At 36.2% G+C, this 72089-nt stretch overlaps 4 protein-coding genes and 1 long non-coding RNA gene across 5 annotated transcripts; 2 read left to right on the top strand and 3 right to left on the bottom strand.

The window, feature by feature from the left end:
• The first annotated feature begins 16135 nt into the window (after positions 1 to 16135).
• On the top strand, positions 16136 to 28318 carry LOC110871676 (cysteine-rich receptor-like protein kinase 2). Its single transcript, XM_022120393.2, has 8 exons — positions 16136 to 16307; positions 18080 to 18894; positions 19023 to 19136; positions 25947 to 26086; positions 26218 to 26428; positions 26517 to 26751; positions 27043 to 27193; positions 27844 to 28318. The coding sequence occupies exons 2-8, from the start codon at positions 18120 to 18122 to the stop codon at positions 28183 to 28185; spliced, it is 1968 nt and encodes a 655-aa protein (XP_021976085.1). The 5' UTR covers positions 16136 to 16307; positions 18080 to 18119; the 3' UTR covers positions 28186 to 28318.
• A 3030-nt stretch (positions 28319 to 31348) lies between these two features.
• On the bottom strand, positions 31349 to 33952 carry LOC110873919 (zinc finger MYM-type protein 1-like). The gene is made up of 2 exons (XM_022122952.1): positions 33374 to 33952; positions 31349 to 33268 (listed from the first exon to the last, which is right to left on the bottom strand). Exons 1-2 carry the CDS (start codon positions 33950 to 33952, stop codon positions 31349 to 31351), a joined length of 2499 nt encoding a protein of 832 aa, XP_021978644.1.
• Positions 33953 to 43730: 9778 nt separating this feature from the next.
• Positions 43731 to 46272, bottom strand: LOC110871678. Its single transcript, XR_002553873.1, has 3 exons — positions 46151 to 46272; positions 44929 to 44996; positions 43731 to 43934 (listed from the first exon to the last, which is right to left on the bottom strand). It is a non-coding gene; the product is annotated as an uncharacterized LOC110871678 (long non-coding RNA).
• A 787-nt stretch (positions 46273 to 47059) lies between these two features.
• On the top strand, positions 47060 to 52897 carry LOC110871675 (cysteine-rich receptor-like protein kinase 2). Its single transcript, XM_022120392.2, has 8 exons — positions 47060 to 47148; positions 47479 to 48320; positions 48401 to 48514; positions 49293 to 49432; positions 49525 to 49735; positions 50961 to 51195; positions 51301 to 51451; positions 51969 to 52897. The coding sequence occupies exons 2-8, from the start codon at positions 47531 to 47533 to the stop codon at positions 52302 to 52304; spliced, it is 1977 nt and encodes a 658-aa protein (XP_021976084.1). The 5' UTR covers positions 47060 to 47148; positions 47479 to 47530; the 3' UTR covers positions 52305 to 52897.
• Positions 52898 to 53886: 989 nt separating this feature from the next.
• Positions 53887 to 68093, bottom strand: LOC110871677 (homeobox protein knotted-1-like 6). The gene is made up of 5 exons (XM_022120395.2): positions 67580 to 68093; positions 67176 to 67298; positions 66964 to 67075; positions 55314 to 55540; positions 53887 to 54151 (listed from the first exon to the last, which is right to left on the bottom strand). Exons 1-5 carry the CDS (start codon positions 67880 to 67882, stop codon positions 53987 to 53989), a joined length of 930 nt encoding a protein of 309 aa, XP_021976087.1. The 5' UTR covers positions 67883 to 68093; the 3' UTR covers positions 53887 to 53986.
• Between the last annotated feature and the right edge of the window lie 3996 nt (positions 68094 to 72089).

The following is a 72089-nucleotide window of genomic DNA, read 5'->3' as shown; positions in this document are numbered from 1 at the left end:
GGGATGTTTATGGACAAGATGAAGTTCTGCGATGATTTGATAACGAATGAAGAGCAAAAGGTCTATTACTACCATAACATGCTAAGCGCAGAGTACAGAGAGTTCATAACCCCTTCAAAGTACGAGACCCTTACCGAGATTGTCAATGCTGCTCGGGAAAGGGAGATCGAACTGAAAAAGAGTATAGAACGGGGTGAACGAAGGGCACAAGATGTAAATCCAAGCCCTACCAAGAAAGCAAGAACGAATGAAACAGCGAAGAAATCAGACGCAAAAGGTAGTACACCAAGTTGCAAAATTTGTGGCAAGAATCATAAGGGTGAATGTCGCTTCAAGGATAAGCCTTGTCCCATATGTCGAAAAACGGGACACATGGCTACATCATGCCCAGAGAAAGTGACTGTTTGTTACAACTGTTACCGAACGGGTCACAAAAGATCGGAATGCCCGGAACTGGTTGGAAAGAAAGAGAGGCAAGACTCGAAAGGTGAAGCCTCGAAAGCAAAAGCAAGATCTTTTCAATTGACCGCTGCTGAAGCAAAGGTCGAACCTGACGTGGTTTCAGGTATATTCACTGTAAACTCAATTCCCGCGCGTGTGTTATTTGATACGGGTGCGAATAAATCCTTCGTTTCGTATGGATTTATTCGGCATCCTTCATTTGTACTAACAAAATTACCTATGCCTTTAGAAGTAGAGATAGGTAATAACAAAAGCTTTATTGTTTGCGATGTATGCGAAAACTGTACAATGAACATTGATGACGAGGAATACGCAATAGACTTGATTCTGATGTCGATGGGAGAATTCCAAGTGATAGTGGGAATGGATTGGCTATCCCGTTACCACGCGAAAGTGGTTTGTTTCCGAAAGGAAATAAAACTAACGTCTCCTAGCGGAAAACAAGTTACGATATATGGTGAAAAAGGAGGTAACCCGGTGATATGCACAATGCTAGAAGCCCATAAACTCATGAAACATGGATGCAAGGCTTATATGGTATACGCAAGCGAAACGGAAAAGGAACCCCTCAAAATTGGGGATGTACCGGTGGTGCGGGATTATGAAGATGTGTTTCCGGAAGAATTACCGGGGATACCACCAGAACGGGAGGTAGAGTTCGGAATCGAGTTGATTCCGGGCGCGAAACCCGTGGCCAAGGCGCCATACCGACTTGCGCCGTCGGAGTTACAAGAATTGATGTCTCAAATTCAGGAATTTCTTGATAAGGGATTCATCCGACAGAGTGTGTCCCCATGGGGCGCACCAGTCTTATTCGTGAAAAAGAAGGATTGCAGTATGCGTATGTGTATCGATTACCGAGAGTTAAACAAACTCACGGTGAAGAATCGATACCCACTCCCAAGAATTGATGATTTGTTTGACCAACTACAAGGAGCAAGTTGGTTCTCCAAAATTGATCTTAGATCTGGTTATCACCAATTGAAAGTCAAGGAGGAAGACGTACCGAAGACGGCCTTTCGTACACGGTACGGGCATTATGAATTCCTTGTAATGCCCTTCGGACTGACAAATGCACCTGCGGCTTTCATGGACCTCATGAACCGGGTTTGCAAACCCATGCTAGATAAGTCGGTAATTGTATTTATCGATGACATTTTGGTATATTCGAAGAATGAAGCTGAGCACGTGTGTCATTTGCGAGAAGTATTAGACACACTCAAACGAGAAAAGTTATATGCAAAATTCTCTAAGTGCGCTTTCTGGCTAAGAGAGGTGCAATTTCTTGGACATATCATTAGTACCGATGGAGTACTAGTGGATCCGTCCAAGGTAGAAGCGGTGTCAAAATGGAACCCTCCAAGAAACCCCTTCGAAATCCGAAGCTTTTTAGGGCTTGCCGGATATTATCGGAAATTCATACAGGATTTCTCCAAAATTGCTTTGCCATTGACCAAATTGACTCGCAAGGAGGAAAAGTTTGTATGGGGCGTTAAGCAAGAGGAAGCCTTCCAAACGCTCAAAGAAAGGTTGACCCACGCTCCGGTGTTAACATTACCGGAAGGGAATGACGACATGGTGGTTTACTCGGATGCTTCCCATTTGGGGCTCGGGTGTGTTTTGATGCAACGAGGTAAGGTCATCGCCTATGCCTCGAGGCAATTGAAGATTCATGAAAAGAAATACCCGGTTCACGACTTGGAATTGGCGGCGGTAGTGTTTGCCTTAAAGATATGGAGGCATTACTTGTACGGGGTAAAATTTACAATCTTTACCGACCATAAAAGCTTGAAATATTTCTTCGATCAGAAGGAATTAAACATGAGACAAAGGCAGTGGTTGGAAACGGTCAAAGATTTCGATTGTGAAATACATTACCACCCTGGGAAGACCAATGTAGTGGCTGATGCGCTGAGTCGCAAAGCGGATTATACCCCGATACGGGTACGATCAATGCAGCTTGTTGTGACTTCAAGCTTACTAGAACGAATTCAAGAAGCACAGAATGAAGCTGTAAAGACGGAAAAAGGAAAGAATTATCGGCCAAGTTAAAGACCTTGAGATAGGCAGTCACGGCCTGAAGACTCGTTTCAATAGAATCTGGGTCCCAAACATATGTGGGGTTAAAAAGCTTCTACTTGATGAAGCACACAAATCCCGTTATTCCATTCATCCAGGAGCGACCAAGATGTATAATGACTTGAAACAAAACTATTGGTGGCCCGGAATGAAACGAGACACCGCAAGATACGTAGAAAAGTGTTTGACATGTCTACAGATCAAGGCGGAACATCAAAAGCCATACGGTAAACTCCAACCGTTGGAAATCCCCGTTTGGAAATGGGAACAAATCACCATGGATTTGTTGACCAAATTGCCCAAAACTAACCGCGGGTTTGATGCTATATGGGTAGTTGTAGATAGATTGATGAAAAGCGCTCACTTCTTACCAATTCGTGAGACCTATACGTCTGAGAAGATGTCAGAAGTGTACACCAATGAAATCATAGCACGGCATGGGGTACCGATATCCATTGTGTCAGACAGAGATACTCGGTTTACTTCGAAATTTTGGCGTGAATTCCAAGAACAAATGGGAACTAAATTGTTCCTTAGCATTGCTTACCATCCACAAACGGATGGGCAGAGTGAAAGAACAATACAAACGTTGGGAGATATGCTGCGGGCTTGCATTATTGACTTCGGTGGTAGTTGGGATGTCCATCTACCCTTGGTCGAGTTTGCATACAACAATAGCTATCACGCGAGTATTAAGATGGCCCCGTATGAACTGTTATATGGCAGAAAATGTCGAACTCCGGTATGTTGGGGAGAAGTGGGCCCACGAGGGTTAGCACCTACCGATATAATTCGAACTACGAATGAGAAAATCGACATAGTTCGGGCACATCTGAAAGCGGCTCAAGACCGGCAAAAAGCGTATGCTGATAAACGGAGAAGGCCTATTGAGTTTCAAGTCGGTGACAAGGTCATGCTTAAGGTGTCCCCATGGAAAGGAGTTATTCGATTTAGAAAGAAAGGGAAACTGAGTCCAAGATTTATTGGGCCATTTACGATTATCGAACGTGTAGGAAAGGTAGCTTATCGCCTTGAACTACCGGAGGAACTAAGCGGGATTCATAGCACATTTCACGTGTCACATCTTCGAAAATGTCTAGCAGATGAGACAACTTATATCCACTACGATGACATCGAGGTGGACGATAGATTAAACTACATAGTAAAGCCCATTGCGATTTTAGATCGTAAAGAGAAAAGTTTGAGGAACAAGGTGATAAATCAAGTCAAGGTCAAATGGGAGCACAGAAAAGGATCAGACACTACGTGGGAGTCTGAAGAGGAGATGCGACGTCTCCACCCTACATTATTTGGTACGTAATTCGGTTTCGGGGACGAAACCCCTTTTAAGGGGGTGGACTTGTAACACCCCGAAAAATATAAATCCTTATATTAGAAAATTCAAAGAGTTAATAAACAAGAATTTACAAACTAGGAACTTAACCTAGTTAAATTCAAGTCTTGAAATAATTCACAATAGGGTTAAAACACATAAACTTAAGAATAAAACAAAGTTGGGGGACTAAACTTGCCAAAGAATGAAAGTTAAATGCTGATTGTAACAAAACTCACCAAACACACCATTTTTGGTGTGTCTGGTCGATCAGGAGCAAGAAAGGGCGACCCCCATCCCCTAAACCCTAGAATCTTCACAAAATTCACAAATTGAAGCTGCAAATCTGCTCCAAATCAAGTTCTAAACACGAATTAACGATCACCTAGCCATAGTGATCAACAGGTATGTAGAAATTTGGAGTTTTTGCTACATCTTGAATTCTAGGTTAAGTGTAAAAAAAACAAGAAATTCAACTTGATTCTTGATGCATGGCTGAAATTAGAAGGGTTATGAGGTTTAGGAACAAACCCTAGATGATTTCTTGACATAACCTTGTATAATACTTGTAGGGTTTCATAATCACCATTGTAGGTGAGTAGTGAACTCCAAGAAACTTGATAAATGCAGAATTTAAAACTCTTGTTCTAGCACAATCCGAAATTAGGAAGTGATTTCTGAAATGTTAATGTTAGGATATGTGCAAGGTTGATTAATTAAAGTGAAATTCGATGATAATTACAAGATATGAACTTGGTTTAGTTTGTATAAAAATCTGACCTATTAGGTGTTTGTTGAAATGCCTAAGTGAGGAATTAAATGCTAAAATTTGGAAGAAAACGCAGATTTGATCATGGTTCATAATGATGTGATTATGGTCATGAAAAGAGTTCTAAACATGTTGTAAACTGAAATTTCTAGGCAAAGAGTCCGGATTGTCAGGCGGACAAGCCGGAGGGAATTCACGGGAAAAAGGCGTACTCTAAAGGTATGAAATTTATCGTTTCATTACATTATGTTTATGGCTAGTCTCATGTCGTTATTCATACATGAAAATCGAGAGTTAACTTTATGGCATGAATTTGATTTAAGTCTTAAACAAGTGATAAATATGGGAATCAAATGTCCGTAAGGTGCTTAATTAAGTACCAAACGGGTCAAACAAGTTTCGTAGTAAATATGAAGTTTAACAACATTACATAAGGCATGGTTATGATCGTTATGTAAGCCGTATGTTAGACACGCTAAATTTGGTTGCGAAGTCCAACTCCTAGTACAGGAGTTAGGGTCATGAAATGGTAAATATGTCAAGTAGTATAGTTGATGAACATGAAGTCTTGGATTCAAACATGTAGATGATTTCGTAAGCGATCCCTCATGGGAAAGCGAAACATGATAGCGAGTAACAATTCCGAACATGGGTAATTAACCTTGGGTAGGTGATAACATGTCCAAGGTTAATTCCCTGCAAAACGGGACTAGAATGTCGAAGATCACAAAGCAAGAAAACATGTGCAGGGTCTACCGTAAGTTACGGTGACACCGTAACTTACGGTAGCCAATAAAATGCTACGGTGGGATTTTTCTGCTTTACGGCAGAACAATAAGCTTCCAGGTGCCACCGTAACTTACGGTGGCTACCGTAAGTTACGGTAGCCCCCAGTTCCAAATGCTGAAATTCATATTTTTGACTTCTTTAATTGGTTTTAACACTCCGTTTCGTCTATATTATTGGTCAAGGACCATAATACTAACATTGGATTAAAATGCTCAGTTTTCAGGTTTTCTAGCAGAAGGGTGATGATCAAGCATAAGTATCCGAACCGAACACTCTAACAAACGCTTCCGCACATGATCTTTTGTTTTAAAAACTATGTAAACAACTGTAGTTATCGTCTTGATTATGGTTTCGTAAGAACAATACATGTATGTTGTGTCTAGTTATGGTTTAAAAAATAAAAGTTTTGTAAACTCTTTCATTTGGCAACAAGTGAAAGGTTCTATGTTACAAAATCTAGTACTATCAACTGGGTGTAACAAGTTGGTAATCAGAGCTCAAGGTTGTCAATAATTGTTCGGTTCAAGCTTGATCAAGTACCCGGTAAGAATTATTATGTAAGTAAATTTTGATAAAATAGAAATAAATGACGAACAAATATGCATGGAAAAGAGTGTGTAAACACACTCAAACACAAGAAAAGCATGAAACAAGAACGATAGAATCAAGAGTGTGTAAACACACTCAAACACAAGAAAGGCACGAAACAAGAATGACTGAGTCAAGTCACGAACTTGATTAAATCAAAACAAGTAAAACATGTGTTACAAATGGAATGTTTAACAATATATGTAAACATTTCAGTATTAAAGATGGCGGATGGAGGCGATGATGATGCGGTGCCAAGAGTCACCGAACAAATGAGGATAGTGATTGCCGAAGAGGTTGGAAAGGCGATCGAAAACAGTTTGTTAAACTTCATTGATAAAATTCAAAACACAGTTTTATCAGTAGTAGAAGAGAGAATCAAGAAGCTAGAGGATAATTCGAATCTAGCAAAAGAAAAATCTGGAGGACGAAAGCCTTGTTCATACAAGGAATTCATGGCTTGTAAACCACCCATATATAACGGGGAGGTTGATCCAATTGTGTGCCAACGATGGATAGGCGATATCGAAGGAGTATTCGAGAGAACTCATTGCGATGAAAATGACTACGTAGCTTATGGTACGGGTCAATTAAGAGGTCAAGCAAAAGACTGGTGGGATAACAAAAAGAAGGAGATGGGGAGTGAAGCGGCTAAGACCATGACATGGGAGGAATTTAAGACGCCGTTTCTTAAACACCATAGTCCCAAAGCGGTCATAAACAAGATCAAGGAGGAGTTCATGCAGCTCAGACACAAATGTGAATCCATAGACAAGATCACGGGGATGTTTATGGACAAGATGAAGTTCTGCGATGATTTGATAACGAATGAAGAGCAAAAGGTCTATTACTACCATAACATGCTAAGCGCAGAGTACAGAGAGTTCATAACCCCTTCAAAGTACGAGACCCTTACCGAGATTGTCAATGCTGCTCGGGAAAGGGAGATCGAACTGAAAAAGAGTATAGAACGGGGTGAACGAAGGGCACAAGATGTAAATCCAAGCCCTACCAAGAAAGCAAGAACGAATGAAACAGCGAAGAAATCAGACGCAAAAGGTAGTACACCAAGTTGCAAAATTTGTGGCAAGAATCATAAGGGTGAATGTCGCTTCAAGGATAAGCCTTGTCCCATATGTCGAAAAACGGGACACATGGCTACATCATGCCCAGAGAAAGTGACTGTTTGTTACAACTGTTACCGAACGGGTCACAAAAGATCGGAATGCCCGGAACTGGTTGGAAAGAAAGAGGGGCAAGACTCGAAAGGTGAAGCCTCGAAAGCAAAAGCAAGATCTTTTCAATTGACCGCTGCTGAAGCAAAGGTCGAACCTGACGTGGTCTCAGGTATATTCACTGTAAACTCAATTCCCGCGCGTGTGTTATTTGATACGGGTGCGAATAAATCCTTCGTTTCGTATGGATTTATTCGGCATCTGTCATTTGTACTAACAAAATTACCTATGCCTTTAGAAGTAGAGATAGGTAATAACAAAAGCTTTATTGTTTGCGATGTATGCGAAAACTGTACAATGAACATTGATGACGAGGAATACGCAATAGACTTGATTCCGATGTCGATGGGAGAATTCCAAGTGATAATGGGAAAGGATTGGCTATCCCGTTACCACGCGAAAGTGGTTTGTTTCCGAAAGGAAATAAAACTAACGTCTCCTAGCGGAAAACAAGTTACGATATATGGTGAAAAAGGAGGTAACCCGGTGATATGCACAATGCTAGAAGCCCATAAACTCATGAAACATGGATGCAAGGCTTATATGGTTCATAATGATGTGATTATGGTCATGAAAAGAGTTCTAAACATGTTGTAAACTTAAATTTCTAGGCAAAGAGTCCGGATCGTCAGGTGGACAAGCCGGAGGGAATTCACGGGAAAAAGGCGTACTCTAAAGGTATGAAATTTATCGTTTCATTACATTATGTTTATGGTTAGTCTCATGTCGTTATTCATACATGAAAATCGAGAGTTACCTTTATGGCATGAATTTGATTTAAGTCTTAAACAAGTGATAAATATGGGAATCAAATGTCCGTAAGGTGCTTAATTCAGTACCAAACGGGTCAAACAAGTTTCGTAGTAAATATAAAGTTTAACAACATTACATAAGGCATGGTTATGATCGTTGTGTAAGCCGTATGTTAGACACGCTAAATTTGGTTGCGAAGTCCAACTCCTAGTACAGGAGTTAGGGTCATGAAATGGTAAATATGTCAAGTAGTATAGTTGATGAACATGAAGTCTTGGATTCAAACATGTAGATGATTTCGTAAGCGATCCCTCATGGGAAAGCGAAACATGATAGCGAGTAACAATTCCGAACATGGGTAATTAACCTTGGGTAGGTGATAACATGTCCAAGGTTAATTCCCTGCAAAACGGGACTAGAATGTCGAAGATCACAAAGCAAGAAAACATGTGCAGGACACCGTAACTTACGGTAGCCAATAAAATGCTACGGTGGGATTCTTCTGCTTTACGGCAGAACAATAAGCTTCCAGGTGCCACCGTAACTTACGGTGGCTACCGTAAGTTACGGTAGCCCCCCGTTCCAAATGCTGAAATTCATATTTTTGACTTCTTTAATTGGTTTTAACACTCCGTTTCGTCTATATTATTGGTCAAGGACCATAATACTAACATTGGATTAAAATGCTCAGTTTTCAGGTTTTCTAGCAGAAGGGTGATGATCAAGCATAAGTATCCGAACCGAACACTCTAACAAACGCTTCCGCACATGATCTTTTGTTTTAAAAACTATGTAAACAACTGTAGTTATCGTCTTGATTATGGTTTCGTAAGAACAATACATGTATGTTGTGTCTAGTTATGGTTTAAAAATATAAAAGTTTTGTAAACTCTTTCATTTGGCAACAAGTGAAAGGTTCTATGTTATTAAATCTAGTACTATCAACTGGGTGTAACATGAATCCCATCCTTGTTTACCACATGGCCTAGAAAGTGGACTTCACGAAGCCAGAAGTCGCATTTTGAAAACTTGGCGTGCAGTTGTTCCTTTCGAAGAAGTTCCAAGATAAGTCGTAGATGCTGCTCGTGTTCCTCCTGACTCTTGGAGTAGATCAGGATGTCGTCGATAAAACAATTACAAACTTGTCTAAATAAGGTTTGCACACCCTGTTCATTAGATCCATGAAAACTGCAGGCGCGTTCGTTAGCCCGAATGGCATGACTAGAAACTTGTAGTGGCCGTAGCGTGTTCTGAAAGCCGTTTTGGAGACGTCCTCATCCCGGACTCTCAGCTGATGGTAACCTGACCTCAGGTCAATCTTGGAGTAGTAGCTCGACCCTTGCAACTGGTCGAATAAGTCGTCAATACGTGGAAGAGGATAGCGGTTCTTCACTGTCACCTTGTTGAGCTCGCGATAATCAATGCACATCCTGAAGGTACCGTCCTTATTTTTTCACAAATAATACTGGAGCTCCCCAAGGCAAAAAGCTAGGACGAATAAAGCCCTTATCCAAGAGCTCTTGTAGTTGCCTTGATAGTTCTTCCAGTTCAGTTGGAGCTAAACAAGACGGTGCGCGAGCTATTGGTGCTGCTCCAGGAGCTAGCTCGATTTGAAACTCGACCTGGCGGTGAGGCGGTAGACCAGGTAAATCTTTAGGAAACACTTGAGGAAATTCGCGTACAACTGGGATATCCCCTATTCTCTTCTCTTTCGTTGATGCATCAGTAACAAGTGCCAAAATGGCAGTGTGACCCTTTCGTAAACATTTCTGAGCCTTCAGGAAGGAGATGATGCCAACCACATCACCACTCTTGTCGCCTTGAACTTCGAGAGGTTCTTTACCGGAACGGGGAACCCGAACAATCTTCTCCTTGCATAAGATCTCTGCGCGATGTTTGGATAACCAATCCATACCAATAACGATGTCGAAACTACCCAGAACTATAGGGATAAGATCGATGGAGAAAGTCTGACCAGCGAGGATAAGATTACAACCCTGAACTATGTGTGTGGCTTCTAGACTTTTACCATTAGCTAACTCTATGACATAGTGTTTAAGGGAGTTGGTGCACGTTTTAACATCTGGCTAACTTTCAAAGACACAAAACTAGTATCCGCACCCGAATCAAACAATACAGTAACATAAAAGTCGTCAAGAAGAAACTTACCCATAACTACGTTGGGATCGTTCCTGGCATCACCCTGCCCCAGCACAAATGCACGTCCCCTAGCGCCGTTGTTCCCATCATTGTTGTTTCCCCCATTATTGTTCCCGTTGCCTTGGTTATTGTTGTTGTTGTTGTTCTGGTTTCGGTTTAACTGAGGGCAATGTCTTTTGAAGTGACCTTCAGCGCCACATTGAAAACATCCTTTGTTGCCCTGTTGCTGATTCTGTGGTGTTTGCTGCTGCTGCTGCTGATTCTGATTCGCAGGCCGCGGGCTCCTACAATCCTTGGCCTCATGACCCATCTTGAGGCACCTCTGACAGCGACCCTTGTTGCACTGGCCACTGTGGTGTCTGTTACAGTTGTTACACCTTGGGAGGTTCCCTCAATATCCACCCTGCCTGTGACTGCCCGAAGATTGCTGACTAGGGCTCTGATAGTTGTCAGTCTTTCCCTGTTGCACCTGAGACTGAACTGAAGCTGAACCTTTACTGGAATCCCCCTCCCATTTTCTCTTGTTGTCACTGGGGGTAGCAGAAGTAGCAGAAGTGGTAACGGTAGTAGTAGCGCTGATACGTTTAGGCAGCCTGTTCTGTTCCACTGCCTGATCCGTGAGGCGATGAGCAAGTCGCTGAACATCCTGGATGTTGTTAAGGTTAGCCGATGTCACATGGCTCTGAGTTTCAAGTGCTAACCCCTTGAGGTACAACTCAATGCGCTTGACTGGAGGGTCCACCATAGTTGGACACAAGATGGCCAGCTCGTTTGACCGTTTCGTATAAGCTTCGATTTCCGACCCTGTCATTTTCAGATGGTAAAGCTCCACTTCCAACTTGTGGATGTCATCACGCGTGCAGTATTCTCGTTTGATGAGCTCTTTGAAATCATTCCAAGGGGTGGCGTTAGCAGCTGCCAACCCTAAAAGCTGAACTTGCGCATTCCACCAGGTTAGCGCGATTCCTTCCAAAGTGCTAGTGGCGTACTTGACCCTGCGAGCCTCAGGGCATTCACACATTTCAAACACCGACTCGAGCTTTTCAAACCAATGGAGGAGTCCCACTGCTCCTTCTGTGCCACTGAACGTGCCTGGACGACAGTCCATGAAATTCTTGAAAGTGCAAACAGGTTGCTGAGCGTGTTGACCTAATGTGTAAGATTAGGACAAGGTTAAACACAAGAGTTGGTTTATGAATGTAGGATCTAAAGATCCTAGTATGAGTTACGACTGCAGGGTATACCTCCTGCGTGTGCAGCTGCAAGTGCCGCAGCAACTTGTTCGTTGATAAGAGCCGTCAACTGGGCTTGAGTCAAGTTAATACGTCCAACCATGATCTTCATAGCAAATGTAACATATGTGAGAGAGGTTCGCGATTAGTGCGATGACAGAAGAGAGTAAGCACACAAGTGTTCTCAAGCAATAACGAATAGTAGACAATGTAATCTAAGCATACCACAAGCAAAGTTCTATGTAATTCTAGCATGTAGGCAATAAACATAAACCTTATTACCTAAAATGTTGAGTCTTGCACGTGGAGCGAGGCGTCGTTGTGGATCGTTGAGCACTGTACTGGTTATAGTTTGGTTTTAATAAAAACGTTTTTCCCTTATTAAAACCGAGTTCTCTATAACCAATGGCTCTGATACCAATCTGTCACACCCCCAAAATCCACACGCAGAGTACTACCGCTTGGGAGCGTGACTGACCAGGATCAAGCCACCAATCATATAGAACAATGTAAATAGTAAAAGTAAATGTAATTTAACCAAACCAATCCATATGAAAGGTGTTCAAAACATAAGTATAAATTCAACGTTTAGCGGAAGCATATGAGTAAAAGCCCAACATAAATAAAGTATGTAGTGTCATAATGTTTAATCAAGCATTCACGATCCTTGTCCACAACGATCGCGCCTCCCAGTGCAAGCTCCGTGTATACCTAACGACCTGCAAGGCATGTAACAGAAAGTCAACAACTAGTTGAGCGAGTTCACAGTAAGTAAGTTCGTAATAGTAAGTTTGTTTCGTAACATGTGGCTTACTAGGCCGATAGTATGTTCTATTTGTGGGGGCTTCCCATGTTTGCATATACACTAAACTATTGGTAACCATAAGTGTTCTTCTTAACCCGAGAACAGTAGTACGTACAAGGTTTACGTAGGTTTTACGTAAGTGTCCTTCTTTACCCAAGGACAGTGGTACGCGTGGGGTTTACGTAGGTTTTACGTAAGTGTCCTTCCTGACTCCGGAAGACAGTAGCATGTGTGAGTTTACGTAGGTTTTACGTAAGTGTCCTTCCTGACTCCGGAAGACAGTAGCATGTACTTGTTTACGTAGGCTTTACGTAAGTGTCCTGCTTAACCCGAGGACCATGGTAGATAGTCTAGTAACCGTGTAAGTACGAGAAATTTTTCAATCCCATCATTCAACCCATTCCCAATCCCCGGGAATCCCATGCCTTGGTAAAGAGTGTGAACTCACCTTGGTTTGCTCGGTATGTTATTGCTTCTAGTGTTAATTAATGGTTAGGTCCGTTACACACGACCTAAGGTACATTGCACATAAGCTCAATGTAAGTGTTTACGTTCAATTAGGGTTTACAATTCCTCGATGCCAAACAACTGTGATCCGTGTGATAATTGTGTACAGAATGACATGAGATAGATTATTCACACATACAGTGTCATCCAGTTACATACAGTAGCATACAGTTATATACAGTAGCATACAGTAGCATGTTGTTCCTCATACAGGGTTTTAAACTTGGCAATATAGGTAAACTCAGATCATGTATTATTCATAAAACTCAGTTCATGCTTTCCTTTCACAAAGTTCGGACCAAGCACTTCAACATAAATTCGGACCATATAACAAGCATAAACTCGGACCCTATGTAACCCCTCATAAAATTCAGACCTAGTATACCCTTACAAAAATTTGGACTACACATAACATCACCCAAAAGTCGGACTACATATTATATAAAACTCGGATCCCATCCTTATTCACAAAAGTCGGACAACACACTACTTGAAGAACTCGGACCATGATCATCACATAAAATTCGGACCCTTTTATAAGCATACAAAAATTCGGACCATATGTGCTACATAAAAGTCGGACCTTTTAAGTTACATAAAAGTCGGACCTTTCATGTATATCATTCTCAAAACTCGGCCAAACCCCTTGTAACATTCGGACTATTCAAATAACATAAAGTTCGGACCTTGTGGTGTTTAATCAAAACTCGGATCAAACAAGTATAACAAAACTCAGACTATGTGCTTTCCATAAAACTCTGACACAATTCTCTGGACTAAAATCATGCGAATATTCAAGTTCAATGTAACAGTTACGTTCTTCGATCAAGAAACCCTAATTTCATACATTGGCCAGTGCTGTAATCCAATTAACAATCAACAGTTCTAACATATCATGCATCTTAACATCAGGCAAATGATTACACAACTAATCATAACCATTTCACAATAATCAGAATTGATCAATAAACACAGAACCATTACATGTAGAACTAGGGTTTTGCATGAATCACATAATCAAAGATTAACAACAAGAAATCATTGAACGTTTACCTTAGATTGATTCTAGATGAAGAGGGAGATCAAAAGTGATGAAGAGCTTGTGCCAAGAAGATGATTGTAGAGAGAATTGTAGAGGAATGTTGAAGGTACGTATGATGATTGTGAGGGAGGTTAGGGTTAAGGGTGATTAAGATTTCACTAACTACTCTACTCACCCCTAAGTATCATCTTTTACATAAAACACACCCATCACAATATAATTTACAGTTTCATCACTAAGTTCATGTATTTGTCAAATCATTCGAAAGATAACACATAACCATGCAATAATCACAATACACTTTATCAACTCACAACGTATACAATTACAAAGCAAACCAATTGTGTAAGTAAGCAACTAAACAGACAGTGAACGTGCAATAAATGCGAAAGTGGAATCTCGGAAACTCGAGTTGTCACAATAGATAACAAACCCACAAAATAGTACTTATATTAACCAACATATAATACAAATATATTTGTCCTAAGTCGGGAAATATACACGTTTACACTTAGGTGGTGTTTGTTTTTTCTGTAGGAAAAGGTCTTCAGTCTGCGAACCACATCTGCAAGCATCTACAGGAGAAGAGGTGGACCAAAGGTCTGCAGTCTGCAATGAGAAGAGGGTTTGTTTTTTTTTTCTTCTTCTTCTACAAAACCTCTTCTAAACACACAGACAACACACACACACACTCTTCTCTCTCTCTCTCTGCCTTCAACCATCCACTACCTACCACAACCATCCACCACCACCACCACCACCACCAGAATCATCATCATCGACATCAGCGACATAATCATCATCATCATCGACATCATCATCGACATCGTCATCACCGTCATACCCCACCACTGCCGCTGTTCCGCTGCCGTGAGGGCGTTTCTGGTCGTCGGAGACGGCGATTCAGCCGTCTCTCATTCTCCTTCGTCTCTCTCTCTCATCAATCAGTCTCTCTCTCATCGGGTTCTTTCTCTCTCTCTTCCGATCTCCCTGTCTCTCTCATCGGGTTCTTTCTCTCTCTCTTCCGATCTCCCTCTCTCTCGCTGTCTGTACCGTCGCCGCCGTACACCACTACCAACCGGTGGTGGCCGACCGTTCACTTAAGGGAGAACGGGGGCTGTGGGGTGGGTAGGTTTGGTAGGAGGTGATTGGGGGTGTCGGGTGGCGGAGACGTGGTGGCGGAGATGTGGTGGTAGATTTGGTGGCGGAGATGTGGTGGCGGAGATGTGGTGGTGGAGATGTGGTGCAGAGAAGAGGTCTCATGGGTGTGTTTTGAAATGGGAGAGAAGAGAAGAGATCTGCAGAGGTGTGCAGACATGAGTTCAAGTCTGCGTGGGGAAGAGGTGAGGCAGACGTTTTTGGTGAGACGCTCTTCCGGAAAACAAACGAGCTGCAGACCTCAAACGTTGCGCGCGTCTGCGCGACGCAGACATAAGTGGCCAGAAGTGCTTCTGGCCAAAAAACAAACACCAGCTTAGTGAAAATACACTCATCTTCACCTATTTTACCAACAGATTTCATATTGAGTTTTAACGAGTTTGTTCATAGATTTCATACTATGCTTTGAATTAGGATTGTCTTCTCTCGTGAGGTTTGAAAAACAAATCCCCAGCAATATTCAAGTGTAGGAATCTTGGTTAGCTTTGAATGATGGAATATTTTATGTATACCAAACACATTTCTTGACTAACATATTTTCATGTATTGTGTTGATATTTATATAATATAATATTATCTTATAGGAATATTCCTATAATACAATCTTATAAAAGATACCGGAATATTCAAGCTCAGCCAATCACATATTTAACGATATTCATATTTTCTTTAAGGATCTATAGTTATTTATCAAATTAGAAATACACACACAAAATAAGGGGGAGCGGGGCACAATCGGTAACCCCTTGCGGGGACCGTTGTTGCCGCTCGGTGGTGGTGCCGCCATCCAGGCGGTGACAGATTTCGGAGGGCCAAATCGGTGGGGAGTCACCGAAGAAAGGAAGGAGAGAGGGAAGAGAAAGGAAGGAGAGAGGGAATTGATGGACCAATGAAAATTTTTCTTTTCTTTTTTTTTTTTGAATAAAAAAAACAATTCCCCTAAGAGGGTGCACCCTGTACGTTTTTGGACAAGAGGGAAGCTATAGAGAGGAAATGACATGGCAACGTATGATTGGGTTAAAAAAAGTTTTCCCTCACTTAATTAGGGGGGTGCCCCCTTCACCCTAATAATAATAGTAATAGTAATAAAAAATAAAGGAAATACATAACTGGTTGTCCGACCGTTAAAATGTATATTGTTTGCAGTTTGTCAACAAAGCCAATTTTGCCACTACTATTTATTTAAAAAAAATTAACATGATTATCTTGACCGGAAAGTCTCCTGTGCCTTGATTGAGTCTATACATAATATGCATATACATTATTATACAACTTGTCACCTACTCTGCACCTGCTATATCAATCCAGGCGGTTACGGATTGAAGACGAAATGCCCATTCATTCAAATAGTCAATCAATCAATCTCTTTGACCTGGATTCATATGTGAGCAAACGGTATGAACTCTGATCTGAAGTTGTTAGCTTTCTCTTGTTGTTTGTTTACGAGCATTAAATTAAATCTACTACGATGTTGATTATTATCGATTTTTATTAGTTTTTTGATTGACGAACAATTAATTATCAACTGTGTGCTATGACAATGAATTTGATTACTTTGATAACTAGAGGATGGTTTCTATGTACATTGGATATGATTACTTTGATTAGAAGTTCTTTAGAGTTCCGAATCTTCAAATTATATAGCAATAGGATGTGTAGTTATAACTGACATAAGTTCAATTTCAATGCATGTAAGTTTGATACTTTATTTTCCAGCATTTCTGAATTTGTTCTGCATAAAGGTATGTTGTTGTAAAGGGGCAGTTTAATCTATATCTTTTGCCTTTTCATTTTATATGTTTGTTTTGTTACTTGATTTCGGTAGGACGGTTTAGTATTTAGGTATGTTGATTAGAGGTGACAAAAATCTATGGGCGGACATATTGAATAAACGTTTTCTTTTAGTTGTGATAAGGGAGTATGGTGTGTGGTAGTAAGGTGTCTCTCGTCTGTTCATGAGATATGGAGTTGTGAAGAGTTTAAATTTTGCAAGGGGTAGGTATAAGAATATTTAGAAGCATGTTAGTTTTCCGTTAAAAAAAAGTTGGAAAGTATAATTTTACTAAAAACAGGTGACAAAAGTTCATGATACCTCCTTGCTAGATTTCATTATAAGAATGTAGTCAAAAGGTATGAACTGTGGAATCTTTTACAAAACTTGATCCTCATCTTTTATTTTTATTTTTTTTTTTTGTTAAAAAAATCTTAATCATTTATGTGATAGATTGATGAGAAATATAGATTTTTGATGGTTATTGAAATAATGTAATCAAGCTCTTCATCTCCTTCGTGCATCTCCAAGAGGAAAGTTTTGAGAGTGTTTTTAAGAAGCGAAAGAATAGAATGTGATGTGAAGGAGAAAGACGTTTTTTTTGTAGGATGGGGTCTAACGCCGATATGAGTGAGAGGGAAAAATGAGAAATAAAACTATCTAGGTAGACTCGTTTTTAATGTTCAATATTATTTGTATACGATGTATAATATAAAAGAATTCGCTAAATTATCTCATCTCGAATTCAAAACAATGATACTTTTTAAAAGGCAAAGAGGTCCACACATCACTATATACTTTGAATTTCAAATAACGTTCAAAAGCAGCAAACCAATAAATCAAAGTTCAAGGTATTTCATGTCTTTTATATGTTTCTTTTTTAAAAAATATAAAGTCTGAAAATGACAAGAAGGCCATGTTTGACTCTTTATTCTCCTATGTCCACTAGATATATTAAATTGAACAACAAAGTTAACACCTTAGACCATGGGTATGGTGGGGCGGAGGTTTGGGGCATGGGTTGACACGTGTAATTTCAAAACTCAATTCTCAAACCCACTTTAGATGGGGTATGACGGGGCTTGGGTTGGGGCGTGGCTTGGCAGTTTATTAAAAAAATTTTTACAAAAACTTAAAAAAAGTACACATGGCCACCAAGCGAATAGGAGCCCGCCACATAGGACCACTAGTCCGCCCCACGCCCGGCTTAAAACTCCCACCCAAGGGGCCACGCCCAAACCCACGCCCCAACCCAAGCCCCCGGGGTGGTGGCTTGGGTGTTTTCAGCCAACCCACGCCCCAACCCAAGCCCCGTACCCAATAGTCTTAATCATATCTTGATATTTTTTTCATCATACTTCTATTCTCTCTCTCTTGATATTTTTGAGTATTGTAGGTACATTTACACAACATTTCCATCCCTGTAGACAAGTCTGATGTACCAGAAAATGAAGAAATTAACACATACATCTATAATCTTCATTACTGTGATCATAATTTCACTCCTGGTATCCAAAACATATGGGGATGCCAGAGCAGAAATCATTAACATGCATTGTGACGATGAGTTAGCAGCCGATCCATCCATAATCGCCCAAAACTTTATCCGTTTAATGGAGATAACTGGCACCGATATGCAAAGTTCTCATAACTCAACAACATCCGAGGGTATCGAACCAAATAAACTCAATGGACTTGCCCAATGCTATGGTGATCTCTCTACACAAGATTGCATCTTATGCTATGCTCAAATACGTACTGTGTTTCCCTCGTGTTTTCCCAGAAATGGGGGCCGTATATATCTTGACGGGTGCTTTATGCGAATCCAAAACTATAGCTTTTATGACCAGTATACCGGCCCAAATGACACTACTATTTGCGGGAATACAACAAGGAAGAGTAATTTGTTTCAACAGTTAACAAGGCAGGCGGTGGCCAATGCTGTAACGGGTGCATTAAGAAATAGTGACTATTTTGTTAGGGGACAAATGTTGGCTTCAGGTAGTAATCATTCGGTTTATGTGCTGGCGCAATGTTGGAAGACTTTGAGTCCTAGTTCGTGTAGGGCGTGTTTGGAGAATGCATCGTTATCGATATCAAAATGTTTACCGTGGTCTGAGGGTCGTGTGTTGAACACAGGTTGTTTCATGAGGTATTCGGATACCAATTTTCTGAATCCTCTACCGGTCTCAAGCAGCTCCAGCAATAAAGGTAACAACAATTGTTTGATATTGTTTATTAAAAGTGTTTATCTGTTTTTTTTTATATATTTTGGAAACAAAAATAAGTAGTTTTATTGGTGTATATGGGATTGCTTTTGTTTAATGGTTTCTTTGCAGGGAGGACAGTAGCTATTATATCTTCTGTTGTTATTTCTGTGGTGGTGTTAACAGTTGCTTTGATGATCATTATATATATCAAGAACCGCAGATATATAACACGAAAGAGAAGAGGTAATAACCATATGGGCCGTGTTTTGTATTTAGGGGGTGTTTGGGATTGCTTAAGAAAACTATTTATCGGCTTATTGTGTTCCGTTATCACAATCAGTTGTTTTGAAACTGTTTGAGATTGCTTATTTAAACTATTTATATGATTAACTAGGGAGAGGATCCTGTAAAAAGTGCTCAAAGTGTGAGAAGGGTATTATAACACTATATATAATACTATATAATACCATATAAACACCGTATAACAATATGTAACACCATATAATACCATATAACACTACGTAACACTATATATCATTATATAACAAATATAACACTATAGTTTGTCTGATAGCATGTCTATGATAGATGTATAGTGTTATATTTGTTATATAATGTTATATAGTGTTACGTAGTGTTATATGGTATTATATGGTGTTACATATTGTTATACGGTGTTTATATGGTGTTATATAGTATTTGTTAAAAACAATGGTATTGTGATGATTCAATAACAGAAACAACAAGAACAACACAAAATAGCGACAAAACAAAGTGACAAAATCTTATTTAACCCAAACCAAAAAAGTACCCCCCAAACCCTAGATCTTACAATCGTAAGATCAATACAAAGAGGAACGATACAACCAGACTTGATGATCATCCACTGATGATCATCTATACCAACAAGTACAGCAGATCTCTCCAACAGATGAGAGAAGACAAAGTACAACCGGAGATACAACCGGAGATAACAAACCCTAGATCTAAACAGAGAAACGTAACAATAATTGGGAGTGAATAATGATCAAATGAGAGAGAAAGTGACTTTTATACTCCTGCTGATCAACAGATTCACTTAGCACCATGAAGTATCAGATTGTCCAAAATACACCCCTGCAAGTTACAACGGACTACCTCCAAAATATCTGGCCCATGAATCTGTTATAACAACTTAAACAATAATAACGATCAGTAGACACAACCCACATATTAGGCCCAATAAATAAAACAGTATAACCCAAATTGAATGAACAGCCCAGTATCTTTTAACACTCCCCCTTCATTCAATTGGGTTTAAACAAATCCAATAATCCCAAACGATCACAAAAACCATTATGTTGAGTAATACTCAACCCTTTTGTAAAGATGTCTGCCAGTTGATCCTCGGATTCAACCTTTGTTGTAACAATGAAACCATTCGACACCTTCTCTCTTAAAAAATACAAATCAATCTCAAAATGTTTCGTACGCTCATGAAACACAGGATTTGCAGCTATTGACATAGCTGCACTACTATCACAAAATACTTGTATTGGAAGACTACATTTGACATTCAACTCATTTAAAACATTCACAATCCACACAAGTTCACAAGTAGCTGAGCACATGGCACGGTACTCAGCTTCACCAGTCGATCTTGAAACCGTGGATTGCTTTTTACTTTTCCACGAAACAAGATTTTGACCCAAAAATATACAGAAACCAGTGACAGACTTACGAGTATCCAAACATTTAGCCCAATCAGAATCTGCATAACAGGACAGATCAAAACTACCACTCTTTTTGAACATTAAACCTTTACCTGGACTAAGTTTTAGATACCGTAACAACCTTAAGGCAATTTTCAAATGAACAGTCAATGGCTTATGCATAAATTGGCTTAAGTACTGAACAGAATAACTAATATCAGGACGAGTTATAGACAAATAGATTAACTTACCAATCAATTTTTGATAATTGGTAATATCAATCAACTCAGTCCTATCACTTTCAGCCCTCTTATTCACAACATGACTCAACTCTATTGGAGTATTTACAGGTTTACACCCAAGATACCCAAATTCAGCTAACAACTCCAAACAATATTTACGCTGATTCAAACACAGCCCACTTTTATCATATACAACTTCCAAACCAAGAAAATACTTTAGTATTCCCAGGTCTTTAATTTGGAAATTATTACTAAGCAAAGTTTTCACTTTATTGATTTCCAAATCATTATTACCAGTTACAATTATGTCATCAACATACACAAGTAACACAACAAATACAGAGGGCTTGGATAAAACATACAACGAATGATCACAAGAACTTTGAACAAACCCTATACCAAGCAAAACATCAGTTAGCTTTTCATTCCACTTTCTAGGGGCCTGTTTCAGCCCATACAAAGACTTAACTAATTTACAAACCTTAGACTCATTTTTGCTATAATAACCTTCAGGAAGAGTCATATAAACATCTTCCGATATTGAGCCATATAAAAACGCATTATTTACATCTAATTGGTACAATGACCAATTATACTGAACAGCCAAGCTCAAGACACATCTTATAGTAACCATTTTGACTACCGGTGAAAAGGTTTCACCAAAGTCAATCCCTTCCCGTTGGTTATACCCTTTAGCAACTAACCTCGCTTTATAGCGCTCAATCTCACCATTAGACCGATACTTAATCTTGTAGACCCATTTACATCCAATGGGTTTCCTACCACTAGGTAAGTCAACAAGTTCCCAAGTGTTATTCCGCATTAAGGCTTCCATTTCAAGGTTCATTGCTTCGACCCACTTAGAATCCTTTGAAGCCTCATTATAACAACTGGGTTCAGTTGACTTACTTAGTTTACTAATAAAGCTCACATTTTCAGCAGATAAACATGCATAATTCACAACTTTATTAATATCATATTTCACATTACCACTTAACACAAAATCCTGGAATTTTTTAGGAAAAGATACATTTCTAGAAGACCGTCTAAGACCTTCTAAATTTCCCTCAGCTGGGCTGATCTCATCAGTCGACACAACAGTGTCCTCTGCCCTGCCAGACTCCCTACTACTACTACCTTCTACACTAGAACCTAAGTTATGACCTGAACTACTTAGACCAGGAGCGGCAGACGTAGAGGGACCTGGCTGCTGATCATCACTGACTGTGTCGTGAGAATCAGTAGTACCCTCTTCATCATTGGGAGTTAAAGAAAACTCAGGTGAATTTGTTTCATTTTTATCAAAAAAGTTTATCAAGTTTAAACTGTTATCAATATTAACTTCACCATTAATTTGTTTAGACTTAAAAGGATACACATGTTCATAAAACTTGACATCTCTAGAGAAAAAAACCTTTTTCTCATCTATACTCCAAAGTTTATAACCCTTTTTTACATTAGAGTACCCTATCAAAACACACTTATCAGCATGATAAGCAAATTTGTCAGGTTCATTCAAATTAGTACTGAAACAAAGACACCCAAAATTTCTAAAATAAGACAGAGAGGGTCTAAAACCAAACATTAGCTCATATGGACTCTTTCCACTTAACACAGAAGACGGCAGCCTGTTAATGATATACACAGCAGTTAGCACACAGTCACTCCAAAATCTTAAAGGAAGGCCACTCTGAAACATTAAAGTTCTGGCTGTATTTAAAAGATGTCTGTGCTTACGTTCAACTACCCCATTCTGTTGTGGGGTATATGAACATGAAGTCTGATGCACAATACCTTTCTGTTTACAAAATGTACTCATTTGATTATTTATAAATTCTGTACCATTATCACTTCTAAACATCTTTACCTTCTTTTTAAACTGTGTTAATACAAGTTCATAAAAGTATTTCAAATTTTCAAACACTTCAACTTTACTTTTAAGCATATAACACCAAACAGTTCTAGTAAAGTCATCAACAACAGTTAGAAAATATTTATAACCTTCATAGCTAGACACCTTGTAAGGTCCCCACAAATCCAAATGTATTAGATCCCCTAATTCCTTTGACTTATGATCACTCAAAGGAAAAGGAACCCTAACCTGTTTGGACCTGTGACAAACCTCACAAGGATTATGTTCAACAATTTTAACATCCAAACTATCTTTTAACACAGCCAAAACTTGATCAGACGGATGACCTAACCTACTATGCCAAAGATCAGATTTAACAGAACTATTAAAGCACAAATTAGCAAAATTACCATTTCTACCAACAAAATACAACCCATTCTCTTGCCTACCAATCACCAGAATTTTCTTTGACCTCAAATCCTGTAACATACAGTTGTTCTCATTAAACAAGACAGCTATTTTATTGTCTTTTGCTAACTTGTGAACAGACAATAAATTGACACTATACCCAGGAACATAAAAAACATCTTTTATAATAACATTGTTAATCAATTTAAGATCACCAATTTTTAACACACTAACACTTGTTCCATTTGGGTGACCAACTTTTAACCCACACTCAGACACATCTATGCAATTAAACATGTCCTTATCACTTTTAATCATGTGCTGATTAGCACCTGAATCAACAACCCAATTATATTCATGACTAAAACACACACTGCTAGAACAACTCAAAAAACCAGACATACAAGCAGACATACCTCCCATATTGGACTTCTCCTGATCCCCATCAGGTTTTTCACCAACTAAACTCATTAGCTTTGCAATCTGTTCTGGAGTAAAAGGCAAAGCAGACACAGCAGAACTAGAAGGACCAGAAGACATACCAGACCTACTAGTATTATTACCATTATTTTTACCAAAAGACATATTACCCCTTTTTTTCATACCAGGTGGATAACCAATTATTTCAAAACACCTATCAACAGTATGACCTATCATATTACAATGAGTACACTTTAGATTTGAATTAGGTCCTCTAAAATTTCTTTTTGATGTGTTTTGATTAGATTGATTAGACCTAGCCACATAAGAGACACTTTGACTCTTAGAACCACTACTTGAGAGTCTATGTGACTCCTCTCTAGAAACAATAGAGAAAGCAACTTTAACTGATGGAAATGTTTCTCTTGTTAAAATATTAGTTCTCACAGGTTGATAGATATCATCAAGCCCCATGAGAAACTGCATTAACTTTATAAGAGCAGAGAAGTCATTATAGTCCTTAGCAGCTTGACAAGAACATGAAGGCAGTTGAAGCATTGCATCAAACTGCTTCCACATTGTTGTCAACTTATTATAGTATTCAGCAACAGTACTACCATTTTGAGCAATACAGTTTATTTTCTTATACAGATCATAGACAACAGAACCATCAATCTTATCAAAAGACTCTTTTAAATCAGTCCAAACTTCAGAAGCTAGTTTAGAAAAAACTTGACCAAGAAACAACTCTTCTGAAACAGAATTCAATAACCAAGTAAGTACAACAGAATTGCATCTATCCCACTGAGCAGCTAATATCTCATCATCCTTAGACTTTTCCACCTTACCATCTATAAACCCATACTTGTTTTTAGCTTCTAAAGCCAACTTCATAGCACTAGACCACACAGCATAATTCTCAGTACCTTTGAGTTTAACACTAACAATGGTTAAACTACTGGAGTCACTAGGGTGTAAGTACAATGGATCTCCTATATCCAATTTACCAATCAAAGTCTGAGAAGTACTAGGAGCAGGTTCAGGAGGCATAATGACAAACAATAATAAGACACCAGATATACAAACAAACACCAGCAGGTAAACACCAAATATACAAACAAACACCAGCAGGTAAACAACAGCAAACACACAGAACAAAAGACAAAACAGCCAAAAAAAAAAAACACTATGGCGAAACTGAGTCAGGGACCAGATTCCAGGTTCATCACTCAATAGGTGCCTGGACAAGCCTTTACTCAGAAGCCAATCTACCCTAGACAATCAATAACAACCAATAACAAATATATGTGCCGGTCCTCACTACCCCGACTTCAACTACTCCAATCAACAGAAAAAAAAAAAGAGAGATAGAACCAGCTTACAGTGGGTGCAATAAAACCTTCAAAGATCACCAGATCTGTAGTTTTCAAGAACTACTGGATCTGATGCAAGAAACCACAAGTTTCCGAGCACAGAAACCCTAAACAACAATAAAGAAACTAATCAGAAAACACAAGACCAAATGCAGCGGATATACAAACAGATCATCAACAGGAGCTCAAGGCTCTGATACCATGTTAAAAACAATGGTATTGTGATGATTCAATAACAGAAACAACAAGAACAACACAAAATAGCGACAAAACAAAGTGACAAAATCTTATTTAACCCAAACCAAAAAAGTACCCCCCAAACCCTAGATCTTACAATCGTAAGATCAATACAAAGAGGAACGATACAACCAGACTTGATGATCATCCACTGATGATCATCTATACCAACAAGTACAGCAGATCTCTCCAACAGATGAGAGAAGACAAAGTACAACCGGAGATACAACCGGAGATAACAAACCCTAGATCTAAACAGAGAAACGTAACAATAATTGGGAGTGAATAATGATCAAATGAGAGAGAAAGTGACTTTTATACTCCTGCTGATCAACAGATTCACTTAGCACCATGAAGTATCAGATTGTCCAAAATACACCCCTGCAAGTTACAACGGACTACCTCCAAAATATCTGGCCCATGAATCTGTTATAACAACTTAAACAATAATAACGATCAGTAGACACAACCCACATATTAGGCCCAATAAATAAAACAGTATAACCCAAATTGAATGAACAGCCCAGTATCTTTTAACAGTATTATATATAGTGTTATAGTACACTTCTCACACTTTAGGCCCTTTTTACACTATCCTTACCCTGATTAACAATGGGCGAAATAAACTGTTTTAAACAAGTGTTTAAAACACTTATGAAAAAGAAAAAGAACCATAAGCAAAGGAGCAGTTTAAATAAGCAATTCCAAACGACCACATAGCATGTTAGTGAACTTATAGGAACTTCAATAACGTAAAAAAAAAAAAAAAAAAAAAAAAAACCATAATCTGTGGCATTCATTAAAGAAAATAATAACTGTTAAAAAATTAGGTTCTTATGATGCCGAGAAATTGGCAAAGATTCTTAATGACAGCAGCTTGAACTTCAAATACTCCACCGTTGAAAAAGCGACAGGATATTGGAATGAGTCCAATAAGCTAGGACAAGGAGGATTTGGGACTGTCTACAAGGTACTACCTTATATTTGATAACTAATTAGAGGGTTAAAGGTTTATATCATTTTACTAATAATCTATTTTTTAGTAAATTATTTAGGACGTCGTATGCATTGAAATAAATTTATATGGTGAAAATCTGTCAGGGTGTTCTTCCAGATGGAAGAGAGATTGCGGTAAAGAGACTTTATTTCAACAACAAATTCAGAGCAGCAGATTTTTATAACGAAGTTAACATGATTAGCAGTGTTGAACATAAAAACCTGGTTAGGTTGTTAGGATGCAGTTGTTCAGGACCTGAAAGCATTCTTGTATATGAATATCTACCCAACATGAGCCTCGATCGCTTCATTTTTAGTAAGTTAGCTTTCAACCCATCACTGTTTCTGTTAATCATAAAGCTGATTATTTGAGATGCATTTTCTGAATTTGTAAACTTCTGCAGATGAAATAAAAGGCAGGGAAATAGGCTGGGAGAAGAGGTTTCAGATTATAATTGGTATAGCAGAAGGCCTGGTTTACCTTCATGAAAATCCCAAAATCCGCATTATCCACAGGGATATTAAAGCTTCTAATATCTTATTAGACTTTCGGCTTCGTCCCAAAATAGCTGACTTTGGGTTGGCCAGATCCTTTCAAGATGATAAAAGCCACATCAGCACAGCCATTGCTGGAACACTGTAAGTACTCTCCTGATGATGGTATGAAAAATTTATAAACACTTGACGGATTAAATTTCATAAAAAAAATGTTCTAATTTTAACAGGGTTGGCAACGGGTTGATCTGGTCAAGCCAAACCCGGCCCGTTTAGCTCCAAAGCTAATCCATTTATTTTGTGTCGTGTCATGGATTACCGCCCCTACTAAAAACACTACTCAACCAGCCAATTTTGACACTGCTTTTACAAATCAATAGATGACCACTTAGTTGAGTTTTGTTATAGCCTACTAATTTTATTTTATTTCACTAGTGGGTATATGGCTCCGGAGTACATAGCCCATGGTCAGTTAACAGAAAAGGTGGATGTCTATAGCTTTGGTGTTCTAATTCTTGAGGTGGTCACTGGCATGGAAAACAGCAAAAGCAACATTACCGAATATACCGACAACTTACCGTCTACTGTAAGTTTTCAAGCCACAGTCACATAATTATTTACCAAATCACAGTTGATTTTTTTTTTGTTTTTTAAAAAAGTATTTTAAACATCATGCATCTGGCAAATAACCAAACTGGGCTGTTTCGGCCTACACGTATAAAGTACCTGTTTTGACATGTTACTCAACCCACCTAAGACCATCCGTAGTGGGGCGTGATTTTAAAAAAAAATTGAAAAAAAAACCGCCCCAAAACGCCCCTCCCCCCACTACACCCGGCGTTACCCGTCGTTTTTTTTTTTAAATTGTTGTTGGCGTTATAATGAAAACGCCGAATTGCTTCTGAACAAATGAGACCCACCAATCAATTATACCCACATGCTCTGACACAGCACATGCTAAATTGCTTTAGTGTGCTTTTTTTTTCATTAAAAATAATATGGGGGTTATTGGAATAATGCCCCACTACACCACTTTATGCTATAATGCCCCATGCTGACTGGGATGACACGTGTCGGATAATGCCCCATGGTGGGGGCATTTTATTTCTTCACCACTACACATGGTCTAACACAGAATGTTTTGCCATCTGTAATTACAACTCTTGTGGGACCAAGGTGATAATCAAACAAATGCAAGCTTCTTTCAAAACTTATGTGTTATTTGTGGATAAACAGGCATGGAAACATTTCAAGCAAGGTAGAGTGGAGGAAATATTTGACCCAAATCTAATGATGCATATTCATCCCAACATTAGTTTTCAAAGAGACGCCATAAAAGCGGTACATGTGGGACTTCTTTGCACCCAAGAAGCAGCATCCTTAAGACCATCTATGTCAGCGGCGCTAAAAATGCTAGCAAAAAATGATGAACCGTTGCCCGCCCCCTCGAAGCCCCCTTTCATAGACGAAAAAACCTTGGAACTTAACAGTATCACACAAAATTTACCAGATTATTACGACCGTGATGATTGTAGTTCGGTTGCTACACTTTCTCACAGCCATTTCTACCCAAGGTAACACTAGTTAGTTATTATAAGACCTCAAATTTTGAAAATATTTACATTTTTGTTCATATGAAATGTATGTGCGAGTTTCTAATTTGTAAAAAGGTACGTGTTATTTGTACATAATAAGATAAAATGTTTATTGATGTTCCTAATGCTTACATTGCATCCATAGTAGAGGTTTTGTAACCAGAAAATCGAGCTTATACAGGCACGTACATCAAAATATGCACGTGAAAAAAATCTGTTTTTCTTAAGTAAATGAGGTATAACGGTAAACTCGAAACAAATTATTAGTAAAAAAACTTGATAGGTTAAATACGTTAATAAAATTGTACCAAGTAGTACTAATGTCAAACCACTGCCAACGAACACCAACATCAGAAGAGCTTGTAAAATAAAATAAATAAAAAAGTAAAAAATAACACCGAAAAAAACATACGTAAAATCGTTGAACCACGTACGCCAGTCGCAACGTGTTAATGCGAAGAAATTATATAGAAACGTAAAAAAGAATAATTAAGTCGATCTAGGATCCGCATGTTTCTAAGAACTTTTGAAACGGAGAAAAATAGGCGCGCTGCGATGGGACTGTCAAATGGGAAAAACAGATGAAAAAACGATGAACCCTACACGCACGTTGCTGCGTGTTGATTCGCAAAATTTAGAACGAAACGTAAAACGAAAAACTTGCGGAAGATGAAAAGTATGTGGGACCAAAGTTGAACAATAAAAAGTGTTGGGGTTAAATTGAAAAGTTGAAAGTTTTGCGTTAAAACTAAAAAAGTCAAAGGGGTTAAAATGAGAAAGATAAAAACCTTTGGGTTAAAATTTAAAAATGCAAATTTTTTTTGAAAAAATCCGAATACATATGTTATAACTACTTAAAGCAACAAAAAATTGCTAATTTATAGTTTGAAAGTAAGACTGTCTCCAATGCAACGACCTGCATTTACTAAATGCATCATAGTCATTACTGTCATATCAGCTTTTTACCCATTTTTCTCATATGCCCTCTCTCTCTCCTCTTTTTAACTCCAACTCATCCTCTCTCACATGTATCCTTTCTCTTCCAAATCACCTCTCTCACATGGGCCCACCATTCTCTTGCATTTGGTTGCACTTCCCCACCTACAAGCCTTCCCCAATAAATACTATCTTATTATGTACAAATAAATGTGTATTATTTGTACATAATAAGATAGTATTTATTGTTGTTCCTAGATCGAGAGCGCCTACATCGCATCCATAGTAGAGGTTGGGTAACATGTGAAAACGGGTTGTAAATGTAGTTCCAGCTCTTATTATTATGCATTCCTGAGTAATTAAAGAGATCGAACTAAATAATTCAATTCTTTGCTTTTAAACAAGCAACCTTTGAGTTTTGGTTATAGATTAGTTGTTGAGACATTACATGTGCATACATGTTTGGTAAGTATGGGGTAGCACATTTTCAAAACACAACTGGCCATGGCCCATGTGGATCTCTCTTTCATCCATTATCATCATTCAGTCTCAACCATTCTTGATGATTTATAACTTTAAGTCATAAAAGCACTATGAACTTAAAATACAAAAGTAACCGAGATGGGAGTAAGATCGGATAATAACAAGTATTTGGTGTAATAACCGAGACAAGCTCAATAACGATGGTTCTTTTACTGTGGGGAAAAGAAACGTTTTGGGTTTCAAAGTTACACGGTTTTGTAAAGATCCTAAACCACCACACCTGCCACAGAAAATGAGAGCCAACACTTCCGTGTTGGTGTACGCAGCTTCTTGCGTTGAGATGAACACTACAAAAAAACAACTTTCGGGGAGTTGGGGTCATTTTATGCCACTCAAACCTCATCACATCCCATCGTCGGCCAGAATGTCAGTACTACACCATAATTCATTATTTCTCATGACCCCAACACCCTCGCGCGTCCATTTTAAACCGTACATGATAGTGACCGAATGATGGAGTGTCTTAGCCTTTGATTCCATGGAAACCTTGGCCAAATAAAGAAGGGGGGTAGGATCTTGGATAAAGATAATGTAGCAAAATCAATTTCGTTTGTGTTCATAAAACACATTGCGAAAATAATCCAGCTAAAGTGTGTAGACATTGACAATAGTATTTTCCCTGAAATTTACTAGCCCTGTAATTTACATTGAAAATCAGATTGTATATATGTTTTTTGCATTGAAAGTTTATTAAAGATGAAGTGGTTCAAGATGAAAAGGAGAAAGACAAACATAACAACCAAATCGGCTAGCACTAAGGCCGTCGTAATAGGCATTATAGGGGCGTGAAAGGATTTGATAACGCTGGGCATTATAGGGGCATGAAAATGGAGGGACATTTCTAGAATAATGTCTAATGAAGAGGAAAACCATGGAAAGCAATAAATGAAAGCGCATTAAGGGGTCTTAACCATTATATAAGGCATTATGATGTTGATGTGACGAAAAATGCCTCTTAAGGGGCATTAGACATTACGGATGGTCTAACATGTCAAATAAATGATGGTAGTTAAGTATTGGATGCAATCTCCATGTACATTGGGGACCAAATGCATAATCAAAACTCAAAAGTACATGTCGGGGACCAAATGCATAATCAAAACTCTATGTAGGGACTAACGTAATAACTAGTGAACATGCAACAATTTTATGTTTTTTTTCCTATAATAAATACTAGATGATTTCATTCTGTTACATTTAATATAAGCCAAATTTACCTCACGGTTGTTTTTACAAGCCAAAGGTAAATATGTATAATTCTCTTAATGATCACTTTCAAAATAATATAGAGATCCAACTAATTATCACTGAGCTTAGTTGAAACGGTTTTGAGAGAAACTAGTGTTAAAGGTAAGCCCGTGCTTCAAAGTGGGCTATGATTTTTTTCGCACGATGTGATAGTGATTCAAAGAGTGTCGTTTCGGTTCGTTACACGTAGAAAATTCAATCAGTATCAGTATCATTCTGGTTCCTTACAATATTCTCATAGCTTGAGCCAGGGCCGTCCCCGAGAATGATAAAAATCTTTTGGGCCCCGGCAAGATAAAAAAATTGGGCCTAAATTTATAATATAAACTCATCAATTATATATCAAGAAATCACTATACGACAATCATTGTTATAAAATAAACAAAACAAAAGCAACGTAACAAAATGATCGAATTTACTTAAGTGAATCGTGCGGCTCTCCTAGCGTTTTTGGAAGAAAAACTCTCGATCAAGTCTTTATATTCCATACCTTCTAATATTTCGTTTTCAATAGATATCATCGCCAATCCGTTAAGTCTTTCTTGCGACATCGTCGATCGTAAATAAGTCTTCAACAACTTCAATTTTGAAAAGCTTCTTTCCGCCGATGCCACCGTTATCGGAATTGTCAAAAGCACTTTATATGCATTTATAGCATTAGGGAAATGACCAAGCCGCTTGATATTGTTTAAAGCATCAAAAGGGCTAACAATGTAACTCGGTAAGAATGTCTCGATCAACTTCAACTCCAAATAAAGTTCATTAGCATCAATGTCCGATTCTTCTTTATATTTCAATGCATCTTGGAGACGATAACAACAAGACTTAAGAGTGGCTTCATCAAGTGTCTTCAACTTTTTAGGAAACAAAAAACCCCATAAATTTTCGAATTTTTTGTATTGATCGAATCTTGTTTCAAGAGAACTTATAGCTTGATCAACAATACATAAAAAGTAATTGACTTTAAAATCCTCATCGAGTGAAAATATAACTTCTTCTACATTTGAATTCTCATCAAATTGTTTTTTCCTACGTATCACACGTTTTTTAGGGAATCCCGCATCAACACCCAATTCATTGGCAATTTCTACAGCTTCATCAATCGCCTTGGAAAACCCCTCTTCTCTATATTTTTTAAAGTATTTAATCAATTTGTCCACTTCATCGATAGCAACATCAAGAACCACATCCTTTGATTGCAACTTTTTGCTCACCACATTTACATTTGATAATATTTCATACCAGATGACGATCTGTACCAAAAATTCATAGTCACCAACCTCATGCTTTTCAAGTGATTTAGCTTCGCTTTGAATTTTAGCATCTTTATCGGAGGCCCTAACTTCCTTCAAAGCTTTTCTTACATCTACAAGTTGAGTTCTAATAGGCTTAATACTATCTACACGACTTTCCCAACGAGTGGTAGACAATGACTTAAGAGTCAATCCTTTAACATTGTCTTTCAATATTTGCCACCTATTAATAGAATTGGCAAAGATAGTATAAATCCGTTGTATTGTTCCAAAAAATTCTCTAGACTTTGTAATAGTGTTAGCCATATCACACAAAACAAGATTAAGGCTATGACAACCACAAGCACTGTACAAAGCTCTAGGATTTTTTTCTAAGAATCTCCTTTGAACTCCACTATGTTTTCCCTTCATGTTTGCTCCATTATCATAGCCTTGACCACGCATATCATTAATATCAAGACCTAGAGACTCTAATTTCTTAGACGTAACTTCAAAAAGTCCTTTACCAGTAGTATCGTCAACAACCAAAAACCCTAAAAAAGATTCCTCAACGGTTACAGAATTAGAGCTAAAATTCACATACCTCACAATTATCGACATTTGTTCTTGGTGACTTGCATCGGGGGTGCAATCGAGTATTATGGAGTAATACTTTGCTTGCTTTATCTTCTTGATGATTTCTGTTTTAACTTGATGAGCTAGTAATTGTATTAACTCGTTTTGGATATTATGCCCAAGATAATGTACATGGAGTTCATCACTCATGATACGTCGCACATGCTCTTTCATAATTGGGTCAAACTCTTCCAACATCTCAATCAATCCTAAAAAGTTTCCATTGCCATGTTGATACAACTTCTCATTTGATCCGCGAAATGCTAAACCATGTTTAGCAAGAAATTTCACAAGTGCAATAATCCTAAAGATGACTTCTTTCCAATAATCTCTTTCTTTTTTAAATTGCTCATATGCTACTTTGTCAATTGTTTTATTGCATTCCAACCTTTGACGCATTTCAAACAATTGATTCATATTCTTGAGATGTTCAAAGCTAACTTCATGCTCTTTAAGACCTTGAGAAGCATGCTTCCAATCCGCATAACCTTCATTGTCCAACCCTCCTTTCGGATGCCCTTGTCTAAAAAGTTTACAACAGAAACAAAAAAGTTTGTCAAGCTCTTTCGAATACACTAACCATTCTCTATCAAGCTTCTCCCTATTTGATAGAATTCTAGTATACATCACTCTAGAAAATCGTCTTCCAAGTTTATCCACAGGACCCTTATCAACAGTCAAATCTCTTTTTGGACCTTTCATAACCAATTCATTTTTCAAGTTAGGATTAAGCCCATCCCAAGTTCTAGGATCAAAAATATCAATACTCGGATTGACACTAGCATCATCTTTACTCACATTAGTTTCATCTACATTAGCATTCACATCATCTTCATCCGTATCCACATCAACATTAACATCATCATCACCCACGTTAGCTTCATCCACGTTAACATTAACATCATCTTCACCCACATTAGCTTCATCCACATTAACATCATCTTCACTCACATTAACTTCATCCCTATTAACATTAACATCATCTTCACCCGCATTAGCATCCACACTAGAACTAGAACTTTGAGGTTGTTTTGTGAAAAACTTGTTTATGCGGTTTTGTTTTACTTCGTCAGCCTTTCTTTTGTCCTCCTCTAGCTTCTTCTTTTTACGTTTTTGACTACCGGATAGGTATTTGTATTTGGGAACCGGAGGCATAATTTCTAGACAAAATAAAAGTTTCAAACATGTAAGTTTCAAATCAACTTGCAAAAGTTAATACATCAAAGGCTTTTTATTATATAGGCCCCTTTCGTTGCTGGTTAAAGGATACAAGTGGGAAAGATGGAGTCTTCTTAGTTGTTGTCGGTGCATTCGTTATGAAACTATATATTAATTGAACTCTTCACTCAATGTTATTGAAACTATATTAACTGAACCATAGAAGCTAATGATAGCTATATATTTTATACCTTTGCTGAAGTGATTTTACTTTTTCCAACATAAAGGCAGAGTCTTCAACGAATGCACTGTCAACTAAGAAGACTCCATCAATATAAAACAACATTATCCTACTAAACTATTTGTTAGATTATCACATCAATTATTAATATTTTTCTCAACTACTAGTTCTTTCTATTAATTAAAAAGGCACAATTGTTTGTTCTGTTGGTCATCCACTTTAACCACACATTAAGAATTGGAGTTGGGGCATGGGTCGTTTGTTGATGTAAAACATGAAAACAAGTCTCAAAATCAACTATATGTCCAGCTAATAAAAAGAAACTGAGAAACATAATAAGTTTAATTTACCTTTTATGTGATATTGAAACCCTAGTCACTCAGATTTTGAGTTGTTTCTTAAGATTGATTGAAAGAATATAGAAACCCTAGTCACTCAGATTGTTGTTGATGTCGATTTCAGAGATGACGCCGTGTTTTTTTTGCCCTCAACTATCAGATTCAGAGATGAAGATATGAATGGGATTGCTGTTGTTCGTTGCTGTTCGCTTAGTTCCGTGTTTTCCTTTTAGCGCTCCAGAATTCCCCAAGGCCCACATATATACTAAAATAGGTTTTTAAATTTTGGGCCCCTTAAAGCTTTTGGGCCCTGGCTTTCGCCCGGGCTGCCCAGCCCAAAAGCCGGCTCTGGCTTGAGCACTTGGTACAACAATCTATACTTTCTATAAAAGGGCAAATACCGCTGACATAAGAAAAGCTGAGGTGGCAGCCATAGAGGCTGTCCAACAATGCTTTCTTATGTTATTATTGCATCACAAGTCTTAATATATAAAATCACTTTAAAATACATTTAAACCTCTACCAAGAAAACCTCTGCTCACATCCATCTATACTTTAATAGCCAGCAGAGGTTGAAGCAAGGGCGGACCTAAGCCCAACCCAAGGTGGGCGGGCGCACCCCCGGGGGAAAAAAATTTAGTGCTAAATTCCGTCGAAAATCCCGTCCGCACCTCTTGGAATTTTTCGTCCGCACCCCTTGGAATTTTTCGACCGCACCCTTGAAATTTTTCGTCCGCGCCCCTTAGGTAAAAAGTGTTATCAGTTTATATTTTAATTTTTTTTAGTAAACTCTTATTTTAAAATAAAATACTACCTAAATTATATAACTTTTAATATCTAACTAACTAAACCCAAATACCCATACATTTACCCACTTATAATCCTAACTAGCTAGCCCACTAAGTCTTAGCCCATTAACCAAACCCAACAATATTTCAAACCATAATAAAATAATTAAAGCCCAAAACCTTTAAAATTCTCTCCCGCTCTCTCTCTCTCTCTCTCTCTTGAGTCCCTGCACTGTCAACGAACAACATCACCCAGCGACAACAGTCCAGCAGCCGGCGACCACCGTAATCAGCCACCATACCACCGTCGTTTGACACCAAATCTAACCAAAATCCGAACACGGGTAAGTTTCTTTGTTATTTTGACGATTTTGATTGATATTATAGGAGAAGAAAGGGTAATAAAGTTGTTAAATAGGTTTGAAATTTTATGTGTTTTGACGTTGTTTATGGTTGTTTAGATGACTTTTAGGGTGATTATGTTGTTTATATATTTTTAGGGTGATTATGTTGTTTATATATTTTTAGGGTGATTACAACTTACATTATGATTTCTAGGGCTTGAATAGTTGAAAATTAAAATTAAAATTGAAACATTATGTTATGGAGCAATGAACTTATGTTATATAGAGAAAGAATTGTTTAAGAAATTAGTTTTAGATGATATTTTGGATAGATTTCGAAAAATGAAAACCCGTAGGGTGTCGACGTTTTAATTATGTTTGTAACAAGGTTTGACATGTTTTTGATGATTATATAAATTTAGTTTGATGTTCGTTTGTTTTACATGACCCGACCCGATACGAACCGATTTTTTTACTTATATACCTAGGGGCCTAAATTTTTAAAAATGTTCTGCACCCCTACGGAAAAATTCCTGGGTCCGCCACTAGATTGAAGGTTGATACAATGCCACTATATCGGCAAATGTTAATTGCGGCAATTTCAAATTCAAAATGCATGGGAATACGTACTTTGCAATTAATGCATGTCACTCACTCACTCCTGTCAATCATCTTCTTATATGAGGCTTTTCTTCTCATTTCTCTCCTCATATTTCATCACACTCTCATCTTCTCTGATTTCGGATTTTGAAATTTGAATTCATTCCGAATTCCGAATTAGAAGCATGTCAACATCAGTTGAGAGTAACAATCTTAGTTTTGTTAAGGATTTGAATCTTGGGAAAGATATGTGGCACATGAAAGCGAGGATCATCTGAAAATAGAATCAAGGTTATAAAATTGATCTCATCTTCATTGATGAAAAGGTAATTTGTATTTGTGTTTTTCCATTCGTGTATAAATGATTCCATGGATGTATATGTCTAATTTCCTGTTTCTAGGCTTTATAGATTGTATCATAAAACCTTGATTGTGCAAATGTTCCTGAGCTTTGTACGGTAGTTTATTGAGGATGTATATTGTTTGATTTTTTCTTTCTATCAGAGATTGTAGGTTTGTATGCTAAAAAATACTTTGTTTAAATGTTCTTTAGGGTGCTAAGATTCAAGAAGGTATTAAAAGTCATTTGATACCTGTTTTTGATGGACAACGTCAAGAAGATGTTGTTATTATGTCGAAATTTGGTGTTGGTGACAATAAAGATTTATATAAAGTTGTAGCACATGACTGTAAAATCAACTTTTATCGATGTACAATTGTTACACCTGTGAGAGACTGGCAAGGTGTTGAGTATGGTTTCAACTTAAGAGCTTATCAAGATATTCTTCAAGCAGAGGCAGTAAATCTTTAAGTGTTGGTAGTGTATATTTTTGTAATCATGTCTCCTCTATATAAAATTAGATAACTTTTACTTACTCTGTTGTATAATGTGATCATATAGATGTTGCTGGATCTGTGGTTTTGTGTGGAGATCTTGAATTCTTTGGCCGACCTGCAAAAGAAACTAAGAGGATGAATTTCGATATTCAAGACTTGGAGTAAGTTGTCGTTTACATGTTCAGTCATGTACAAATGATTGTTTGTATTTAATGTGGGATGATGTTAATAAATGAGATCAAGAATGTTGGTATTTAATGTGGAATCATGGTAATGGTAATAAATGAGATTAATAGTGTTTGTATCTAATATGGAATATGGTAATAAATAAGATCAACAATTTATTCTTCAAATGAATATGTTAGTTAATTTGTGGCTCATTTACTACTTTAATAAATGGTCATAAATTTCCTTTGATTTTATGTTGTTATTCATTCAATTTAGTTTTGATTTTATAGATTGTAAAAAAATGGTCATAAATTAGTGTTTAGTCGAATATTGTTTTCATGTAGGGGTACGGTTTTGTGATGTACTTTGCGGAATGATTATGCTTTGCAGTTTAACGACTTCATCTCTAAAACCCCAGCTCATGAGCATGTGATGGCTGTTATACAAACAGTACCCCTGGTTTGAGAAATACATACAGTACCCCTGGTTTGGGGCTATACGCGCGTTCCTGGATTAGAACTACTAAACAAACTATCCACTGGATGTGGACCACACTTTCCCTGGATTGGGATTGCCTAGTATTCCTGGTTTGAAAAACTGTTAAATACTATATTTTATATTTCATGTATTTAGCAGACTAAATGAACTCTATCTGAAAGTCCCCACACAGTTATACCGATTAGTTGTCGGGTTTGGCGAACATGGTATTATTTGATAGCGCTATTACGTTTGACAAACCTCACACTGTTCTGAGGAGAACGGGCGTGAACTTTGCCTTGGCAACTGGTCAATGACGATAGACATTGACAAGGGGCACAAACAACTACAACAGTCAAGTTTCGGTATTACACAGTTTAGTAGCTTAACGTTGGGGTAGCTCCCCATGACATGTTTTATAAACCAAGTATTTTAACAACCTGTTTTTGTAACAACACTAAAAACCGTGAACTCGTCAACTTTATGTTGACACCCTACTTCATGTTTTGCAGATTGTTAGGTACAACTATGGACGGACGTTGCAATCGGCTGGGGTGTGTGGTTCGTGAAGCCTTATGTTTCGTATTTTTATTAAACTTGTGGTTTTAAGTTAATGATAGGTTTACTTTACTTTTCCGCTGCTAACTTAAACTGTGTTTTGGACTTTTAAACATTGATCACTAATCGTGTTGATTGTGATGGTTTTACAACTTAAATGATTGGTTCAACATGATTAATGGTTGGATCCTGGTCAGTCACATGCCTCGCGGTAAAACCCCGCATGTGGAATTTGAGGGTGTGACAGTAACGAACTGAACCGGACCGATACCGATACCGACCGAATGACACCGATACCAGTACAGGTATACGTTTTTATGGTTTTCAATTTGATGGAAAACACGTGTTGATTGTTATGCTGAGTATCAATATTGTACTAGTACTATACTGAACCGAACTAATACTGAACGAAAGCCCGCCGTAAAGCTTATAGAAATCCCACCAATTAAAACAATAAACAAACGAACTACAAGAAAATTAAATAGAAATATCTGGTTTGTAGTCCATTTCAACCGAATACCAACCCAACTAATAAATTTGTATAATGACTGATTTTGAATTTCAAACATTGAATAGGAGGTATCATTTTCAAATCAATCAAAAGATATGAAATTTTATGGGTTATAACTCGGAAGTCAAAGTTCAAAAGCAAAGATACCTCAAAAGACAAAAGTGTAAAAACGAAGGTTTGTAATAAAGAACTTAGTGATGAAATATTTCCATTAAATTAAAAACATGTACAATAAGTAATAATAAATAAATAGTTAAAAGTGGAAAGATGCTACACATAAACTATAAACACAATTATATATATTGATTCAAGTTGATGTTAATAAAATCATTTTAGATCTATTTACTTATTCTTTAATTGAGATGTTTTCATTGTCGTTACTTTAAACCGGCAGACATCATCATCATATACGTTATTCTCTCACTAATTATTGAGATATACATTTACAAGTTTTTCATAATCTTGGTAATGTCTCCACTTACATATACACAACTGTTTGAAAGAAAAAATTGCATTGAGAAACATAAAAAAACTTATTCTGATCTTGAATCTTGGTATGATAAGTGTTTTTAACTTAAGATCACTCAAGACTCTTTTAGAAATATGAGTGCTTTTTCTCAGGAGTAGTGATGGTGGGAATGTGTGTGTGTATTTTAATTAGATGAGTCTGAAAACATTTTAGAAAGTTATAATGCATTAGAGGGTCAAACTTATAGTCGAGCCGATCATGCCTCTATTAGAGCACTTTCTCTCACATGTTTTTTAGTAGTTTTATTCAGTTATATTGAAATGCTTGTTTATTTAAAGTAAGAAAAATGCATTTGATTTTACGGCGGTCGAGTAGTCGACCGTGATCACAGCACCCGATGTCACGATAGTTGACACATCGTTTCTTGCCGTTCAGAAAAAACTTTATCGCTTTTTTGTGTGATAAAACTGTATTAATTGAAATATAAAAGTATAATGAGTAGTTACATACTTTTAATGAAGTGCAACTTTTTTATTTATAAGAATTGAAAATTTAAAGTTATTCTTGGTGGATTTACACCTCATGATCGCACAATTAATTAATTTGATTTTTTTTTATTTGCAAACGTATTTTTTTAATTAACTAATCACATCGCATTGTTAATATATTTTCCTTAACATCAAATTATTTAGTTTTACGTTTAAGACTAAGATAATTGAGATAATAAGTTACATAATTTAATTGTTAAACATAAGGTTTAAGTCGATTTTATCAAGAATTATTTATAGTTTTAGTTGATTTTATCAAAAATTTATTTATATGCCTATTTGAATCTAACGTCCACAAACCAAATGGCTTAAAGCGATATGAAGGTGGTGTATAGTAAATGCGTTTTTATTCAGAATAGTTGAGAGTTCTAATCATAGATCCTATGATATACGGTTGTGGATTTAGAGGTGGATTTAGATTAGGTGTAAGTTTAACAAATGTGTAAGTTAGCCGTATAAAAAAATAACGACTAGCACCCACAATGGTGGGTTTATTTGATTTTTCTTCTATTAGCGGTTATTGTATTTTGGTACAAACTCAAAATCTTTTGGCACCAAACTTTTGAAACTTCCTTGATATTTGAAGTCTATACCCGAGGACGAGGTTTATGACCTTGGATCTAACCCAATATTTTCTTTAAGGTCAAATAAAGACTTATATATCTCAAATCATCATAACACTTGGCTAAAACCACCACAAGCCGCCAAAGGTATAAAGTTCTATGTAAGTTCATATAGGCATATTGAACTTTCTAAATTCTAACTAAAAAAAAAAAAAACTTAAAGTAGACCAAAGTTTAAAAGGCTTATAGTGGACCAAATAAAAGGAATTGTATCATTCATTCAAAAGAAACCAACCCCTCAAATATATCTTGCTTTTCAACAACTATTTTAAAAGTCAATATACTTGCAAGTTTTTTAGTGGATTGAATTGTATATAGAGTTGTACCCATTGGAATTAATTTTTGCTTTGTTAAAATATAAACAATATAAAATTATTACCTAAAAATCTATTAATGATACTGTTGATGACAATATAAAATCTTAAATAAGAGAATAATATAATATTGTCAAACTCTATAGAGCCACTTTCTATAATACATGGATTAGTTATGAACTAAGGATAGACTATGTTGTACGGTTCATTTCCGGTTGGAAAGAACTCGAAAATCAACTATTTATGTTGGTATAGTATATTGATTCAATTTCAATTCGAGATGATTTCAATTTGAGCCATCTGTTTTTTTTTTTTTTTTTTTTTTTTCACATCTATATCACCCGGGTACAAACCCAAACAATGTTGCTCATTTGGGGCCACGCTCAACTTGTAAAATGATGGGAAATAAACTTCTCTATTTACATAAACCGTGAATTATTGGCATGAAATTAAATATGTTTTAAAGTACATATAAAAGAGGGCAAAAGAAAATAAGTATGGCACCAAAATTTTCTAAATACCAACCATTGACTAAACTAAAAGACACCACCAAACCCAATTTAAATTGGGTCACTGTCGTGTTCTAAAGGTACACCAAAAAAAGAACAAATGTATATTGTATTATTTTAAATTGATAGATAATTTAGTTGATAGTTATGTTTGTATCTAAAAGTTTAATGGTTGGAAAATTCAAGGGAAAGGGTAAAGAGGTAATATATATATGGACATGCTACTCTCATGAAAAAACTACGTACATGCAAGTCATATATGATTTCTCCTATCTTTTTAAACGTTTGTAATTTTTTTATGCGCTATTGTTTTTAGTAAATACATCATAATAACGAGCATATTTTTATCTTTAATTGAGCACACTATTAATATATATAAAAAATACGTGTCAACTGAGTTTTTTTATTCATGGTATTTAAGTTTATTCCATGGTGTTTTAGTAGAGTATGAACTTATGAAATTTTATGTTTTTTTAACAAGGTAAAAATACCATAAAATGTAAGACCCACTCTGGTATAAACATTTCTTTAACATTAAAATAAGCATTTTATAACAAACATGCCACTTACTAACTTTTACATCAAAAGTTTTCACACATGTTTAAAACATTCTAAAACATAGTTATAAGTGTTTACATAATTCACTTTTTAACAAAACAAAACAAGATTCAACGCGGAAGCTTCATTTAGACGTGTGTTCGGTTCTCGTTCGTTGCTTGATCTGCATCCAGAGGCCTATAATATTCACCTAGAATCAAAACCAATATAAACTTTAGTTATGAAGGCCTTGAAACACTTTAAAACAAGTTCCAAAAGCAAAACAAACAAAAATCAAAAGTTTTTGCCAGCTACAAGGCCTCTCGTGGACCGCGAGAGCCTTAACCATATCTGTCGCGGGCCGCGACAGCCGTCGCATGACGCGATGATGAGTTTGGGTTGTTGTCGCATAGCGCGAACCCCCAATTTCGACAAAAAGTTCCTTATTTTGATGCTGCATTTGCCCAGCTATGTTTTCAAACAATATTCCAACTTAGAACTATCATAACTTTCAATTTACTTATCCGATTTACGTGATTCTTGTTTCTACGTGACTGTAGTTCATTTACCTCTACGTTTATCACATTGGTTCGCAACAAACTTGGTTTATAAGTTAACGGCTTATAAATCCCTTATGTGATTGTTCGACCCGTTTCATTTTTAACACCATATCACATATTTTATATCTATGATTAATTTATGCTATTTTCACCCATTCCGGGCTTGTTCGAGGCTAGCGTTTTCGCTTCCATTTCATGGTTTGCGTACGCATTTATGACATGCTTGATATCTATCTGATTCAAGCATACGTTTTCTATCAAAAATTCAATAAAATCAAGCTTTCTAAGTTTGACCCAATCCAAGGTTCATCAAACAATTTTAGCGTATCTAAACTTGGCTTACGCATCAATACACCGGTTTATGTGGTGACTTTCAAGTCACTTAAAACCGTCAATTGATTAACTTATTCTATTTTGACACGTTTGGTTGTCAAGTGAATTCCATCACCTCATTGACATTCCACACACGACTATTTTCACTATATCATCGTCAAACATATCTAACTAACTATTTTGACCCGTTTGATTGTCGAGTGAATTACATCACTTCGTTGACATACCAAACGCAACTATTTTAACAACATCATCATCAAATATATCAACGAGTAAGCTTATCTATATGATGTGACGAAACTACAAGTCGCGTACCTTTCAAAGCTTATCCTTCAAGCGCACGTCCGCTCCGACTTGACCGCTTGAAGATTCACCCACCTTGCCTATAGAGTTCAACCAACATCGTGTTTAGAACCTATGCAGTTAATGCGGAAAAAATATCGGATATCGGTCAAGGACTGATATCTGAGATATCGTTTATCGCGGTGAGATATTGGTAATTTATAATATCATGCATAAAAATATATATATTCATATCTAGAAGTCTAAAACCTATATAATATTAATAGCAAAATTAAGAAGTGTTCATCAAGATCAACCAAGGCACCCGATTCTTCATTTGTTCATCATAACTTAAAACACTAAAATCCGATTGAAGCACAGGAGCTTGGGAGGGACGATTAGGGTTCAATGGACATCATTAGTTGTCGTGTTAAGTGTTCGAAGTGTGATAAAGGTTATAATATATGGGCCAAAAAAGCATAAAAGAACTGGGAAAGAACTGGGTTTTGTATTTTGTTGGCAGCCCATAAAGAAAAACATAAAAATCTGGCCTACCGATTTTCTCACCGATATGACCGAGATAAGAATATCAAAATATCGGCGCTATCTCGATAAATATCCATGGTGTTTTAGTAGAGTATGAACTTATGAAATTTTATGTTTTTTTAACAAGGTAAAAATACCATAAAATGTAAGACCCACTCTGATATAAACATTTCTTTAACATTAAAATAAGCATTTTATAACAAACATGCCACTACTAGAAACTTTTACATCAAAAGTTTTCACACATGTTTAAAACATTCTAAAACATAGTTATAAGTGTTTACATAATTCACTTTTTAACAAAACAAAACAAGATTCAACGCGGAAGCTTCATTTAGACGTGTGTTCGGTTCTCGTTCGTTGCTTGATCTGCATCCAGAGGCCTATAATATTTACCTAGAATCAAAACCAACATAAACTTTAGCTATGAAGGCCTTGAAACACTTTAAAACAAGTTCCATAAGAAAAACAAACAAAAATCAAAAGTTTTTGCCAGCTACAAGGCCTCTCGTGGACCGCGAGAGCCTTAACCATATCTGTCGCGGGCCGCGACAGCCGTCGCATGACGCGATGATGAGTTTGGGTTGCTGTCGCGTAGCGCGAGCCCCCAATTTCGACAAAAAGTTCCTTATTTTGATGCTGCATTTGCCCAGCTATGTTTTCAAACAATATTCCAACTTAGAACTATCATAACTTTCAATTTACTTATCCGATTTACGTGATTCTTGTTTCTACGTGACTGTAGTTCATTTACCTCTACGTTTATCACATTGGTTCGCAACAAACTTGGTTTATAAGTTAACGGCTTATAATCCCTTATGTGATTGTTCGACCCGTTTCATTTTTAACACCATATCACATATTTTATATCTATGATTAATTTATGCTATTTTCACCCATTCCGGGCTTGTTCGAGGCTAGCGTTTTCGCTTCCATTTCATGGTTTGCGTACGCATTTATGACATGCTTGATATCTCTGATTCAAGCATACATTTTCTATCAAAAATTCAATAAAATCAAGTTTTCTAAGTTTGACCTAATCCAAGGTTCATCAAACAATTTTAGCGTATCTAAACTTGGCTTACGCATCAATACACCGGTTTATGTGGTGACGTTCAAGTCACTTAAAACCGTCAATTGATTAAATTATTCTATTTTGACCCGTTTGGTTGTCAAGTGAATTCCATCACCTCATTGACATTCCACACATGACTATTTTCACTATATCATCGTCAAACATATCTAACTAACTATTTTGACCCGTTTGATTGTCGAGTGAATTACATCACTTCGTTGACATACCAAACTCAACTATTTTAACAACATCATCATCAAATATATCAACGACTAAGCTTATCTATATGATGTGACGAAACTACAAGTCACGTACCTTTCAAAGCTTATCCTTCAAGCGCACGTCCGCTCTGACTTGACCGCTTGAAGATTCACCCACCTTGCCTATAGAGTTCAACCAACATCATGTTTAGAACCTATGCAGTTAATGCGGAAAAATATCGGATATCGGTCAAGGACTGATATATGAGATATCGTTTATCGTGGTGAGATATCGGTAATTTATAATATCATGCATAAAAATATATATATATTCATATCTAGAAGTCTAAAACCTATATAATATTAATAGCAAAATTAAGAAGTGTTCATCAAGATCAACCAAGGCACCCGATTCTTCATTTGTTCATCATAACTTAAAACACTAAAATCCGATTGAAGCACAGGAGCTTGGGAGGGACGATTAGGGTTAAACGGACATCATTAGTTGTCGTGTTAAGTGTTCGAAGTGTGATAAAGGTTATAATATATGGGCCAAAAAAGCATAAAAGAACTGGGAAAGAACTGGGTTTTGTATTTTGTTGGCAGCCCATAAAGAAAAACATAAAAATCTGGCCTACCGATTTTCTCACCGATATGACCGAGATAAGAATATCAAAATATCGGCGCTATCTCGATAAATATCGCCGATATTCTCGCTACCGAGATTTCTACCGATATTCTGAACCGATATTATGTGCCAAGACCGATAACCGATATAACACCGCTATATCACCGAGATAGCGCCGACATTAACTGCCCGGTTTAGAACTCATATCATTTCATATTACACGTGATTCATCAATTTTGCCAATTACGCGTTTCTTTCATAATTTCATCATACCAACATTCGTTTAGGCATTTTAATAAACACCTTGCGGGCAAGATTTTTATATGTCTTTTATTTAGTTCATGACTAACCTTTTTAACCAAGTTTCAATCATCAAAATCAAACCCTTATATCTAGTATTCATGAACAATATCAAGACTTGCATCATAACATCTGGTTTTTTTTTTTTTTTTTTTTTTTTTTTTTTTACAATTTAGCATACTAAATCATGTGTTCATCACATTGTTATAAAAACACACTTAACACATATATGGGTGTTCATCAAATTCCTAGTTTTCAACACTAAATTCATCAAGTTTTCAACTAGGGTTTGTTCCTAAACATTGATTCAACACAATATCACTCATACATCCAACATTCAATCAAAAACTTCGATTATGAGTGTTCACTAAGAATTCAAGATATCATCAAATGACGAAATTTGACATACCTTGTGATCCCCTAAGCTAGGTGATCACGATTTTAGCTAAAGCCGCAAATCTCTATGCTTGATTTCTCTTGATTTTGATCAATTTTAGGAGTTTAGGGTTTTTGCAAGAGCTTCTCCTTGGCTCCTGATTTGTGATTTGTGTGTGTATTTTGTTTATTATTTGTTTTAGTTAAAACTTTATTTCAATTGTCCATTTTTAGTCCCTCAACATTTAAAGATTTATAATTGGGCCAATTTACTTTAAGTTTCCTTATTGTTTGGCAATTATTATTAACTAGGTTAGTAAATCCTGGTGACATTATTCTTCGGTTAAAACCATCATATATACCATACGTAAATAAATATTAAAATCTAATATTTTCGGGGTGTTACAAGTCCCCCCACCCCCTTAAAAGGGTTTCGTCCTCGAAACCAGAATACGTACCAAATAGTGAAGGGTAGATGCGTCTCATCTCTTCTTCGGACTCCCACGTAGTGTCCAATCCCTTACGATGTTCCCATTTGACCTTCACTTGATCAATTTCTTTGTTACGTAAGCTTTCGGTCTTCCGGTCCAAAATTGCAACTGGTTTCATCACGTAATTAAATTTTTCATCCACTTCAATGTCATCATAGTGAATGTAAGCCGTTTCATCGGCTAAACTATTATACGTTAAAGTAGTTTAAAGTGTAAAATAAGTTTGTTCAACCATACGTTTTGCTTTTTTTGAAAAGACATTTTCCTAATATTCAAAGTTAAATCCAAAGCCGAAATATATGAAAAAACAAGAACTTTTTCAAGAAATGGGATCTTACCTAGAAACGTGTTGGCTGGCTGGTCCACACAAGGTCAAAATACCGTCAGGTCCACAACCGTTGAGTAGATACTTCAACTCTGACACCTGCACCCCTCCTAACCCCACTTAATTAATCCCAAATCAATAATTAATTATCATTCATATTCATAACCCCCCCCCCCCCCTCTTCCTTCTCTCTCATCATTTCCTCCAAATCCTGCTGTAAGTAACAACCTGAATCCTTCAATTCATATTCCTAATTGTTTACTATAATCATTTTACTTGCTGCATTCATTCTTTTACTATTAATCAGTTGGAGTTAGTTAGGGTTTGTTGTAACAAACTATTTTATTCTAACAGACTCCGTGTCAGTAAATTGTAATATGAATTTCTGAGTTTGTTAGGGCTGCAATTAATGTGTGTAAAACTATGGTGTCACAATATCATTTATGATGTCATGATTATATTATTTTGCTTCTTTAAGAATTGTATTATTTTGCTTCTACTCAAAGAATTTACCTAATTCACATTTCTGTTTTAATTTTTAAACAGCCTCACCACCACAAGGAAGTGTCATCATAACATAATTCAATCGGCTTATTTGATGATTTATTCAACGATGAAGAAATTAACAGAGAGAGCATCTGTTGTTGTTGTTGTTATGAGAATTATTATTATTATTATTTTAGTTATGGTAGGTGGATCAGAAGGAGCTCCTAGAAACCAGATCATCAATCTATCATGTATTAATCAGACAGAACACAACCCGACGCTGTTCGTCGCGAACTTTATCCGAACAACGGAAGAATTAGGCAACAAAGTTCAGTCTTCACACTTTGCAACAGCAACTACAGGCTCAGCACCTGATGCTACTTACGGACTTTTTCAATGCTACGGTGATCTTTCGACTAGCGACTGCATCATATGCTATGACTCGGCGCATTTTGTTGTTTCCCGTTGCTTTCCGAATACTGGCGGTATTGTTTATCAAGACGGTTGTTTTATGAGATTCCAGAACTACAGCTTCTATGAAGAATACACGGGAACTGGTGACACGTTTATTTGTGGGAATACCACAAGAAAGAGTAGTGTGTTTCAAGATTCGGTAACGCAGGCTGTGTCGAATGCGGTGAGGGATGCGTTGACAGATGGTGGTTATTTTGCAAGGAAAGAAGTGATAAGGCCTGGGACAGTTAACGAGTCGGTATACGTGTTGGCGAATTGCTGGAGGACATTGACTGCAAATTCTTGTAGAAGTTGTTTAGAGGCTGCTTCTGAATCGTTATCGCGATGCTTGCCGTGGTCTGAAGGGCGTGCGTTGATGGCTGGATGTTTTATGAGGTATTCGGATACGGATTTTTTCAATCCTGTGCCAGTCAGATCACAAAACAGAGGTAATTTTTAAACACGTTAGCGGATGTTACAGATTGTTGAGGCTCTACCATGTTGTAATTTTTATTGATTGGTTTTTCAGGGAAGATGATAGCTGTTGTTGCAGCTGTTGTTAGCGCCGTTGTGATTTTTGTCGTTGCATTGTTGATTGCTTTGTATATACAAAGACGGAGATGGTTACAACAGAAAAGAACAGGTACGTACAATGTGTAAACAATCTTGATTAGTGTTGGTGCATATTTCGTACGTCTGCCACTGTGCGAATTGCTAGATAGAGCGTGTGTTGAATATTGTATAGAATAGAGAAAGTTGGACAGGTTTTGTAAATGTCAAAGGTCAATCCGATCGGATGGCAATCCGATCGGATGGACCCATATGTTGTTGTCTATAAATAGGGGCATGGGGTTCCCATTTGGACAAGCTTTTGGTTCCCAGAGGGGACATGCTGTCCAACTGGTCTCGTGGTGCTGTAACGTTGAATAATCAATAGAGACCAGATTGAAATTGACTGATCGGTGTCGTATTCTATTTCTACTCCTTTCTTAGTCGTAATAATCGCACCGAACACGTCGTTTCGGGACCGAAGCTCCGTCAAACTCGCCGGATCCTGGAGTCAGCAATTAGCCTTTGAGACACTCGAACAAAAATGCCCTTAATCGTACGTCTAGTTGGGCTGCGTTGGCTTGACCAAAAACTTTTGCCCAAACTTTATACCTATTCAAATACGATTACGAAAGTCATAATATTTCAGTACTCTGATTTTTGTAAAATGATCTAGGCTGCTTTGTATTAAAAAAAATACACTTTAGGTGACTTTTTAGTTTTTACCCATTTGGCTCATCGACCCGTTTCCTTTTAAGCCATTTATATTACTCGTTAGCGATAAACCTACCTTAATCGACCACTCATAAGCAATTGAAGTATCACATAACTAATATGCTAAAATCGTCTATTACACTTGTGTTAATGATCAGATTCATATGATGCTAAGAAAATGGCAAAGATTCTTAATGACAGTAGCTTGAACTTCAAATACTCCGCTATTGAGAAAGCTACAGGCTCTTGGGCTGAATCCAATAAGCTCGGTGCAGGAGGGTTTGGGACTGTCTACAAGGTACTACCTTATATTATGTACCAATTATACATATACGATAATACAAAAAGTAACGTAAACTAAATAGTTCTTATATTATGTTAAATTTTCAGGGAGTTCTTCCAGATGGAAGAGAGATTGCCGTCAAGAGGCTTTTTTTTAATAACAAATTCAGAGCAGCAGATTTTTATAATGAAGTTAATATAATCAACAGTGTTGAACATAAAAATTTGGTCAGGCTGTTAGGATGCAGCTGTTCAGGGCCCGAAAGTTTTCTTGTATATGAGTACTTAGCGAACATGAGCCTCGATCGCTTCATCTTTGGTAAAGAAACAATTTAAAAATGATCATCAAAACCATGTTTAAGTTTCATTGTCAATCGTTTCGTTTAGTTAGGAAAGTGTTGATTCAGGTTATGTATAATGGGTTAAATGGGTAAAAAGAAAAGCATAAAAAGGAAAGGAGTAGAATGCCATTTTCGTCCCTGAGGTTTCGCCAGTTTTGCGACTTTCATCCAAAGGTTTGTTTTTCCGCATCTGGATCCAAAAGGTTTGAAATATTGCCATTTTCATCCGGATTGTTAACTCCGTAAATTTTTCTCCGTGACGTCATGTCAGGGGTATTTCTGTCTTTTTTTTGTTAACTTAAAGGGCAATTCGATCTTTTTCACGTTATGTAAAAAGGCTGAATACCCCTGAAAAAGACTGAATTGCCCTTTAAGTCAACAAAAAAGGCAAAAATACCCCTGACTTAATGGAGAAAAGTGAATGGAGTTAACAAATGGGATGAAAATGGCAAGATTTCAAACCTTTTGGATCCAGATGCGAAAAAAACAAACCTTTGGACAAAAGTCGCAAAACTGGCAAAACCTCAGGGATGAAAATGGCATCTTACTCGAAGGAAAGATATGAAATGGGTTGAACGGAAAGTGTATGTTTAATGTATAAAACCTCCTATTTATGTTAATCAATGTATTACATCATAATATGTACAGTTTCCGTAATCCTATTCAACACACTAATTATTTGTAAAAAGTGTTTCTGGTCAACCGACCTGAATCCAGCGTGTTTTGAACTGTACCCTTAAATTAGAGTTAATTGCCATTTTAGTCCCTGTGGCTTGGGCCATTTTGCCAGTTTAGTCCAAAGGTTTCATTTTTAACATTTGGATCCAAAAAGGTTTCATCGTTGCCATTTTGGTCCAACTGACTTAACTCCATCCATACCTGTTAAGTCTGCCAAGGGCATTTTTGTCATTTCATTAAAAGAAAAAGCAATAAAGAAAAAAGGGTTAATAAAAAGAAAAATGAAATGACAAAAATGCCCTTGGCAGACTTAACAGATATGGATGGAGTTAAGTCAGTTGGACCAAAATGGCAACGATGAAACCTTTTTGGATCCAGATGTTAAAAATGAAACCTTTGGACTAAACTGGCAAAATGACCCAAACCACAGGGACTAAAATGGCAATTAACTCCTTAAATTATCTCTTTACATTAAAAGTTCTGTATTCTTGAAGTTGATAAAATTGATATGATATTATATTGCAGATGCAACGAAAGGTAAGGAATTAAACTGGGAAAAGAGATTTGTGATCATCATTGGCACAACCGAAGGTCTTGTCTATCTACACGAGAACACCAAGACTCGAATTATTCACAGGGATATTAAAGCTGCTAATATCTTGTTGGACTCGAGGCTTCGTGCGAAAATAGCCGATTTTGGTTTGGCTAGATCTTTTCAAGGAGATATGAGCCACATCAGCACTGCCGTTGCAGGAACACTGTAAGTACCCTTCTTGGTTACACACTTACCTAACTTGCCCACATTAAGCGTTAAGAAACCGCCACAATATAGAATCTGATACAATGTGTTCTGTTTTTTTTCCAGTGGATACATGGCTCCAGAGTATTTAGCCTATGGTCAACTAACCGAAAAGGCGGATGTGTACAGCTATGGTGTACTGTTGCTGGAGATAGTTACGGGAATACAAATTAATGGAAGTAAAAACACAGAATACACAGAGAGCCTAGTAGCAATTGTAAGTGTTAAACACCCATATATATTTAGAGGTGTAATAGTTGTACAAAATTCTAACCAAGGTTTAAAAAAACGGAAACGAGTTTCGAGGCGTTTTCCCTTCGCCTCACGCCTCACGAGGCGTAAGCCTCGAGGCGAACCGAGGCGTAAGCCCGAGGCGGTGTTAAAAAATAAATATAAATATTATATATCTTATAAAAATTGTAATACTAACTAAATTCATCATCAAATTCATCAAAACAATAAAAAACACCATAAAAAGACATAAATTGCTTGAAATTGACACAAAAACTCAAAAACAAATATCAAAAACCCATGAGGCGCGCCTGAGGCGCAGCCATTTTAGCGCCTCAGCCCCTCTGAGGCGCACATACAGTATAAACCCCCTGAGGCGTGCCTCAGAATCGTTTTTTTTGGCCGTTTCACCTTGAGGCGTGCCTCGAGGCGCACGCCTCAACCGTTTTTTAAAACCATGATTCTAACATTCTACTTAATGATTTGTTGTTAAAACACAACAGGCATGGAGACATTTTCAACGAGGTACAGTGGAAGAAATCCTTGATCCGAACTTAATGTTTCACACATATCCCAACCTTAATTTCCAAAAAGAAGCCATCAAAGTGGTACATATAGCCCTGTTGTGCACCCAAGAAGCCCCGGCTTTAAGACCATCAATATCAATGGCACTAAAAATGCTGGTAAAAGATGACGAGCCGTTGCCACCGCCCTCTAATCCCCCGTTTATTGCCGATGATGAAATCAACGAGTTAGAAGAAAAAATACGACGATATGATAATGATGATGATGTAAGTTCAGTTGCTACTGTTTCCCATAGTCAGTTCTCGCCGAGGTAACACACCAACGATAAGTTTTTTCGTCATCAAATACCAACAGATTTTCACTTATGTACTCGTTTTATGCATTGCGCTTCTTTTTATATATTTGAGTTGTTAAAAATGGGTTTTCCTTATCCCATTGGGTCATCGGTACAAAACCTTTTGCACCCGAACTGTAAAAGAGTCTCACAATGACCCAAATTACATAAGAAAAACCGTCTTTTAATTACTCAAATGTATTAGAAAGGTACAATACTAAAATGAGACAAAAGTGAAAGTTCGTTCTTATTTTGTGCGTAAAAACTAAAAATCCTTGAAGTTTAGGAGTTTCCGGATTGCTTGAACGCATCTCATCTAGAGTTAGTTCAAGGTATTAGGAATACCGAAAGTGAGAGTAGCGAGTCGAAGGTAATATATGTATAAAGAGGATAAAAAATGAGTTTTAGCTTACATGGAGTACAGGAAATGGGATCAAAATGAGGATGGTTTACATGTGAAAAAGAGGTTCAGCAAATAGAAAGGGAGTGAGTTTATGAGTTATAACTTTGTATACAAATTTTGGTCCTTGAAAATTCTCCATACATGTATGCAAGTGTATTTATAATTGCTTACTCTCTTTCTTTTTTTTTTTTAAATTGTCGGAGTTATACTAGATTACTATGATGTTCCACACAAAAAAGGGCAATTACAAAGCAATGGCAGGTAGTCGGGCAACAAGTTGCGCCGCCACCCCCTTTTGAATAGAAAAACCAATTCTACTAAATACAAAGTTTGAAACCTTTAGCGACGAATAAGCGACTTCATTGTTTATTTTGGAATAAACATATTCATATTGTTTATTTTAAAACACTTCATTTAATTACCGGCAAATAAGCGACTAAATAAGCACATGACATACCACTTTCAACGGACGGACATATTTGATGGTGAAGGTTGAACCCTTGATATTCCGTCGGAATACATGATGTGGGTGTTTAGTGATTGAACTTGATAATGGATCATCAACGGTGGTTTCAGCGACGGTTTAATGAAGTTAGTGGTAGTTACCATGACAATGTTATTGATGGATCAACCACATATTCACCAACACCAATGAATCATAAATTTTTCATTAAAGTAAAAGTTAAATACAAAAATATGCTAATACAAGACAAAATCTAGTTAGCTAGTGGGATGGGTTGGGTGGCAAGAGATCTTCGGGTACTTGAAGTACCAGGATTACCGGTGATGCCATAAAAGGGATCGTGAGTGGTCTTGAAGCCGAAGACGCGGCCTTTCTTCCGGCCTCAATACACTCTTCACTCACAGTTGTGGGTCATCAGCACGTGTCGTGGTGGGATCGGTGTCAACATATAACAGTATAACTGCTATAAATATAGCACTTTCATTATATAAACCAAGTTTGTTCTTATTTCAAAATTTCTTGTTAAAGATATGGACTTAACAAATACATCCTGGGCCTATGTAATGGTTTACAGCCCAACATTAAATGCATAAGCAAATTGTTTGGCCCAATAACTAAGTAGAATTAGATTGTTTAACAATGAGTTAAAAACAAGGCCCAATACCAAATAAATTATAATTTCAACAAAGCAACCGATGATGTTTAGAAAAAGAATCCATAATTTATAGTTTATATATAAATACAGTGTGTTTAATTAGTTGAGAATGTATATACATGCATGCAAAATAAGCGTATTTTAGTCGTTATTAATATACTGGTCAGGAACAGGAAGACCACCCATGATGGCTAACTGCAAGCTTTCTGACGGGTTCCAGTGTCGCTTCCGTTGATTTATAAACCAGTTGTTGATTTGCTTCGGATCTAATCCTGTTGTTTCCGCTAACGCTATTTTATCGGCCTCCTGCATTTCCATTTATTATTTTTTTGTGATAAAAGTAATGACATACCGGTTAGAATATATACTCTACTTTATGAATCATTAATCCTAAGATGTGTCTATCTAGATGACAACATAGATAGATTTTAAGATGTAGTATTCAAATGTTTAAAGTTTAAACATTTGAATACTACATCTTAAGATCTACCTATGTTGTCATCCAGATAGACACATCTTAGGATTAATGTTCGTAATCATATTCACTGTGTTACAAAGTATATAAGAAAAGTAATTATTAGGGGGGTGGGGGTGGTCATCACTCATCACTCACTCATCACTCACAACACCCAATCAAGTTTCGCCATGTCATCAATCATTTTTCCATCACTCACAACCTTTTTTAGTGACAATGGTCATCACTCACAACACCCAACAATAAACCCTCACACCCCCTCACATGTTCCATCACTCACAATCTATAACGCGTGAATTCTTTCACATAAATTGTTCTTCATGCATGGAACATTCATGGTGGCGGTGGTTTGTTGCATCCCACCACACGTTGAACTTGGCCCATCACGGAAATTGTTTTACCGCCCCCAGTCCCCTTATGTAGTTTTATTTTGTTAGTATAATGTTCGTAATCATATTCACTGCGTTACATATTTAAAAGTAACGCACTGAATATCATTGTAAGATCTATAAAAGCTAAAAGACGTTTATAAGGATTGAATCAGCCTCCATCCAAGCGGATATTTTAGAGCGCTTCAAGCTGCAATGATCGATAGATAAGGGTGTCGTGTTTGTTTGAATAGTTTTAATTGCAAAGGTGAAATATAGTGAGTGATATGTTTTGTTTGTTTGAAGGGTGATGGTCAGTTTTATAAAACATATTTACTGTTTAGTGACACATTGTAAACAGTAATTGATTTTTTTTAGAGTAGCAAAAAAGTACCACATTTTTCATAAAAGTGTGAAAAATAGGGTTTTTAAGAAAAAATGCCAGCAAAATCCAAACTTATTCTCAAACTCATTGTGTTTATAACTTTATATAGTCTTTTAGTTTTGTACCATTGACAACTTTACCTACTATTTTCAATGTTCAAGTGAAACAGCTAGACCAAGTGGTGACACTTTTAATTAGATTGAGTTAATAAAGAGAAAATTTATATAGATAAACACTTACAGTAGGATAAGGCCATTTATTATGTGAATTCCACCAAGCAAGTAATGTTCTTGTTGCCTCCTTTGGGAGCTTCCCTTTTTTCTTCTTCTTTGTAAATTCCTGCTTTAGGGAACTTATACGACGACCTCCGAATCTACGCAACAACTTATCCTTCAGTTCCTGTGTGCTATCCGCCGTCTCTCCTCCACTTATAACTTCTTCTTCTGATGAAATATTGCCACCTTCATCTAAATTGAATCATATATCAAATCATTTTTTTATTTTTCTTTTGTTCATATTCAATTTATACATTGATTGTTGATATAATCATTTATGGGGTGTATTGGTTTGATTATTATAAACAGTCTACCACTGTTAAAAAGCAAATAAACCTTTCTGAATAAAGAAAGTAGTGTATACTTTTTTCAATGTTTCAAATTCAAAGTGATTACTAATTTACTATACAGTTTTCATGTTCCAAATGAGCCAAGCGCATAGCTTCAAAAGAGCTAGACATTATTTTGTAGTCAAACAGTTACTCTCGAATAATTTTAGTACTTTTCTCATCTGTGGATTATATAACAGTATAACACAACTCATGCATGAAACAAGAACTAAATCCCAGTAAAATATATAATAATATAAAGATTGGTAATTTAAAGGTACTAAAAACACATACTTTGCATGTATCTATTGCTTTCTTATATGATGATTATATAACCGCGCAATTGTGATATATGAAGACTAAAAATAACTCAAGTGACCAGTTTTACAAAACTAGCCATTGACCACACCTTCTTTTAAAACTGGCCACCCCATGCGTCTTTGGAGCATCCTTTCAAGCACGGGATGCGTCTTTGGAGAACCATCACTGAAATCCAATAAAAAATTGGACACGTGGCGTGAAAGACGCATGGGAGAAGGCCCATATGCAGGGTAAAGACCTTCAAAGACTCATCCCTGAAACCCAATAAAAATGGATACGTGGCGTGAAAGACGCATGGGAAAGACCTTTAATTAACGCATCCCGTGCTTGAAAGACGCATCCTAGGCCGGACGCTTCAACTCCCAAAAGACCTTCAAAAATGCATCCCGTGCTTGAAAGGTCGCCAAAGACGTATGAGGTGCCTAGTTTTAAAAGAGGGTGTTGTCAATGACTAGTTTTGTAATTTTCCCTAAATATATTACACGATATAACATTGTTTTAAAACTTCGATTTATTTCTCTCAATTTGGACATGTGTAGCGAATTGGATTTTTAAATACGGTAAGTAAAAGAGCGAGGGGATTACATTCACTAAAAACCACAAGAGTGATGTACGTTTAGCATAACCCAGTAAAAGCTAATTCCTAGTTTCCACGTCATTAATTCATGGGTGTAACGATCCTTTAGAGTATTGGGCCAAAATCTTGTATAAGTATGTATTTAAGGGATGATTTTCCTATTGCAATATAGAGGAACCAAACTACATCTAATGTTTGGAGGATTCTCATCGTCAATGGTGGGAAGAGGATGATAATGTTTATGTTTGTACTGGGGAAGGACAAGTCTTTGTTTGGTCGTTTCAATGTCAGTGTTTACGAAGATTAAAGTGATGGGGCATAATGCACACAGATATATGATACCCCACCATCAAATCAAAGTCAGTCACCACCAAAAAGCTACAAATTTTATGTTCATGGTTCATAAGAGAAACTAGGTGTCGCTTCTCTTAATTTATACATTTTAGAAAGAAAAATATATATTTATTTTTACATACCTGTGTATATAATATGTGACAATATATTACACATGAACTTATTCTCTGAGTATCAATGATGAGAATGGAAAGCTATAATGCTATATAATGTCATGTATCACATGCATTTATGTGTTGTAGGTAAAATTAGATATGGTTATAGAAGACAGGGCCGATCCTGAGAATTCATGTGCCTTGTTCGAGCTCGAAAAAATATGTCCTTTGGCGTTAACGAAATATATAAATGTAAACTAGTTTTTTTATATAATTGTTCACGAAATCCTAGTATTCGTTCAGACCAAACAGAGATACTAAGGACATGTGTTTCGGGTCGGTTCAACGATTCGAGCCTATACAATAAGAAAAAATGAAACTAGCAAACACATCTCCTATTTTTCTAATTGTCGTTTACTTTTGTCAGCACAATCCACACCAAAATCAATTCACAGATCAAAACTAATATCATATGGAGAATTAATCATCCAATCACACATTCATAATGCAACGTATAGAACAAGTAAAACAAAATCGAACAACATGGAATTCATTCTACAAAACTATATTGCCTAAATTTATCGCTCCTAACTTCTTCTATTACATGAAATTCGGTCTTCAAAATTTCAAGATGAACCAAAATTTCATGATCAAGCTATTTAACGCCTTCACTGTAGAGTGGAAGCGGAGAGAAAAAAGAAATGCCGAGACAATAAGATTCGTCTAACAAAGCCAATGTACACCCTCGAGTCGATTTGATGAAAGAAAAACAAGCAATTGTTCAAAGACAACAACAAAACCAACAACAAGACTTGGCTTTTATCACACAAGACCACTAAATGCATTCTGGTGAGATGTTGGAATGGATTCTTGAAATAAAGCGTGAAGTGGCAAGTCGTTTGGGATGAGCCTTTGGTTTTTTTAGTGAAATGGTTTTATTGTTTTAATTCACGTGTGTTTTTTTTTAACCTAGTATTTTTTTGTTGTTCTAAATTTAATGTAATTTTATTTATGTTATTTTTATTTTTCTTTATTAGATGTTATTTTGTAGTTTTTTTAATAATTAATTAAAACATTTTAGATATATATAAGTTTAATTAAAACAAATGTCTCTTCCTACGCATTTGTGGCTTCAAGGGCCCAATCTTGGGTTCTTCAAGACCACATCCTTCGCGAATGTGGGGGAGAGCTGTTGGACTCTGATTACAAGGGTGCGTTGGACAATCTGCATAGTTCTCTTCCCGATCTTGATCTTGGCGGTTTCTATATTAAAGACACCGCCCCCCATTAAAGCTCAGAAAATTCTGGCGAATGCCTTATATGGCGAAATCGTCAAGACAGTTGAAGAGAAGTTTGCCTTTTCCCCTCGCCAGCGAGCCGTGTTTGAGTGCTTGCGAGCCCCCCATGCTCAGGATTTCCTGTCTGTTGTTCCCATCGAAGGTTTAGGGCAATGTATGTCGGCTGTGGAATACCGGGCTATCCTCAAGTACCGTTTAATGATACCCCTTTTCTCGGATGATGACCCGTGTCCTGTATGTCGGAAGTGTTGCTTGGATTCTTTTGGGGAGCATGCAGTACATTGCAAAGAAATACCGGGCTTTAAGTATCGACATGATTTAGTTCGAGATGTGCTGTATGATGTCCTTAAGCGAGCAGGGATCTCGGCAAAAAAGGAAGCTCCGGTGAACTTCTTGACTGATCCATTAGAAGGGAGATCTACGCTACGGCCCGCTGACATTCTTGTTTTTGGATGGGAAGGAGGGAAACACGCGTGTGTCGATTTGACAGGTGTGTCCCCCCTCGTTGGGCTAAGGGACCACGGGTTTGTGGCGGGACAGGCGATAACCAAGGCAGAGGCGGGCAAAGTAGCTAAACACGAAAAAGCTTGCATCGAGAATCAGCACGTGTTCGTCCCGTTCGCTTTCGATACATTTGGCGCTCTCGCCCCTGACGCGGTGCGGTTCCTAAAGCGGGTTCAACAGGTGGTAAGCAGTAAAACCGCACATGTTAAGGGGCAGAATTTTGTGTTTAGCAGGGTAGAGTTTGCTATTCAGAAAGAGGTAGCGGCGCAGCTTGTTGCTCGTCTACCTACCATTAGTTTGTAATCGTATTGGATATTCATATTTAAAAAAAAAAATTTAAATAAAATAATTAAATTTTGAGAAAAGTGAGCAAAAAACTAATTTCTTTTTGAACGGCAAATTTCTTTTATTCCATGTCGTTTATGAGATTTGAACCCAAAACATCCCTCTCCCAAGCAAAAAACTAATATAGTATGGACGTCTCATATAAAAAAAAAAAAAAAAAAAAAAAAAAAAAAAAAAAAAAAAAACGGGACAAGTCCCTATGCTCTAACATAGCGCTAAAACCACTAATTTGTTATCTTTTAACTTCAACTTTAACTTCTAAATTAACATTTTACCTAAAAGCTATTGACAAAAAAAAGCCTCAAAAGTTCATTATCTTTTAAAAACCAGGACAGTCGATTTTTTATATTTATCTCTATTCAACCAAATAATATTTTTTTTACCTTTTTATTTCTTCTTTCTTGTACTCACAAACATTTATACAGACTGATACAAATAGTGAATAGTTATTCATCTATCTTTAAAGATACACTGTAACATTTTTATATTTTTTCTATTTTAATAATCGGATGGAGGAATGATTCGGTTTTTTACCGTTCTCTATATTTCTCTACCAATTTTAAAGATCGAGTATGTTTGATTTAGAGACTCCAATAATGTGAATGCTCTATGACGAGGTGTGACCCGCATCGGCCAACCCGACCCGGTTACAACCTATTATTTTAATACAAATATAAATGATTATTCTAGAACTTTCCATATCTACATGGAAGTTGTACAACCAAATCTCCAACTTTTTGGGAAGATCATGTAAATCTCTAACTTACCGGAACATATCCTAGGTTAAAGGAAACCCTAAGGGAAAACCTATAAATGGAGGTAAACGTATAAGGTATGATTATCTTGCTCTCATACAACTTCTTCTCCTAAACTTCTTTTACACACATACACCGAGACTTATTCTCACGCCGGAGGGTGGTTACAGGAATAACCCCATTCCTGTAACGAGTCCTAACGGTGTTTCTGTTTTGCAGCTAAACGTCCGGGTCACTAATCGTTGAAGTCCTAGTCCAAAGCTACTGCGTAGGTCAGTGTTTCTTCACTCTACCATCAACAAATTACATATATATGTATCCTCTTACTTATACCCCTCTGGACAACCATCCACACACATTAAATAAGAAAGAAAATGGTTTAGTTTCTCATAATCAAGTGTATATATATGTTATGAAATTAAGGAGGAATAACACCTCGTACTTTGCATGTTTGATGAGAAAAGAAATATAAGGTTTCCTGGTCTCATATATGTTTGTTTCATATATATGTTTTAGACCATGAAAAAACAGTAGAATAACACCAAACAGAACTGCACTGTGCAGATGATGTCGTGTTCACATGTCCCATTCCTACACACTAAAAGCTGGGCCCCACTGATCACTGTAACACACATAATTAGAGTCCCTAGAAAGTTGACACGTGTACTACAACAGTAACCTAGGGTTGATTGAATACGTGCGAGTGGGCAAGTAGTTGGTGTGCATTCAACACAAAAAAGCAAAGTAAAAAACAGGCAGCGGAAACCACGGAAGTCCATGTGAAACTTCTTTAGACCACCCGTTCTATCCGGAGTATGCCTTTGCCCATATCGACCATAACATTATTATGTTATCTAGTTTATTTAGAATCTCATTCACGCGTTCGTATAGTTTTTTCTAGACGGTGATTAAGAAAGTAAAATCAAAACCCTAAGAATTTAGAAATCTTCAGTTTGAAATTGTATCTTAGAATCATCCAACCTATTTATCACTTGGAGTGGTCTATGAACCGAGTTAGTTACTGGAAATCTTAGTTTCCTATTATGCAATGTTAGAGCCTTGCCTGACCTTTTAGGACATACCAATGCCGGGGGTATAACGGATAGGGATAGTGTCTAAAGTGTGAGAAGTGTTTTAAACCTTTGATCTAATGATTGAGATCAATAGGGAACAAATTATAAATTGTGTTTTAATTATTTGGAAGTTTTCTGGACTTTAGTCTTTTTAACATTGGAAAAAATGGAATGAAAAGCAAAAGTAACTTTTGTTTGTAAAAAAAAAAAAAAACAAAAATTATTTGGACTGATTTGAAAATTGTAGGGGTAATAGTGTCTTTGTATATGTTTCGAATTAGGTAACATCTCCTAAATTGTAGCGATTCACTCCTAAATTCTAGCGATTCAATTTTAAACTTATTCTAAAATCCGGACATTCTAAAAAATCCAAAAATATGTAACTGCTACAAGAAATATATAACACTATACATCCATCATATAACACTAGTGTCTTTGTATATGTTTCGAATTAGGTAACATCTCTTAATTCTAGCGATTCACTCCTAAATTCTAGCGATTCAATTTTAAACTTATTCGAAAATCCGGACATTTTAAAAAATCCAGAAATATGTAACTGCTACAAGAAATATATAACACTATACATCCATCATATAACACTATATAACATCGTATAACACCGTATAACACTATGTAACACCATATAACACTATGTAACAATATATAACAATATATAACACTATACATCTATCATACACATGCTATCAAAAAAATATAACACTGTATAACACCATATAATAACATATAACACCATATAACACTATATAACACTAGGGGAAGGTTCATTTGAGAAGAAACTTAATGTGAGAAGAAAAAGAAGAAAGGACATAATGGTAAAACATTAAATAGTTTATAACCCCTCCCATTAATTATGTTATCTCTCATTAATAAAGCAAAAAAATATTTTATCCTACACATTTCAAAATTTATCCTACAAATATCTTACACTTACCGAAATTTACCCTACGCATATCTAAATTTTCATACACATTTAAGAATTTATACTACACATACTAAAATTTATCTTACACATGTCGAAAATTATCATTCACCCTAAACTAGTTTATCTTGAAATATTATATTTAAAAGTGAGTTACAACTTTTTAATTAGTTAGCTAATTAATTACAAATTAGAAATTTACCTATATGCCCTTATTAATAACATTAAATACACATATTAAATGAAGTAAAATGTAGAATTTCTATTGGTTTAAACCTTATTCTTTTTATTCTTACAAAATTTTTCTTCTCATTTGAACCCTCCACTATAACACTATACATTCATCATATAACACATATAACACTAAAAAAAACACCATATAACACCATGTAACACTATGTAACACTATATAAATATATATTAAACTCTACAGTTCTGAATGATGGTTGCAGTGTTATATATAATGTAGTGTTATATAAAGTTATAAAAGGGTTATATGGTGTTATATGCTATTCGTAGTGTTTTATAGAGATTTGTAGTGTTATATAAAAACCTTCATTCTGCATCCATCACTATATAATACTCTATAAATTTTCATTCTGAGATCTTCAGAATTAATAATTGATGAACGAGATGACACAAATTCATAGATTAATTCTTAATTCGTATTCCTATAATTAAGGGTGACGGTTATGGAAGGTTATCAATTAATTAAATCAATAAGAAAATTATTTGTTTACCCTTTTGAATTAATTTAGATTGAGGACATATGTCATCTCCACAATATTTCTCACACTTTTGAATTAATGTACATGATCTTCAATCCCAATGCTCGCACTCGTTCGTTTAGTGCTTTTAAAAAAGAGAAATTAGTTTTCTATTTTGTTCTAAATTATGGGTAAAGTTATCCAACAAAATCTCCTAAATCTAGAGAGGGTAAAAAGACACAATGAATTACAAAATATAACATAATGTCGAAAAATATAACACAATGTCGGAAAAAAAAACACAATGACTCAAATAAAGAATACACGCAATAACAAATAAAAAGACACGGTAATCAAAACAAAAATGCTAAAATCTACATGCTAAAAATTTCTAAAGCGAAAACCTAAAATCTCATATTGTAGAGTTCGACGAAATGGTTTCAATGTCGCTTCAATGAATTCAATTGGGTCTGTTTAATACCTTTCCTACGACTTCCTAATATTAGGGAACTATGTATTTGTTTAAAATTTAAAATTATTTATCATTAGAAATAATTTTAGGGTTTGCCATTCAGAAAGGGGTGGCGGCGCAGCTTGTTGCCCGTCTACCTTTTGTTTTGATGTAACTTGGTAAATATGAATGAAAAATATTTTCTGTTAAAAAAAAATTAGAAATTAAAACCAGATTCGATTGTTGATTACTAAAACGATCAAAACTTAGAAAAATTGCAAAACCCTAACTTAAGGTGAAGTTTATGTCACGGCCTAGTGGTCAAATTCGATGATAGGTGACTCTAGGTGAGCCCTACATTCATGAATGATCGAGAAGGTTATACTGGTCCACTTGGCACCCTCGCTTCACAAGCGGCATACTTCAATTATCTTCGTAATTTGTACATTTCTTAAACGTTTTATATTATTTCTTTATTTTTCGGTATAATAATAATAATAATAATAATAATTGAACTAAAATCAAATGCTTTACACAATTAAAGTTAATATATATTACCATAAAGATCGATACAGAAATAAATCAAAATGCTTGAACACGAAAATAAAAATAACTTAAGACCACCCGTAGTGGGGCGGTATTTTTAAAAAAAATTGAAAAAAAAAACGCCGCAACCCCCCCCCCCAATTACACCCGGCGTTGTTAGGCGTTGTTTTTGAAAAAAATGCATGTAAGCGTTTTAAATAAAACGCTGAAGTGGTGGGGTGGATTTTGCATGTGGCCAATGGGACTGGGATGACACGTGTTTGCTTTTTTATTTTTTTTTTATTTTTTTTGTTTAATGATTGGAATGGACATTATTAGGCATTATTCCCACTACACCACTTTTGTAATAACGCCCCATGCTGACTGGAATGACACGTGTCGAATAATGCCCCATTGTACGGACATTATTTTTCTTAACCACTACGGGTGATCTAATGAATGATGATGCTAATAACTAAGATATAACTTGGTTGAAAGTTGTAATTTTTTATTAATAGCTAACTCATACACTTTTTAAAATTATTTGTAAGTTGTAAACCTATATCAATGTCAAGGTCACTCTTAGCCCAACCTATAAATATTAAATACCCCACACCACCATTCACTTATATTGTATCATCTTATTTCAATCTAATTTAATCCAAAAAATGAAGGGACACTCTCCTAGTTAAACCTACAATCTAATTAAAATTAAATTAAAAAAATTCAAACCAACCCTAGCATGCATACTCACCCTGAGCTCTACAGCTCGGAATCTATACTCGCTTGGGTTGCGACCGAGTACCCAACTCGCAAACCTCCGAGTAGTATGCCCTCTCTCCCCTAAGGGTGGAGGGGCGTCCCATAATGGACCCCCATGGTGACAGTAATGGCCTTGATACACCGCCCCTTGCGATTTCATCACAGTGTGATGATACAATTTCGTGATAGTGGTCACTAAAAGTGGAGAGCAATGTGAGGAATTTCTTTGAAAGCGATTGTGATCAAGTGATACATCGTCGCAGATCATTTGGGGGTTCAATTGATGGAGATGCGGTGCTAGTCAAAAGCTACAGGAAATAATTTAAACGGTAAAGAGAATCAAATATTTGCATCATTAGATATTCAGCTGGTTTATTCATATGGCTTCTCTTTTCGGAACATATATTTCTTCAAACTTATAAGCTTAAAGGTGTAGCTTTCTTATTCATATAATGTTTTCTTTTGTTTACAGTAAGGCAACAAGGGGCGGTCACGTTATACTTTTGTATAACGCGTGATGGCCACATTGTTCCCACCGCCGGCATAAAGTTCCACACGTGATACATTAACGCAATTCCATTTTCGTTATTTTTTCCACGCCATGATGGTTTTATTTGTGAGGGTATTTGTTGGTTGGGGGAAATTGTTGGGTGTGGTGATGAGTGATGACCACCCCCACTAAAAAAGGTTGTGAGTGATGGAAAAATGGTCGATGATATGATGGAACTTGATTGGTGCTTGTGAGTGATAAATTCTATCACTAGTGAACCACCCCCTCCCCTAAGAGCTTTTTAAAAATTTGTAAAGAAAACTTAAATAAACAAAACCAGTCAAAAGCTACAGGAAAAGTGTCTCAAGAAAGCCAATGCTAAATGCACACGTTACAAATAATTCAAAGAACCCTGTACGAAGACCAGAGAATTTAATGCACTAGAAATGAAAATTAGCCTACCAGAAAAACTTAAACACGTGACAAAATCAAAGCTGAAGATAAAGAAAGGGAAAATCTATAAACATAAATAAATAAATGAAATTTCAGCAGCATGCAAAATAAATGAACTTAGTGCAGAAAATGTAGTTAAAGGGTCTTAAAAATGTGGATCAATTACTACCAACTTCAATAAGATCAGCCAAAGTTGTTCATTATTTGTTTTGATAAAAAGTTTACAGCTTCTATTTCAAACAATTTATTTTCTTATTAATTTATTATTGTTTTTTTATATAAACAACTTCAATGTGCACGTTCCCAATCACTCACGATGTATATATTGATGTATGAATACGCGATAAGCAAATTCGTAGTTTTGATAAGCAATCCCGAACACCCACTAAAAGAGTGAAAGAAAACTCAACATGGTTCAGAGACGACTAAGGAACTGATCTAAGTGTTTAACTATAATATATACAAGAGTTAAATGTGTAAGTAACTACAAATAAGATCAAGAGAGGGGTCTTTATTAATGAACATGAGTGATCTCTATATGTTTTAAATAGCTTATTAAATCCTCCACAAAAGAAAGAACAAGGAAAAACAAATAATAACACTATAACTCCAGTTCACATATATTCTCTAATCTATCTTAACATTATAATATATAGAGATCATCACACCAATTAATCATGCGTGAGGAGAAGAGGTATTAATCGAATGCAAGTCTACTTTCTTGTGAGCACTTTATTTTATGAGATCTTATATTGCAAACGGAATCCAAATTTGATATCGAAATCATCCCAAAATATAACATAATTATAATATTTGCTTGAACAGATATATATTAAGAGCATGGGCGGATCCAGCCCACATTTGTTGGTTCCTAGAAACCGAGTGTGCGCGTTTGAAAAAAAAAAAAAACAGTGAGAACCTTATAGAATTTAGAAAAAATTAGCGAGAATTTAAGATAATTTACCTCCGCAGGTGATTTGCACACATGAAACAACAGAACAACAAATATTAAACAAAATGTTTGACTATTACTGTTCAATGGTCCATGATTCTAGACACAAGGACTTTTCCTTTCTTGTTTCTTTGTTAAGTGATGACTATATTTCTTATGTTGAGGTACATGGAAAAGCGATAGATCATTTGATCACCTAACAAAACACAAACATATATGTACGTAACACGCGTGCGTACGCTTACTGACAGGAAAATTAACATATTAAATGAAGCAGAAGGAAAAATGAACGGTAGAAAAAGAAACTCATCTCTCTATATGTATATACCATCCCATTATTTCAGATATTTATAGTACAGGATATTTATTATGTATTTTATGTACATGACTAAGTGGCAGATGAGAATATATATTCATAGGAAGTGATGAGTACCAGAAACTACACAACACATAAATATATATATTATGTAATTAAAAGCCATCATTTTTAGAGAAAACCTATAGCAGTAGTATAGAACTATGGTATTTTATGGGCCACAAGGTAGCCTTTTCCATTTGATTATTCTCTCATTTACTATATACCTAGTCACATAGTAATCCAGGTACTTATGCTATCTTGAGCCAGACACAACAAAGAATGCAATAAATTTCATAATATATATATATATATATACACACACGCACCTATGGCGATATTGCGGAGCTGCGTTTCAATGTTACTGAGGAAGACAGTGGCTTCATCAAAAGGCCTAGTGAGATCAGATTTATACTTCAACAATAAATTGCAGAAAGTTTCCTACATCATCAAATACAGCAACAAGTTCCAAAGTTCAAATATATATGTACGACGTAATCGAGTGATTTGATGATTTTTTTAAAGTAACGGAGAGACGAACCATGAACTCGTCGAGATCAGGATCGAGTCCTAAGCAGTTAAAGGCGGTAGCGTTTCGTCTATGAATATCGTTTTCGTGACGAATATCGTCTAACAAGTGCGCTACTTCAAGTGGCGCTCCCACCTGTGCGACAAACATCAAAAAAATATTATTATTATTATTATTATAAAGATGAACAAATCATGTTGTGAAAGAAGATAAGTACTAGAACTAAATAAAACTATAGTGTCCTTTATAGAATTATTTATATCTCATGTGTTTATATTGTAATATTGATTATATAAATATAATCATCTACCACAATTAAAACTAATTTGAGTGAATATACAAGAAAATCAAAGGATTAAAGTTGGCTTAAACTCGAATATTACGGGTTGATCAGGTTATGAAAATGAAAAGAAAACCTTCTGACAGTCGATATAAGCGTCGAGCAGTGTCGAATACAAAGGATGAGATGCAATTCTCTCCTTGATTGCATCGGCAGAAGCATGATCATCAATTTGTGGTCGGTTGATTCGACGTCTCGGAAGAATGATCTGATCCGGAGTGGTTTCAATCGAAGCCGAATCCGTTACTACTGAGAAATCAGCGGATCCGCTAAACGGATGGACAGATGAGTGAAAGATGAGGTTATCTGAAATCAGGTAGTTTTCTGGTGATGTTGTGTAACTGGATGTGGAGTGGAAGTTATACATATCATCATCCATGATGATTGATGCTCTCACAGCCAACAAATAAATATAAATATGTATATATTGCACGTTTAGGTTATGTATATATGTGAGTGGACATGATATTTAGATTTTTGCTTGCTAGAGATATATGCTTTTGGATGCGGTAGAGATTGATGTATGAAGTAGATAGGGAGAGAGAAACCGTTTGCATAGAGATATATAGGATTCAGTCATTTAGTAAATACTTTTCTTAACGTAGTTGTCTAGTTGAGAGAAGAAAATCCTACAAAGTATATATAGTGTGATAAATGAACTTTTTTATATTGGTTCAAGTTATATGTTATTTTGATAATCAAGCTTTTAGGTTATAGGTTTTTTTTTAAATCGTTTTGGGGTTTGCCTTGTGATAAGACCATTCACAACGCATCACACTTGGAAGCGTTTGAAAATTTCAAACGTGCTACATTCGGACAAGGGACGATGCGGAGAAGGACCGAAGCCATGTCGGAAATGAAGTCCGGGGTTCCAAACCTACTACAAACGAGAGAGGTGGGCTCCACACACACGAACAATTTTAAGTTACACTAGTGCTAATACCCGCGAATTTCGCGGTATTGAAAAATGATATGTTTCTTACTTTTAGAAAAGAAATTACATTACTGATCATAAAGAAACTATACAGGTGAACTTATTAGGGAAATCCGAGGTTGAATATTAAAATAAAATGAAGCATCGAACTATATGTTACAAAACCGAAAAGATAATGAAAGAAATACATTTTTCTGGTTTGAAATATAAATTGAAAGCCTATTATACTTCTACTTGCTGGAGTTTCGTAACCAATAACCTCGAATTCGTTTTAGACCAATTGAAAAAACAATCATCCCCTAATGAAATATGTTCGGCTTCAATTATATCATGTCATCCAACAACACCGTACCTATCGTAAACAAAATATTTATTAGTAACATACACAAAAATACATTGAAAACAAAAGTATTCAGTAACATCAAAAATGGATTCACAAACCTTGTTTGACCATTAATATTATGTGTACGAAGATTCTTAACCAATACGGACGTACTTTTACGTATCTACGACATTTTGTAGAATGCAAAGTATATCTTCTTGTGAAATAATCTATCACATAACGAAAGTATGAAGAGATGTTAAGTAAAACACTTTAGCTTTGTTTATTCGACAGTCGTTATTAGTTCACCAAGTAATAAACAACAAAATGGTATTATCGTTAAAAAACGCTAAAAATGACAACATTTAAAGTAAGACATATAAATAACAAGTATAGTAAACACGCGTTTCATAGTAACTAATATACAAAAAATGTATACTGATTTAAGAACACGTACCTTATGAGATCTGAAAGCGGTGTGTATAATAATAAACTTTATGATACTCAATGAGACCTTTTATAACTTGATAATGAGATTCAGGAAGTATGACACTTCAGGTGTAATATATAAGCATATATATGTCCTTATATAACTTGACAATGAGACACATCGCTCAAAATGTGGGATTTTAGCAAGAATTAGAGGCTGTAACAACATCAGATACAAGTTTCTTGGTAGAAATCCAAAAAATACGTAGAAGCTAGCGACGGCTAGATGAACGGCTGCAAGATACAACAAACAAACGATTACCGATAAAACTTAACAAAATAAAGAAAAAATGGATTAATAGACAAATTCATACCTTGGAGACGAAGATGATAATCAGATTCGAAGAAGATGGCCATTGATTATTTTTAGTTTTGGACCCGGAAAAATAAGAAAGCTATTATGACAGTGATATTAGTAAGCCGAATTGTAATGTTAGTTATACAACTCTTGCTATCCCAGTTTTGGAGTTAATAGACCATTATACATTCATGAATACAAAAAAAATCATGCAAGTTACCTGGTCAACAGGATGTAAACCGGAAGCCACAACACCGCTCAGATTGAGAGGGACATAATAATCTAAAATACACTGAAAGTTCAAAAGTCAATTCCGTATCTATTATTTTAATGATTTAAAACATATATGGTAACAACCAGTAAATGTTTTTAATCTGATTATTGAATAATTTGAATCTAATTAGTTATATAGAAACCTTGTTGATTAGAGGTTATTAAAAAGTAGGATAATTAACAATTATAAAAAAATGAATTTAGTCAACTTCTATTTTATGTAACTTTATTTAAAAATAAGTCAAATATAATAAAAAATTTAAAATTACTATAATATGTTGGAAGAATTTAATCAAAATTATATAGAAAATTTTTTTGTTAACATGTCTAGGTACATTGAACCAACCTAAAAAGGAAATCCAATTAATGTTATTAACTCCAAATCGTTTACTTTCATATTATCCTCCAAATCAAATTTTTGAATTTAAAATAAAGTTATTATATATCCTCTAAATAAGTAAATAACAATTAACAATAATAATTTTGTAACAAACAGATGGATAGCACCGAACCGTTATCATGATCTGAAATTCAATTGTCAAACATCAAGGATCAAACCATTAAACTCCAAGAACACATATGATATTCAAGCAATCTTCAAACAAAACTATAGAAAGGTGGAGCAAAGATTCGACAACATAATGAAATAAAAAAACAAAACTATAGAAAGGTGGAGCAAAGATTCCACAACAATCATAATCCGATGATCGATCACAATATCAAATCCTTAAGCAAAAAAACAACATTAACACGAAAAATCATTCACTAAAGGGAGAGATAACAATCATATCTATTACAATAGATCAATAATATATAACATATTGAAGATAAACTCACTGAATCAAAAACATAAAGGAAAAATAAAGATCAAAAGTAAGATTCAATTGAAAAAAAAACATATACAACATACTAAGATTTATTGAAATAACAAAGATCTTTAAAACCATAATAAAGAATCAATGGATAAACACTTACAATCCCTAAAAAAGAATCAATCAATACAAACTTTTACCATAGGAAGAGGAAATCTATGGAACAAATCGGAAGATGATACTTTATAAAATTTACATATTTTAAATAACAGAATTTTATACATAAATCATTCCAGATGTTTACTAATTACTATTGTTCCTTATACATAATATTATGTATTCGATAATAAATAAATATAATCTAAGCAAACTTTTAAGAAAACAACACATATAAACCTTAGATCTTATACCTTGGTGATGAAGCCATTAGAACAGAATCAAAGATTTGTGCTCCAAGACGTAAAAAAACCTAGACACGAAACAGATCAAAATCAAAAAACATAGATACAATAAAACATGTTAGAGTGATAGATGGATATCAAGTAAAAAGAATTTAGATAAACACTAATTCCGTACCTTGGTAATGATGTCATTAGATTAGCCAGAAATATATATGCTCGAAGATGATGAAACCCTAGATACGAAAGGATACAAATCAGACAATATACATCACAAAATCAACATAATGTTTAAGAAAAAAAAACATCTACATGTTAATAGTAACAAATCCGGATCGTACCTTGTTATTGAAGATTTCGAGTGATACGAATTAGAAATCGAAGGAAAGATGAAAACCAAACAGAAACAAATAAATCAAGATCAAGATTCAACAATAAACAAACAATTTTATTCGATGAACATATACCTTGGATCTTGTATTGTTTGATTGGAAAAGTAGGGAGAAAACCCTAATCGCCTTTTGTTTCTGTGATTGTGTGAGGAATATGATAGGAAAAGCCGGGTTATGCCATTATATATGATACGAATTTGTGACCCGTTTTATGAATATGCCATCCTGGTGCAGACAAAATGTATCAAGATTTAAAGGCAAATTATTGGTGGATAGGCTTGAAAAAGTCTGTGGCCGCCCACGTAGCAAAGTGCTTGACTTGTGCTCAAGTCAAAGCCGAGCACCAAAAGCCGTCCGGCTTGCTACAACAGCCTGAGCTTCCCGAGTGGAAGTGGGAATGCGTAACTATGGACTTCATAACCAAGTTACCCAAAACCAGGAAGGGAAGCGATACAATATGGGTCATAGTCGATAGGCTGACTAAATCAGCTCATTTTCTACCCATCAAGGAGACGTATAGCTCCGATATGTTAGCCCAACTTTATGTTGATAAGATTGTAGCCTTACACGGCATACCTGTGACTATTATCTCCGATAGGGATACCAGGTACACGTCTCATTTCTGGAAGAGTTTCCAGCAATCTTTGGGCACGCGTTTAAACTTTAGT

The sequence above is a fragment of the Helianthus annuus genome, chromosome 8 (genome assembly GCF_002127325.2).
Source record: "Helianthus annuus cultivar XRQ/B chromosome 8, HanXRQr2.0-SUNRISE, whole genome shotgun sequence".
Lineage (NCBI taxonomy): Eukaryota > Viridiplantae > Streptophyta > Magnoliopsida > Asterales > Asteraceae > Helianthus > Helianthus annuus.
This window is presented reverse-complemented; position numbering and strand designations above follow the sequence as displayed.

Excerpts from the sequence above, each read along its gene's own strand:
- LOC110871676 (XM_022120393.2), top strand. The coding sequence starts at position 18,120 with ATGTACCAGAAAATGAAGAAATTAACACATACATCTATAATCTTCATT. Across the intron at positions 19,137-25,946 it reads TATAACACGAAAGAGAAGAG|GTTCTTATGATGCCGAGAAA; the intron begins GTAATAACCATA and ends TTAAAAAATTAG. Across the intron at positions 26,752-27,042 it reads ACAGCCATTGCTGGAACACT|TGGGTATATGGCTCCGGAGT; the intron begins GTAAGTACTCTC and ends TTATTTCACTAG.
- LOC110873919 (XM_022122952.1), bottom strand. The coding sequence starts at position 33,952 with ATGCCTCCGGTTCCCAAATACAAATACCTATCCGGTAGTCAAAAACGT. Across the intron at positions 33,269-33,373 it reads AGCTTGATAGAGAATGGTTA|CATGCTTCTCAAGGTCTTAA; the intron begins GTGTATTCGAAA and ends GCGGATTGGAAG.
- LOC110871675 (XM_022120392.2), top strand. The coding sequence starts at position 47,531 with ATGATTTATTCAACGATGAAGAAATTAACAGAGAGAGCATCTGTTGTT. Across the intron at positions 49,433-49,524 it reads GGTTTGGGACTGTCTACAAG|GGAGTTCTTCCAGATGGAAG; the intron begins GTACTACCTTAT and ends TTAAATTTTCAG. Across the intron at positions 51,452-51,968 it reads CAGAGAGCCTAGTAGCAATT|GCATGGAGACATTTTCAACG; the intron begins GTAAGTGTTAAA and ends AAAACACAACAG.
- LOC110871677 (XM_022120395.2), bottom strand. The coding sequence starts at position 67,882 with ATGGATGATGATATGTATAACTTCCACTCCACATCCAGTTACACAACA. Across the intron at positions 67,299-67,579 it reads CTTATATCGACTGTCAGAAG|GTGGGAGCGCCACTTGAAGT; the intron begins GTTTTCTTTTCA and ends TTTGTCGCACAG. Across the intron at positions 55,541-66,963 it reads GCTCCGCAATATCGCCATAG|ATGAAGGTGGCAATATTTCA; the intron begins GTGCGTGTGTGT and ends GATTCAATTTAG.